Source organism: Psittacula echo, assembly GCF_963264785.1.
Source record: "Psittacula echo genome assembly, chromosome: 1".
NCBI lineage: Eukaryota > Metazoa > Chordata > Aves > Psittaciformes > Psittacidae > Psittacula > Psittacula echo.
This window is the reverse complement of record NC_137735.1, coordinates 124,131,645-124,203,733: the sequence shown is the minus strand read 5'-3', so window position 1 is coordinate 124,203,733 and position 72,089 is coordinate 124,131,645. Positions and strand designations below refer to the sequence as shown.

The 72,089-nt window shown below is 43.3% G+C and overlaps 1 protein-coding gene across 1 annotated transcript; it reads right to left on the bottom strand.

The window, feature by feature from the left end:
• Positions 1–29,429: 29,429 nt before the first annotated feature.
• Positions 29,430–46,586, bottom strand: E2F7 (E2F transcription factor 7; the record flags this gene model as incomplete). Its single annotated transcript, XM_080624623.1, has 12 exons — positions 29,430–29,606; positions 30,562–30,986; positions 32,220–32,490; positions 33,341–33,860; positions 34,480–34,564; positions 35,207–35,386; positions 36,156–36,302; positions 37,347–37,505; positions 38,050–38,334; positions 40,724–40,892; positions 42,871–43,146; positions 46,503–46,586. 12 exons carry the CDS (start codon positions 46,584–46,586, stop codon positions 29,430–29,432), a joined length of 2,778 nt encoding a protein of 925 aa, XP_080480749.1.
• Positions 46,587–72,089: the final 25,503 nt, after the last annotated feature.

Below are 72,089 nucleotides of genomic sequence, written 5' to 3'. Positions count from 1 at the left end.
AGGGTTGTTTAGCATCTTCATCAACAACCTGATTGATAACACAGAATGAACCTTCAGCAAATTTATAGAAGATATTTAATTAGAATGAGCAGCTGGCAAGATGAGTGGCAGAGCTTCAGTCCAAAAGACCTTTGCTAAACATGAGGATCAGGCAAGCCTGAAGAGCTTGAATGGCTTATCAAAGAGAAATGAAAAGTTTTGCATTTGTGGCAGAATAGCTCCATGCATCAGCACAGGCTGAGAAGTAACTGGCTAGTGGTAACCCTGTTAAAAAAGCCCTTGGTGCTTATGGTGAATAGGTACTGCATCACCATTATAGGTGATGGGCATTCTTACTGCAAATAAGGCAAGCCATACACCCAGCTACATTAGGAAGACCTAATGTAGCTCTCCATTTAGAAAGATTCTTGAGATGACAACAGTCCTGCTTTGAGCAGGAGATTGGAGTAGATTACCTCTCAAGTTATACATCAGCCTATATTTCCATGATGCTGTAGCTTCAATCTGAACAGCAGCTTAGTCACTGAATAACTTAATGTGGGTTTTTTTTTCCCAGAAAATATGCATAAATGATTCCCCTGATCTATATATATCAGTGTGAACTTGAGACAGCACTTTAATTTTCCACACAGAGTCATCTCCTTCCCCAGGCAAGAACACTTACCTTGAAATCCTAAGGTAGGCAAAAGGTTCTGAATGGGATGTGTGAAAGTTGGGGGTTTGGTCAACTACATTGCTACCCTGGGTATTTCTGGTGGCTTAAAACTCTTTGCTTTATAGCTTAGTAAAGTGATGCTGGTTGTTATGAATCTTGATAGCTGGGAGGGACAGGGTAACAGTCCTTTCTTGTTTTCATTACTGGCCTGTAGAACTGTAGTTAATAAAAGAAATGATTTCTTAAAATGCACTTTGTATTGCAGCTGTCCTCAGGCAAGAGGACAGTATGCCTGGTTAAACACTTGGCCTTTAGACCAATAGCAGAAAGTCCGATATTCAACTCTGAATCATGTGAGAGGAGAAAGAAGAGCATCCCCTGCTGAAGACAGGGTTCTCCATCCTTCTCTGGTTTCCTCAAACCCTTTTGATGCACTCATCTCCACTCCCACTCGCTTTCTAAAGTGGAAAGGGAATGCTTTCTGGTTTGGGGATTAGTGACTTGAGCAGAGCCACTGGGATGAGATCAAAGGCTCGTGGGAAAATGATGAGCTATACTTTCTCCAAGTAAAAACTCAGCAGCAACCCTCCCAGGGTTCTGTTGTTGCGGTGGCAGGAGCACTTTCGCCCAGATTCATCCCATCACATCACAGACACTTAATGAGGCACCTAAATTAAGAGTCTCGTTGTCTTAAGCTCTCTTATTCCTGTACAGAAGGAACTCCGGAATGCAATTTAGCACTCCTACAACCTGAATTACTCTTTTCAGGGTGTCTGTCTCTGTCTGGGTGCTAAAGAAGCCTTGGGTGACTAATGTAGGCACGTCAAAACTTTCTTTTTGTTTATCAGCCTGAAAGTCAGGGTCTAGATATTTTGTCTATGTTAAGCTTGCAAGTTGTGGTTAATTCTGATGGCTGAATGGTTTGGTGTGATGAGCCAGCCCAGGGCTGACACATTGCTGATGCACACTTCCCATACAGTCTAAAGGATACTACAGAGGACACAACAGAGTCATTAACCTCAGTGACTCTGCTGTGAACTGACTGACTACAGATAAACCAAAATGGTAAGGTCTGAACTTGAAAAGTAGTTCCACAAGTGAGGCAGCACAACAGCTAAATACTGCCAACATGCTGCAGCTGTCTTCTCTCCATTTTTTCCTTCTCTTTCCTTCTTGGAGGCTTCAGACCTGCTGTGAGAACAGGTATGTTTTGTTGCCTTGGTCTGTACGTAGTGAGCGGACAGACTTCCAAGGTTTCCATGAGCTTTGTACAGCCATGTGCAACAACTGTGACTCCATGTCCACTGTTTGAAACTCCAAAATAAACCTAGGTGGAAGAAGACCTGATGTAGAGATCTGATAACACCTAATTGTTCTTGTCTTGGTACCCCATTTTTACTTATTGCTTCCTCCAGTCCCCCAGATTCTACTATTCTATGATCCAGTCTCACTGGAGAGGCAGGCAAGCATCAGTTGATGGGCTGTTCCCTGAGCCTGTACCTCCTGTCAAGTGAGCTCTTCCAGAAGGGGTATGGGATGATTAGGGTAACGTCCTTCAGGACATCATTTTGTATGCAGGTGCTGCTGCACATTAACTGTGTTGAGCCTTTAGCCTTTCCTTAGCCCTGGTGGATTGCCTTCTGCTAAATGTTTCTTTACCAGGAGCTCATCTGGGCTCCTTCTGGACCTCAGCTGCTGTGTCTGAGAAGAACTCATTCAACCGTGTTATTTCTCAGCACTAGGTAAGACATCTCAAAACACTTCTTCTGAACAATGGCACTGCATTTTCTTTTGTCTTCCCCTGTTCCAAGGCACACAGTGATGCCTCCCCTTCCATTCACCATACTCACCAGGATTTTTTCTGCACACGTTAGTTCTGCCATGTTTTAAGAGGAGTATCTATTGCCAGTGTAGAGATGGAAGGAGAAAGTGGCACTACAGAGACAAGTTTTAGCTCTAACATCAGGAAAGGTTCTCTAAAACTGTGGCCTGGATTCCTACCTCCTCAGGCACTTAAAGAAGTACCAAAGACCCCAGACAATAGAGATTATACCAGGTGGCAGTTGTTTTCCTTTAGCTTGCCTCAGGTACCATCAGAAAATGCCCATCTTCCTTTATTGTCCACTTTCCCTAGGCCAGGGCTGGACCGTGCTGTGACTCCTGAGGTGTTAAAGAAGGTTATCTGCATCCTGGAAATCCTCTTTCCTGCTGTGAGCCTGGAAAACACATCCCAAACCTCAAGAGTTGTTCTTATGAAATAAAGATGCTGGTACCCATAAAAGATGCTTTCTTTCCTGTTCAGATGTCAAAATAATGCACATTCAGCTTTTGTTTCATACAGCCACCCACTTGTTTGAAGTTGCGAGCACATGCCGAGTGTCAGTTTCCTTCTTTCCTTGTTTCAAAGTGTACACTGCATGTCTGTATTAAAGTATCTCTAAGCATAGGAAATCCTTCTTCCTTTCATTGTGCATCTATTGGACACGTTATCCATTTGTGTAAACAAAAAAGGGGTATTTTGAAAAAGTGGAAAATCCCAAGTGCTTACTTGAATTAACTCATTTTTCGCCTCTCAGTAGATTGTATTTATCTCATTTTGCAGCGAAACTTTCCACACGTTCCTGAGGGATCCAAAGCCCCTAGGGGCTCAAGGCATCGGATTAATCAGGAATGACTCGGATGGCTATGTAAGCAAGGCCTCCGATGGAGTGGGCTCCATCTCACTGGAAATCATCTGGAGCCAGGCTGTGGAATGATGGGGAAGGCTGTGACTGCCCAGTGGAGCTTCCTGCTGCAGCATTTGACCTTTTGGCTGTACAATACAAGAGACCTGGAGCAGCTGTACAGCCTGCAGCAGCCGGGCCAGGGCTGACCCAGCCGGGGCTAGCATGGGGGACCTTTCTTGGTAGGATTAGAGCATCAACAGTGGCTGTGCAGCCAAGTGTTTCCGTATAACTTTGAAGTGTGTTTTTATGCTTTCATAAATAGATAGTTATCTTGTTTCTCCAAAGAAGAATGGAGCATGGTTTACTTCCCAAGGACACCCATGTGCCTGTGTGCAGGAAGGAAACATCTGTGGAGGTGAGCAGGCATGGTGAGGAGTTTTTGCTCTGTGCTGGTTTGTGGGAACTTATTGCAAGCCATTCAAAGGTTTTATATCAAGTGAGTAGTGTGCTAATGCCCTGGCACTCAGGAGTATTTCAGGGCTGGAGTTCTCCGTTTGTTTAGTTTTTTGCTTGCTGTGCATGGGGTGCCAAATAAAATTAATTGGAGGGGCTGTAGCTGCACCAGCAGTGAGCCTGAGTGATGGGGAGCAGTCTGCCTGGAGATTGGATCTGTGTCTGGTCAGACTGGAGAGTCCCATTTCCAGGGGATTTGTTAGGACCTGCAAGGCATCAGCTTTGCACCCGCACTCTGTATGATGTCCACACATGTTGTGGCACTACCTTGTGACATGAGCGGTGGGGTCCAGGACCTCTGTGCCTGCCCAGCTGTTCCAGTCCACAGGAAGATGTTGGCACAGCCTGGACATCAGCAGGACAGTGGGGAGGAAGTGCCTTGCAGCCACTGTCCCTTACCATTATCTACCAATAGTATTACTGGGTCACATTCTATGGGAAAAGGTACACAGTAAGGTAGTTTATACCTGTCAGAAAGGTGGAACAGATGAATAGCTTAGAGGCTACCAACTACAAAAGAAGCCTGAAAGATGTAGCACAAAGCTACTGTTCAGATGCTAGCAGCTCATGCTGGTTCTGAAAAATGGTTGGAAACTTATGGGTCTGTAATCTGCAGTAAACCAACGTTTTGAAAAAAAGAAATAGGTTCTCCTGCCCCCCTTATCCATTAGACGATGATACTGATCCAAAATGAACGGCCTATTCAAAGTGATAGGAGCCTTGAATCCCATCACAAAGATGATCAGAGGGCCAGAGCAGCTCCCCTGTGAGGACAGGCTGAGAGTTGGGCTTGTTTATCCTGGAGAAGACTCCAGGGAGACCTTAGAGCAGCTTCCAGTACCTAAAAGGGGTCTACAAGAAATCAGGGAAGGGACGTTTTACACAGGCATGTAGTGACAGTACCGGGGGCAATGGCTTTAAACTGAAAGAGGGTAGATTTAGATGAGATATTAAGAAGAAGCTCTTTACTGCGAGGGTGTTGAGGCACTGGCACAGGTTGCCCAGAGAAGCTGTGGCTCCCCCGTCCCTGACAGTGCTCAAGGCCAGGTTGGATGGGGCTTTGAGCGACCTGGTCTAGTAGAAGGCGATTCTACGAAATGTCTCCTTGGAAATCAGTGCTATGGGCCTAATCTGGCAGTCATTGCTTTGGAAGAGCCCAGAAGATTTGCCTGTAAAAGGATTACAGGTGGGTATTCTGTGGCATTTCTAATCCCAATTGCTATAAACTGTAATAGAATCTGTAATGCTTCAGCAGTTTGGACGGGAGGCTTGGCAATTTTATTCTTCTTCTGGCATTTTACCATAATTTTTTTTTCTTAGTAGAAATGCAGGGATAGGAAATAATATTCTGTTCTATGTAATTGGTCAGAAACTGGGCAAAATAAATCAATTAGACTGAGCAGTGACTGATGCTCTTCTGAAGTAATTCCCAAATTGCAAATGTCCCTTGGCTCTCCATCACTCTCTCTTCTGCAAGGTCGGCAGCTCTCTTCATTCCCAGGCATTCCCTTCGTTCTCAACTTGTAATGTCTGAGGTGAAACACTATTAAATATAATTAAACATGTTTGGGAGACAATCTGCCACTCTGCTGGGATCTATAGTAACAGGTGCTTCAAAACTGCGCCAGAAAAGAGAACTCCATTTTTCAAGTGTTGCACACCCACCGCTAAGTTGTGGCTTTGTCAAACTCAATCTTCATGCCCTACTGTTAAAACCTAGGCACCTGGTATAGTATTCACCTCCAGAAATCTTTTCCTTTTTTCCTACTGTCTGAAAATGGCCTCTTACTTTACTGTGATGAATTCAAAACACACCAGAAATGTATTTTGCTGCATAGCTATTCATTCTGCTGCAAGAATATAGAAAAACCATATGGGACTCATTTTCTCTTACTTGGTCCAAACATTTTAACAAGTGGCTTGTTTTCCTTACCAGCCATTGGATCCCTCACTGTTCCTAATAGTATTATTTGGATAAATAAACTCATCCAACTTTGGCCCTTTATTTATCATGCACCTGAGGCAGAACATGCGGAAGTCTATGAAAAGAAAGGATGTCTGGTAAGAAATGAACTAATGCTGCTTTACTATGAAGAGACGTAAAATTATTCTCGCCTGAAACAAAAATTCTTTCTCTTGGCATAAATCTCCAGGGTTTTTCCTGCTAGAGTTCAACAAACACCAAAAAGTGAACAGATTGGAACATAGTTTGGGAGAGTAAAAGAAGGAAAATTTACAATAACTACCTTATGGTTTACAGATGTTCCAGGTAGGCATATAGATGTCTTTTGTTTCAGAGTTATCCCTGTACTATTCGGACAGTGTTCAAACTCATTTCTGCATTTAAGTCTCTACCTACCTTAACTATAGGTGGAAGAAAACAAGCTACAGTCTAGCATACAGCAAAAGCAAGTTAAGAAAATCAAAGAATGAAACAAAAGCAGTTTCCACAATAGACAGGAAAGGAAAAATTTCACAAAGTGAAATGATGAAGTAAAATGGGATGTACATGCTTCTTTTCCTTTGGGGTGAATTAATTAACAATGCAAGGATGCTATGAGATACACACATCAGTGATATACATCAAAGACAAATAACCCAAGCTATTCGGTGATTCCAACCCAACCATCCTGAATAAAGGAAATGAAAAGCTGAGCAGTGCTGCATGCATGCTGACCACAGAACAGGTGCAGGTTAAACTCCCATATGTTATACTAGAATGCCTTCAATCTGCTTGCCAAGCTCTGACCAAGGAGCTGAAGCTGCAGTAGAACGTGCCAATGGGCTGTACCTACCTTTAAGATGAACTATGGGAATGTCTGTCATGCTCTGACACACCACTCTGTGTAATGTTCCTTGCTTTCTCCTCATCATCTGGCCCTTTTGTAGGGGGATTAAAGGATTACAAGCACAATTGAGCTGATGATACAATGGAGTGGGTGTGGGACTGAAGCATCCCTCGTACCTGATCACTGAAGGTGTAAGTGGCATTGATGTGTTGCCCAAGTGTGCAAAGAAGACATGCTCTGCAGACAGATACAGCAGAAGAAGAGGACATTATCTGCTCCTGCTCCTTTTTCTTTTCTTTTTTTTTTTTTTTTTTCATTGCTGGGTTGCCAAAAGCTCTTATTTGCTCAGATCTGCTAGTAGGGCATCTCATGAATGTCCCTTCCTCAGACTGGTCCATGTGATCTGAGTTAACTGATAGCTAGGAATGGAGCTGTTCAGACTAAAAGAAGGAGATGCTCTCCTGAGGAGCAGGGTAGAGTGGCGATGAGTGGTTGCAGCAAGCTAAGAGCACTCACCTCTTTGGCTGGTGTAGTTGAATTTCTCTTTGGTATCAGGCACTCCCATGAATTTGGCTCCATGAATTTATCACCCTGTAAACATGGAGCTGGTTCCAACTGTGAATTCAATGAGCAGGCATATAATTTTAATGTTTTTACCAACTCCTTCAGCTAGAACTGCGTTAGGATGGTTAGTTATGGCACCTGAGAAATTAGCCAGACCTGTGAAAGCAATTTTTCTCAAGCAATCCTCTTATTTTGTATATGAAGTACTCATTAAAAATAAGTCAAGTTGTGGAAGACTGTGTAGGTAATTTCACTGTACTATAATGTCTCTTTATATTAGATGCTAGGGGTATAGACCAAGCAGACGGTAGCATATTTGACAAGAGGTAGAGGGGATGACCCTGCACAATGTCATTCTGTTTCTGGACAGGACATTTGTCACAGCTGCATTACTGCTTTGCTTTGGTTGAGAAAGGTGTGCAGTGTGTTTTTTAATTAAATATTTAAGACACTGTTTCCAGTGTGAATGGGGTCTATAAAACAGTGTGTACTAACCTTTGTTAATGTTGACGGTGCCTGTTACCTTCAATAAATCATGGCATTTCTTTGTGTGCATCCTCATCTATAAAATGTCTTCCTCTGAGACATGTAGTGAAGATTCATTAGTTAATTACTTTAATGACTCTCAAGTTTATGAGATTAAGAGGGCATCTTACTCTGCATCCTACTCATCAGTTGGCAGCTGCAGTAACCATCTCCTACATAAATGCGTCATTCATGTCAGCCCTTACATGTAGATGTTATCTGCTCCTGAATGCCTTCTACCTGGCCACTGGCTGTCCACTCTTTATGAGTGCCTAAACTTTCATAGCAAGTAAGGAATAAATTATGTTCAGTTTTACAGAAATTTTCTACTAGAGATGAAATTTTTCCCACACACTATTATGATTTGTCACTCCAAGCAACTACAGGGTGATTTCTTTCAGTCATTCCTCTATTCATATGATCTAGAGTGCCTCATTCCCCAGTCAAAGAGCAGAATCCTACCTGGACTTGGGGATGCCATTAAAATGAAATAAGGTTGAAATTCATAAGTTTATTTTGTGCCAAATCTCTGGAAAGTATTGGCAGGTATTGTTGTAAATGTCTTTTCTGAGCTCCCAGCTCAATATACCCAACTGATGCACCTCTGCTTCTTATGCTGTAGTTTAATATGCTATGGAAGGTATCTCCAGCACAGTGAAGCAATAGAAGTCTTAATGAGAACTATTGAAAAACTGTGAATGCTCATAAAAGCCTGACTAGAAATAATATATATTGCTGAACCTCAGATTTCCACCAGTGAAAATGAAATCAGACTTCGTCTCATGTTGGTTGGTAAAATCTTTCTTTAGTCTTTTTGCCGAAAGGAACTTCAGTGCCATGAAAATAAGCGGGAGCTGTCAACCCTTACAGCAGTTCAACATAGCTCTGATTTATATGTTGATGAATGGTCCCTGTGGTAATGGTATATTAGTGTACACTTATTGTCCATGCCTGCATTTCCCTGTGTTCTTCTGTTCTTCTGTATTGGGGTTGAATGAGTTCATTTCCACCATGAAGAAGGGAAGGATATGTGGAGATGTGGGGAACAACAGCTGTTTGTCTGGCATGGCACGAAATGGGCCATGAAAAACTGGATGAGGCTATTTTCCTTTACCAGGAAGCACTACCTGGAAGGAAGAACAGGAAAACCATGAGCATCTATTAATTGATGATGAGGTCAACTGTGAAGCAACAGGTTTTTTGACTTTGCTGCCATCTAGCAGAAGATAAACTGCCCGACACCCATTCACCCCCTGGGACAGAGAAGTTGATCAGATGTCTGAGGTAGGTGTGAAATAATGTGGATTATGGCTAAGGTCTGAGCTGGCCGTTCTGGCCTAAGGCCTCTGCATGTTTCTAGTTGATTATTAAAATGTGGCTTTTAAAAGGTGGCTGCCATTCCTTCCTGCTTGTCTTTACTTGCCTTAGTTGGAGAAGTCTCCCTCAAGTGCAGAAGGAGCACTCACTCATGTCACTGGAGGAGTGAGCCAGGCTGCTGCAGCCCCGCCGGCGCTGTTACGCTGAAAACGCGTGGCAAAAATAAGGAGACTTAAAAGAATTCATCTTCTAAAGACAAACCTTCGCAGCAAGACCAGAGCCTTTTTCTTTCCTGGGGAAAGCAAAGCACCTCAAGTGTGTACAGAACACATGTAATAATAATCAGTTTATAATAACTTCTCTTGATCTAGGTTTGGTCAAGGCTCATGCTGAAAAAAAAACACTTAAGCTTTTAGAGCATTTCAAGCAAGTCATTAGCTGATTCTGAGTTTATACTGCTTTATCATCTGAACAGTCTTGAACAAAGCTTACTTACGTAATGATCATGTTAGGCCCCTAAATGAGTTTCCTTTCCTGTAATTATTAATCCTCCAGCTTCCCTCTTTCCTGCAATCTCATTTTCTCCTGCAGTGTATATTCCTTTCGCAGAGACAGATAACTAGATCTTACAGACAGTCATTTATGGTCTGTGTTCATTAGTTCCCAGGCAAAGGAAGCTGAGCAGACTGTACTCTGATTTTCCCTTTGTTCAATGGAAACTGAACATTTATTATGGTTTTGTTGCTGAGGGAAGTTTCAATTGCTAACGTAACACAGGCTAAACATTTGCAGAAAGAGGAATGTTTCACGTGCTGGAACAACTGAGTTCATATGTATTTTCCAGGGAAGGAATAAAAACCTGCTAAACCTGAGTTAAGGTAACAGCAATGTGCTTATGAGGCTAAGAAACATTATGAGAAGGTTGCGATTAGGCTCAAACTAAGGATTACCAGATCAGCCTGGAGATTAAGCTTTAGAAGAAAATGAGGCAAGTTAAGATACAGGAATATACAGACAAATCACCTGGGTCAGTCTGCCCTGTAGCAGTGTTCACTGTATGATTGAAAGTAAGTCATTTTTCCTGACAGATTAGAATGACTTAAAGTGAGAAGTTTTATTACCATTCTTTTTCTATTGGACATCAGAATATGGTGAAGGTCATTTGTCTGTGAGGAGTATGTCAGGAGCAAGGACACCCACACTCAGCTGAGTTTCTGGGCTGCTGCTTTTTCCTGGGGCTTATGAATTTGGCACTAAATTACATTCTAGGTCTCTAAATTACATTAGATGTCATGTGAATTCGAATATGCGTAAAATAGTTTAAGAAACACTATGGGGGAGGAGGGATGTTGACCAGCCTTCCTACATGCTCAGTTGCTGGTAGATGAGGAAGGGCATGAAGCATGCCTCACCTTCCTCGCAGGAGCTGTCAGATGGACACTGCCCTTCAGTAGAGCCTGGGGAAGCTCTCCAGGGGAGAGGGCTGGTTCACATGCTCAGCACCTGCAGAGCCACAACTCTTCTGAGAGTGCTGTGTGTCAGGGCCTGTGGCTAGGATGGGATAGACATCACAGAAGGTGTCCAAGAAACCACCATGGCCAGCAGGGTACATGAGCTGTTCAGAGGAAAAGCCAGGTGCTGTTGGACCCTGCCGTATACACAGCAGGTGTTGGGTTCTCCTTCTTTTAGTCTCCTTTTAACTCTGCAGTAGGGATAGTCTTAAAATACTTTATTGCACAAGCTTTCTTCAACTGTTTGTTTTCACCAGATACAGTAGAACAGAGGGGAACAGTGTCCCTGCTCAGATGTGCACCAGTTACCAGCCCTGAAAAGTTCACCCCCTCTACTACGCTCTCTGTGGTGCAGTGACATGGACTGCATGGGCTCTTGGTGGGGCTCAGCTTAGCAGAATTTCAGGGTTAGCCTCTGCACCTAATTAAGAAGGGAAACATTCATGTATGCTTAAGTGAAATAGGTGACCTTAACCAAGAGAGAAAATGAGAGAATAACTTCAGCTTTAGAACAAAACAGCTTTCAAAGCATATTGTCAGTGACACCCAAATAATGCTTTCAAATCCAGTACAATTACATCCAATAAAGTATTTTTCAAAAATGAGAGTGTCTCATGCTGCAGAAATGTGCATTTTAGTCATCCAAACAACACTGGTGTAGGAGTACAATTATGATTTAAAACCAGATTAAAATAAATTGATTTTTGCATTAACCTACTGGTGCCTTTGCAATCATTTCAGTCCTTCTGAAGTCCACCTCAGTGCATGTTTTCTTTATGGACTGGGAACTCCTAGGAACTCCAGGAAGTGCTCCTTTTTTAATGTTCACCAGACCACTACTGGTGGAATTAGGGTTGTTCTGAAGTAAGAGCTGTACCTGCTATCCAAACCTATCCCCTGAAAGCAAAGGGTCTGCAAATCTAAGTGCCAATCAGATTCAAAGAAAGTAGTGTGCATGCTCCTTACATTACACTGACTTACTGCTTCTTCTCTATTAAATCACTCATGGCCCTGTAAGCACTTTCTGTGATAGCTTACTTACAGTTGCTGTAGTGATTAGAACGGAGCATGGCTGTATCAGCATAGTCTCCTTAATGGTAGGATGTTATTGGTGGTCCTCTGAGTATACTTTACCTTGAATTACATTTTCAGGGCAGGAATTTTCAGGTGTGTGTATCAGGTAATGGGGCTGTCTTCCAGTACAGGGTCCTAGGAGGCTTTTACACAAGCAATAAATGCAGGTAATTAGAGGAAGCAGACAGTTGTGTCTTTCCTTTTGTAAAGAGTATAGGATATTGCCCAGAAAAGGACAGTTTGCCCAAGCAACACAGAGTTAGCTAATACAGGTTTACAAAGATCCAGTATTGGCTGGTGGATTTATGGGCTACTGGTAAGTGACCAAAAGAAGGAAACAGCAAAGCTTCCTAAACCACCACCATCTATTACAAATGTGGGTTTACGCCTTTTAACATACGTTGCTAGTACTCATTCACTCTTCATTGTGTTTTATTAATCCCTTTTAACATAATACGTAGTTTTCACAGAGGACGAAAAGGTGGATTTTTTATTAATGCCCTCTCTGTAGGATTTTTGCTTCCTTACAGCAACAGTTCTTTGTGTGCAAATAACCGAACGGACAACTCTGCTTCCAGCAGTGACTTACATGTTCAGCAGTTGTCAATAAGGCATAGTTACAGAATGATGCTGAAGGAGCTGCAGTTTTGAAGCATGACTTTGCCCACACTGAAACTATTTGTTCTGTTGTATGAAGGCTGATAGCTTTGTGGGAAACATGTCTCGAGGAAAAGGCTCTCTGAAAATTCTCAAAAGCAGAAAGCTTCTTAAAAACATAGAGGGAGAATTTGATATTGTGCAGAAGATGTGAGAAATTGGCATCTTTCTCTCCAAGATGGAAACCATGAGCAGAAATAGAAATGAGTGCCTGTGTCCCCCTGATGTTGAGCTATTCCCACTCTCACAGAGTATGTGGCTACTTAGAAAGGCTCCTATCTGGGTAGGATCACAATAACCGTAACAAAAACTGTGGACAAAATTTGTCAGAACTCAAGCATGTCAGTACTTCTGTAGCAAAGGATGCTCCCACTTGTCTGTCCTCTGAGATCCCCATTATTGAGACATGCCTGTGTCTAGGGCTTTCTGGGAATTATAGGTTTCTTAGGGCCAAAATGAACCTTTTTAATGGTCTGTCTGAAGGTGTTTGGAAGGGGAACCAATTGCAAGTGCACTAAGAGTCATGACAAAATGATATTGAATCGATGATGAGGAACACTGTTAGCTATGCTGTTAAGAGTTCCTGGAGACTATACCACTTCGACCTCCTCATGCTTCCCTTCCCCCGCAAAATATGTCAACCCCTACATAGGCAAATAGTAGTTGTATAGGGTAGTAGACTCCATCTGTCTGTGTTAGCTTGAAAACCCATTTAGCACTTTTCTCAACTCTTCAAATACATACTCTGTATAGATATTAATGTGATTTTCCTGGCCACAGTGGATGGGGATTTGGGCATGGCAGTGAAGCGTTCACAACAATTTGTTGCTAAGCAGAAATGTTGCTTAGTTTCATATCAACTGGAATGCTTTCCATGTGTATGACTTCCATTTCATATGTGCCTTTCAATGCTTGAAATTCGGAAGCTATGAACATGTACATACCCCTGGTCATACTTGGCTCCCGGGCCAAAATGTTGGTAGGACAGAATTTCATTGAAATAAATGAAGAGAGAAAAAATATTGTGTGACAAAACCTTACTGCAGGCATTAAAAGATGTACTGAAATGAGGCACCTTAGACTAACTAGCATGACACCAAGATATTTTTCTTGGGCATTAATTTTCTCAGCATCTCTAGATATACCTGATGTCCTGAACTTATTTACAGAAGTTAGTCCTTTTCTTCTCTTTTGCCCTACCTTTCCTCCAGAAGTACAAAGTTAACTCCTGTTTACTTCATTTCCTTAACCAAACTGCACCAAATTAGTTCCTGGTGCAAATTCATCAACTTCAGCACAGCATCAGCAAGGATTATCTTGGTCTGCGCACCAATCCTTAAGGGAAAATAAACCAATTTAATCAGATATAACTGACATAATTAACAAAGAGCCTGAGTAAGATTATTCCTTACCTTGATGTCATAGAATCATAGAATCACAGAATAGTTAGGGTTGGGAAGGACCTTAAGATCATCTAGTTCCAACCCCCCTGCCATGGGCAGGGACACCTCACACTAAACCATGTCACCCAAGGCCTCATCCAACCTGGCCTTGAACACCGCCAAGGACGGAGCATTCGCAACCTCCCTGGGCAACCCATTCCAGTGCCTCACCACCCTCTCAGTAAAGAATTTCTTCCTTATATCCAATCTAAACCTCCCCTGTTTGAGTTTGAACCCGTTACCCCTTGTCCTGTCACTACAGTCCCTGATGAAGAGTCCATCCCCAGCATCCTTGTAGCCCCCCTTCAGATACTGGAAGGCTGCTATGAGGTCTCCACGCAGCTTTCTCTTCTCCAGGCTGAACAGCCCCAACTTTCTCAGCCTGTCTCCATACTCCACTGTCTTCATAGTCTAAAAATGGCATGAAGTGACTTAGCACTCTCAGGTGCTTGAATGTCCTCAGAGTGGTGTGATAGCCTCACAGAATTGAAAGCATTAGGAAGCAGAGATCAAAGCAAGCTCCTTTTATAGTTTTGCTGTCTGTGAAACAAATACTCTCTTTGTAGTATGTTACAATATGAATTCTGAAGTCTTGCAAGTGGTATTTCATCCAAGTCTTAAGTGGGACCTTTTTCATCTACACTATGTCATGATGGATGTCCCATGTAAGTGACTCACTCATCCCTAAAAATCTCCTGGAATTGTGCCACTATGCAACAGGATATTCATTAAAAAAGTCTATCCCTGAAAAACAAACCAAAATTGCACTGCTGAGTTACAGACTCAGAAATAGGAGGTGATTGTGGTGAGGATGAGTGACAAATACATTACACAGAGAGCTTAAAAATTACCTCCAGTGTTTTATATATAAATATACATGGATATTTTATTCATGGTATAACTTTTACTATCTTGAGAGGAAGCACAAAAAGATTTGACTCCTCAAACAGAAATCACAAATGTGATTTATGGATTCAAATTGATCTATTGGATTGCTGCTGGCAGAACTTAGAACTTCATCTAAACTAGCAGAAGTTTTGTTCTGCAATTCCAGCAGAAACAACGACTCAATAATATGGGAAAAAGGAAAAGAAAAGGATTGTTACCCTTTATTTATGGAAGCTCAGTCATACATGCAACAAGGATTCAATTAAAATGTAGCAGAAAAGCTCCTGAGAGCAGACTGACACAGATTCATTTGATTCCTTAAAAAGTACCTACCTGGCATACAAATGTTTTTCTGAGGAAAACACTGTGTGGAACAGTCCCCTGTTACCAGAAGGATGGGATTGAAAAATTCTCTCATTTTCAGATGAATTCTTTATTGCTTTTTACAAGAATTGCTGCAATAAGGGTAATTCCCCCCAGATCAGCAAGTGCCTACATGGAGTTCGACATGAACCAAGGAACAACAAAAGGTGAAGGAGGATGGGAGCGAGGCACTGGGAGTGAGAATCCCAGCAAGATAAGAAGGAGCTGGAATTTACTGAGTTGCTAAATTGAGGACTGTTGGAAAACTTTGAAGGTCAGGTTCTCACACCTGTGCTTAACCAATTATATGTTAGTTGTTAAGGGCCTCACAGATCCGTATCCAATCACAATGGGCCAAGTTAGTGCAAACAACTTTAAGAAATAGTATATAAAGAGTTAGTTTTCTAGAATAAATGGCTTGGTCTGATCACATTGATCTCCGACTGAGTCCATTCCGCGACAATTCCCTCTCCCCTCTTCTCCATATGTCCTGTTCATTAGAATTGCCAACCTGGGACAAGAAAGCAGGGACCGCCCTATAGACACCTTCCAGGCAGCACATTTATGGATTTGCCTCAGGTTGTAACATCTTTCCCATTTTACAGAACTGAATTAGGATGTTCCTCTGGTTTGCAGTGTGGAGAAGGATGGGACCCCATAGAATATGTCATAATGCACGGATACAATAGGAAAACATAGGGTATGTCATAATGCAGTGACATAACACGAACACATGGCAGGGGACCAGATGTTCATACAAGGGGCTATCTTTTGGAAATGCAGGCAGTTCGACATGAAGGGTTTCACCCTCAATTAATATAAACAGGCAGAAGCAGTACTGTCTCCAGCTGTTGTACAGCACTGCGTGAACAACAGATCTGTGCCAGCTATTACAATTCCACGGAAGACCAGGTGAACGCTTTCAGGGGACCGTCATGGAAAAGCATCACAGTGCAATACTCAGTAACTGACTGCTTGGATTTGCTGACATTGCTCACTCTTTGTAGAATTGTTTCCAAAGCTATGATCATCTTACAGTTGCTTCACATTTTCCTAGTTTGAAATGGAAATGACCTAGCTTCTATTCTGGTTCAGCTGTAGCTGACTTGTTGGCTGGCAGTTATTCCTGCAATGGGCTCTGAATTTCCTTTATTATTCCCCTCCTCCACAGCACTGGTTTTAGTTTAGCATCTTGTCCTCCAAAGTGCTTTCAATGTCTTTTTTATTCTCCCTCCCCCATACATTTTCAAGCTGCTGTAAACAAGCTGTATTGCTGGTGAGCAGACAGGAAACAGCTTGAAAGGATATGAAGGACATGAAAAAAATTAATTCCCATCAGAGAGAGCTTGAGTATCGTCAGCTGTGGTTAGGCAGGTATTTGCACTTCTGGTGTGGCAATTAGACCCTTCAGCGTTGGGCCATTGGAGGGGATATGCAAAATTCTCATAACACTGCTTTCTGATAAGCTACTAAGAACGAAAATCCATCAGTTCTAGCAAAAGCTAAATATATTCTGAATCCGTTTGCTAGGAGAGAGCTTTAGCCAGATGTGGTTGGGCAAAATTCCCTTCCCAAGGGTAGGCTACTGTTCAGTGAGCAGTGGCTGCTGCCATCATCCCAGGAAAGCCTGTGTTCAACTGGTGCTGTGTGGGTATGATATGGAGAGTGACCACAAATCCTGTGGTTGGAAAGATATTTAATCCAGCTCATCATGCTGCTAGCTGTCGATCCACATGTCCTCTGTCTGAAATACTGCTGAAGAGGTAAGTTCTTTTTATTCCCATCTGGTTATGATTAACCTCAGCCAGGCTCCCTTTGGCCAAGGAGGGGCCCAAGACAAGAATGGTGTCTCTCCCTCTTAATTACAGCCTCTACCCTTTGGTTTAACACAGAAACACTAGTAATTACAGTACAGAAAGCCAGTAGGTATATGTGAACATGGAGTCAGTTTACAAGGTGATATGTTAAAGATGTTTCAAATCTGTACACAATCTCTTTCTCATTATGGAGGTGTAATTAATCACTTTGTCTCACTATCACACTCTTGAATTAAATAGAGTCATTTTAACCTTCCTCCCTATCTTGGAATCTAGTCTGGTGCAAATAAAGCCTATTTCCTTTGGAAGATGTGACTGCGATTTTGTATCTGTGGGGACATGGTTCTGCAGAGATCTTCTACTATTGAGTTGATTTTAGGCTTTTCATCAATCACACAAACTTGACTAGCATGTTAAAGTCATTGTCTTGGAAAGCATCCCCCATGGGGTGCCTCGTTGGCTGAGCTGAGGAGCTTAGGTGGCTGAGTCCAAGGTTGGCTCCTTTGCTGATAAGGGCTGTGGTGGACAGCTAAAGGCAAGGTCCTGTCCCTCCTCTCCCCTGGTAGCGGCTGGTCACACCTGGGCTAGGTGGCAGCAGGGTAGAACTTGTGCCTGGGCTCATACCTCTGTCCAACCCACCGGCTCAGCACCCTGGCTTGGCCTCAGACCAGCCTGGTCACTGAGCTGGGTGATTGCTGGGCTGTGTATAACCCTGTCGCTGTCTCTGGGCCCCATCCAGACCTCACATGTCTCTCTGCATCCTGGCTCCTTGCTGCTGAGACCGGTGCCTCTGCCAGCCCTGCTACTACACCTAGCTACCAGCTATCCTTCCCTGGGGAACAGGCTAGCCCTTGCTGCACCCTGACACAAGCTTTCAGGACTCACCTAAGGCTCCTAATAATCAGAGGGTGTTCCCTGTGACTCCTCTCCTTAATCCAGTTCTGAGACAGGTCTGAAAGCAGTTTCACCTCAGTGACAGTCAACTCTGTCTCAACTGACACCCCCCTCAAGCATTTGGTGTCCATTATGCCATTCCTGCCAAATTGTGCTGTGCGGTCAATTGTGGTGAGCATTAGGTTCCACTAAGGGAAGCTGACCGTGAAGGGAACAGAGGAAGGACAGCCTGGGTTTACTGCAGCAAGCTAACCCATCCCATTACAAAACTTCACAGGGAAGCAGGTTCAGGATTGATACTACTCACAAGGCAGAACAACTGTGGTGCAAAGCAGAGACTTCTGTGCAATTCTGCTGCAGTTTATATTCTGCAGCAGGGATGGGCTCTGGCTTTGCTTGGGGTTTATTTGCTGTAGGACTTGGAGAGGCCTCCCCTTGCTAACAGGATGCTTGCTGGTGATTGATTCCAGTAGTGCACTTTGGTTCTGCCTCATAGCCCCACACAGGGAGGTATCTCAGGGAGGGGTTTCTGCTTCTTATCATTGCCTCTTGGTTTTCATTTTGGCCAGGCAGAATCCCTCCTTGAAAATGAAACAGAGGAAATAACTGTGACCTGGGTTTGTGTAAAATTACAAAAAAACCCACTTTTTTTCTATGCAAAATCATAGTTCAGACCAAGATTTCCTCAACAGACTTAAAAGGTTTATGAACCTCTGAGATTCACTTTGCTCTCCTTAATTGAGCTCTCCATGTCTTGAGAAAGCCAAAGAGAAACTATGGGTGTTTTTACCTGACATAACAAATGGTGGGGACTTTGCTAAGGAAAAATCTGGTGGGCTGGTACTTCCTGTCCTCTGGTTTCTCCCAGGTAACAGCTTGCTCGGGTTGTGCAGGACCTTGCAGCTTGCACCAGCTCGAGGAAATATCTGGAGAGACTTCTTAAGAAGGGGAGGAGGGAGGCTGGTGCCTGAGTGAATCCTTTTATCTTCTGCAGAGGCTCCTGGAGCTCATCCTAGCTAGTCTGGCAGGGCAATGCGTAGTTATCCAATTATCATAGAATCATAGAATAGTTAGAGCTGGAAAGGACCTTAAGATCATCTAGTTCCAACCCCCCTGCCATGGGCAGGGACACCCCACACTAAACCATACCACCCAAGGCCTCATCCAACCTGGCCTTGAACATCGCCAAGGATGGAGCATTCACAACCTCCCTGGGCAACCCATTCCAGTGCCTCACCACCCTCACAGTAAAGAATTTCTTCCTTATATCCAATCTAAACTTCCCCTGTTTAAGTTTGAACCCGTTACCCCTTGTCTTATCACTACAGTCCCTGATGAACAGTCCCTCCCCAGCATCCCTGTAGGCCCCCTTCACATACTGGAAGGCTGCTATGAGGTCTCCACGCAGCCTTCTCTTCTCCAGGCTGAACAGCCCCAACTTTCTCAGCCTGTCTCCATACGGGAGGTGCTCCAGTCCCCTGATCATCCTCGTGGCCCTCCTCTGGACTTGTTCCAACAGTTCCATGTCCTTTTTATGTTGAGGACACCAGAACTGCACACAATACTTCAAGTGAGGTCTCACAAGAGCAGAGTAGAGGGGCAGGATCACCTCCTTTGACCTGCTGGTCACGCTCCTTTTGATGCAGCCCAGGATACGGTTGGCTTTCTGGGCTGCGAGCGCACACTGAAGCCGGCTCATGTTCATTTTCTCATCGACCAACACCCCCAAGTCCTTCTCCGCAGGGCTGCTCTGAATCTCTTCTCTGCCCAACCTGTGGCCGTGCCTGGGATTGCTCCGATCCAGGTGTAGGACCTTGCACTTGCCATGGTTAAACTTCATCAGGTTGGCATCAGCCCACCTCACAAGCGTGTCAAGGTCCCTCTGGATGGCATCCCTTCCCTCCAGTGTATCAACCGAACCACACAGCTTGGTGTCATCGGCAAACTTGCTGAGGGTGCACTCAATCCCACTGTCCATGTCACCGACAAAGATGTTGAACAAGACCGGCCCCAACACCAATCCCTGAGGGACACCACTCGTTAATGGTCTCCAGCCGGGCATCGAGGCATTGACCACAACTCTTTGCGTGCAGCCATCCAGCCAGTTCTTTATCCATCGAGTGGTCCACCCATCAAATTGATGTCTCTCCAATTTAGAGACAAGGATGTCATGCGGGACAGTGTTGAACGCTTTGCACAAGTCCAGGTAGATGATGTCAACTGCTCTGCCCCTGTCCATCAGTTCTGTAGCCCCATCATAGAAGGCCACCAAATTGGTCAGGCAGGATTTCCCCTTAGTGAAGCCATGCTGGCTGTCACCAACCACCTCCTTGTTTTTTGTGTGCCTTCCAGGAGAATCTGCTCCAAGATCTTGCCAGGCACAGAGGTGAGACTGACTGGTCTGTATTTCCCCGGGTTATCCATTTTCCCCTTCTTGAAAATGGGGGTTATATTTCCCTTTTTCCAGTCGTCGGGAACTTCACCTGACTGCCATGATTTTTCAAATATGATGGCCAGTGGCTTAGCGACTTCATTCGCCAGCTCCTTCAGGACCCAAGGATGGATGCCGTCAGGTCCCATGGACTTGTGTACGTTTAGGTTTTTAAGATGGTCTCGAACCAGATCCTCTCCTACAGTGAGCCTAGGGTCTTCATTCTCACAGTCCCTGCATTCGCCTTCCAAGACTTGGGTGGTGTGGTCAGGGCCTTTGACAGTGAAGACCGAGGCAAAGAAGTCATTAAGAACCTCAGCCTTCTCCAAATCCAGGGTAGCCAGTTCTCCTGATAGCTTCCGAAGGGGGCCTACATTGTCCCTAGTCTGTCTTTTATTTGCTACGTACCTATAGAATCCCTTCCTGCTATCCTTAACATCCCTGGCCAAGTTCAATTCTAACTGAGCCTTAGCTTTCCTAACCTGGTCCCTAGCTTCCCAGACAACATCCCTGTATTCTTCCCAGGCTGCCTGTCCCTGCTTCCACCTTTTATAGGCCTCTTTTTTCCTTTGAATTTTCCTCAGCAGCTCCTTATCCATCCAAGGAGGTCTCCTGGCCCTCCTGCTGCACTTCCTTCTAGTTGGAACGCAACACTCCTGAGCTTGTAGCAGGTGATCCTTGAATATCAACCAACAGTCTTGGGCCTCCCTGCCCTCTAGGGCTATATCCCATGGAACCTTACTAAGCAAGTTCCTGAAGAGGCCAAAGTCTGCTCTCTTGAAGTCCAGGGCAGTGAGCTTGCTGCACGCTCTTCTCACTGTCCCAAGGATCTCGAATTCTACCATCTTGTGATTGCTGCAACCAAGGCTGCCCTGGAGCACCACATTTCCAACCAGCCCTTCCCTGTTGGTGAGCATGAGGTCAAGCATGGCACTTCTTGTCAGCTCCTCTATTACTTGCAGAAGGAAGTTGTCTTCCACACAATCGAGGAACCTCCTGGATTGCTTGTTCCGGGCCGTACCATCGCTCCAGCAGATGTCAGGGTGGTTGAAGTCTCCCATGAGAACAAGGGCCTGTGAGGCTGTCCCTATCTGTCTGTAGAGTGCTTCATTCACAGATTCCTCTTGATCAGGCGGTCTGTAACAGATCCCCACAGTAATGTCTCCCATCGCTGTTCTCCCTTTAACCCTGACCCACAAACTCTCTGTTGACTGCTCACCTGTCCCCAGGCAGAGTTCCATACTCTCCAGCCTATCCCTAACATAAACAGCAACTCCCCCTCCCCGCCTGCCAGGCCTGTCTTTTCTAAAGAGCCTGTAACCTTCCATTCCAACACTCCAGTCATAGGAGCCATCCCACCATGTTTCTGTGATGCCTACTATATCATGCCCCCGTAGATGTGCACACATCTCTGATTCCTCTTGTTTGTTCCCCATGCAACGGATGTTCATATAGAGGCATCTGAGCTGAGCTCCAAATGAAGCCGGCTCATTGGCTGGAGTGCCTGGAATATCTCTGCATCGCTCCGAGCATTTATTGAGGTGCTGGCAACTGACTGGGTGTGATGGGATGGAATGATGCCCCCCTCCCCCAACACACCTAGTTTAAAGAAACCTTGACCAGCCTGGCAAGCCTCCGACCAAAACCACTCTTCCTCTTCTTTGCCAGATCAGCTCCACCAGCCCCCAGTAGACCTGGCCTACTTAACTTGGGTCCAGTGTTCAAGACACCCAAACCCCTGACTATGGCACCACCCTTCTAACCATTTATTAACCTGGCCAATCCTCCTAGCCTTTTTAAGGTCCTCCCCTGTACCCTGGGGAATTGACAAAAACACAATCTGAGCTCCAGAGCCCCTAACCACCTCTCCCAGGGCTCTGCAGTCCTTCTTTATGTTCTCCAGGCTACTTCTATCAAACATCACTAGCACCCACATGGATCATCAGAAGTGGGTAACAGTCTGTGGGACTTACTAGAGCAGGCAGCCTCTCTGCAACACCCCTGATCCGTGCCCCAAGTAGGCAACACACCTTCCTTGAGATTGGGTCAGGCCAACAGATGAGTGCTTCTGTCTCTTTCAAAGTACAGTCCCCTACCACAATGACCTGCCGCTTTTCCCTGGCAGCACCAGTAGAGATCTTTACCAGTGCACCAGCCGGTTGTTTCTAGTGCGAGCATGTTTCCTTCTTAGCCCCCTGCAGGGCAGCAAAGCGGTTCTGGGTGGGGACAACAAATTTAGGAGGAAGCCCCTTGCTTTTAATTGTCCTCTTCCTCCTTTTTTGTTGGTTATCTTTGTTACTGTTTCCCAGCTTCCTGGGTTGACAGCCTCCTCCACTCCCCCATGAACTACAGGGGACGCTTGAGGCCCCTGCACAGTTTGGGCCTGGAGCAAGCAGTCCTGCTTCCTCTCAGCTTCCCTGACATCTTGCAGCCTATTGACAGCATCCCGCAGCTCAGCCCCTGCTGCAGGAGGACCTCCACCAGGGAGCACCGAGCGCAGCCCTGCCCATTGGGCACCGTTCCCTCACGAGACCAGCGCAGGCACTCTCTACACTCCGAGCTCCGCACCGCAGCCTCCCCTCTCATCGGCTCTGTCTGGGTGCCTACGCTGGTCACCGCCGGGGCAGCCAGAGCAGAGCTCCCAGACCGGGCCCTGTTCATAAGGCGAGTGCTCACCATCCCGCCCGCCTGCCCGCGCGAACTGCATCAACCAGCGCGCTCCCAGGGGCAGGTTTTTAACCAGTGAGAGCTGGTGCCGCTCCTCGTGGCTCCGCCCCCTGTGAGTCAGCTGCTCGCGTCAGCTGAGCTGTGGCTCCTGGGCAAGTCCTGTCGAGGACGTGAGGTTCCCTGCATGGCTCTTGCAGCTCTGAGCTGAGGCTCCTGGACGCTGAGCTTCCGCCCGCTCTGGTGTTGAAGGTGTCCTCTCTCGACCTACTCACCTCAGCAATTGCAAAAGCAGTTACAGCAAAATATATTCCCTGACCACATCTGGAATGTTCTTTCCTGTGTAATAGTACATGCTGGAAAGACTGAAAAAGCTTTTGCTTTCTCAGCCTCCTAAAATAATCTTTTATCTAATGCATGAAATGCTTTTGTAAATCTTACAGACATAACAGGCTCCAATCTATGTGATTTCAGCCTCACATTTACAAACAGGAAGCTTACATTAAAAATCAATGGTCAGACAGCAAGAGAAGGTCACTGCAAGACCATCAGGCATGTGCGGGAGCATGAGGGCAAGTCTGATGCCATCCCAAGCTAGCAGGCTCTGATGTCCTCAAGAGGCAGCCTCAGATAATGTGAGGTCTCAAGCAAGGTTGAGCACAAAAGCCCTAAATTAGTTTCAAATCAGTGAATTTACTTGTTCAGCTGTTTCTTAATGCCTTCTCTATGGGGCTGCCGTCTGCCCTCTCTCCATCTCCCTGTTTTCCCTGCATGCCACCACCACAAGCTAGATTCTCAGCTTTTGAGAGGCCTGGTGATATTCCCGGTTGACTTGTCATTGCGCTGGTATTAGAGAAGTCAAAGACTGCTTTGCTCAGTGTTGTGCAGTAGGTAATGAGTACAATTAAGCCCAGAACCAGGAGACAGACCCTCCTCCTCTTCAAGCTCGTGTAAATCAAGAGTGAGTCCACTGGAGCCACTGGCATTGTGTTAATGTAAAGGAAGACAGAAACTCAAATGTTTGAGTGTTTGCCACTTAGGGCTAGAGTGTCTGCAGAGGCTTCTTTCACCAACATCTTCCAAATGTCATAGTTTCAGTGATGATGGGAACCCAAATGTAGGTGAGGGGCTAGTGACTCATTTTGTCATGTCTCCAGTCAAGCCTTAGAGCAGAGCTCCAGCCACCTCTTCCCTAGCATCTTCTACCTTAGGTTCACTAAATTCCAAGTGCATTTCAGGCATGGAACTAATTGTTACCAGCTAATCAAGATTTCAGAGGGGTGTAGGGTGATTAAATTGCATGTTGGTTGGCTGTCAGTGAGATGCAGAGACTGTGAAGAAGCAAAGCACTTTTCTCAGCACTGAAGAATTGGGTAGCAAAGTAAGGGAGATGTTTCCTTATGCACATTTTTTTTTGCTGTGGAGTGAAATTTTTGTATCTACCTCTTATTTTCTAGGCTTTAAATGGTTTCTTTTTTCTTCCCAAAAGATAAAACCTGTTCCAAATGGGCCTATTTCAGGTGTTGTTAGAGGCACATGCCAGGGTGCGTGTACTGCACACGTGCATGCATATATTCCAGATTTGCTTGGTTTCCCTTCAGCGCCTCCACTCCCACACCACATCTAGGGGGTAAGGCTGCAAACTGCTGGTTCACAGCTGTCAGTTTTCAAACAAAAAAGCAACTGTTGGGAAAAAATAAAACAGTTTCATGCTCCCCTCCCACCCAAATTTGGTATGACATCAGTGAAACCACACTGGTGTCACACACAGGGGGGAGAGATAGCCAGCTAGAGATGGGGGAGAGGCGTGAAGTCTGGCATCTCACGTTCAGGGTGAAAATGAGAACTTTCTTTATCTGGAAAATGGAATAAAATGGGGGAGTTCTGACTGAATCAGGCCTTTTTGTCCCCATGAAGGTCCCATGATACCAGACCCGGAGGTCATGGCATTTTGCAATAGAGCCTTTTCCCATTCATCAGCAAAGTCGCTGTGGCCTTCACGGGGATCAGAGGAAGGCTTCAGGCTTTTGGACCTTAAGCCGGTGCTGACTGACACCGTTAGGACTAATTTCATCACTCAAGGGGCCTTGGGGAAAGCATTTGAAAATATCTTCAATTCTCATCGCATTTCTGGTGCAATAAATGAATTTGGAAAGAATCTGGATGTTAATGCTTGGATCTTCTCTGAGTACCACAGTCGACACGGCTTACATTTGCATGTCTGTGATAATGCAAAAAAGAAAAGAAACCTTTCTTTTCACCCCTTTACATCCTGAGCTGTTCAACTTTAAGTTATTACACAGGCCATGGAGCCATGCTCAGGAACTCTCTGGGCTGGAAGGAGAAAGCATTGCTGTGACCCAAGCTCCTCAGGAAACCCTCCTTGTTGACCAAGATGGCTCATCAAGACCTGCTTCCCCTTACATGGCAGAAGCAGGCTTTTTTTATGCCCGTCAGTCTTCGCTTTCTCTGCTGCCTCTGACCAGCTGTGCTGGCAATGTTCAACACCTTCCTGTGTCAGGGGTGATTTTTGTCTCCCAGCTGGCTCTGGGCTGCCCAGGCTGTGGAGCAGTAAGATGTTGATCCACAATGGCACTGCTTTTAATGTTCCCTTTTTAAAGGCAGAACTAAACGCAGAGGGAGCTGGATGTTCCTTTCTAATGATTTACTTCAAAAGGCGGAGTTTGAAGTGCACCAGTGAGGACGAGAACTGCTGGAAGCTACAGCCCTGCTCCTCCTTAAGGAAATGATGGCTGTGGTCCTGCCAGGGGAGCTGGGGCAGGGTTGGTGTTTGTTAGTGCTTCTTATACCATAGTTATTAAATTAACCATCCTTCCTCTGCCAGTTGAAAGGGAAAGTTAGTATGGGTGGAGTGACAGATCAGCAACCCCCTAAACAATACCGAGTGGGCTACCGTTTTAGAAGGGAGTTTTGAGGAACCTGGCCAGTTGCAACTCACAGGCGTTTTGCAGCCAGGGGCCAGGGGACATTAATTCTTTAATTACTGGGCTGGGGGGGAGGGGGCAATACTGGGCTTGCTAAACAGGAGCAAACGTGGGTTTGGGCCAAGCTCTCTTATGTGTGGGTGCGTGATTAGGGGAAAGGGAAGCAGAGCTATGGCTGCATCCTCCACTTTTTTTATGACTGGGTGGTGGTCAATAGCATGTACAAGCAACTGTCAGGTTCCATCTGTGGGAAACCGGCCTCTGCATCAGGGCCTGCTTTGCTTTCGGGTGTCAGGCAGGCATTGCTGCCATCATGTGGAGAGCCAGGCTGTGGGACGGCTATGGGATGTCCAGGATGGGTCCCACGGTGGTGGTGGGACCTCACAGTGGTGGTGGAATGGGCCCCCATGGTGGTGGTGCTGGGGACCACCTCACATGGTTTTGGGCCAGGGCCACTGGGCATTCCCGTGGACAGCTCCAGGGCTTTAAGAACCAGCTTGCATTGCACTGGTCCTACAGCCTGCAATAACTGGAGTGGGAATTGTGCCCGCGTTGCACAAAAAAGCTGAACACGAGAGCTGCTACCTGTTCCACCTCCCTACTACTTGCATCCAACAGACTGTTCAGCTGGATACGCAGTGGGTGGATGCTTCTTTTCAAGGGCCATACTGAAAATCCTGAAATCCATACTGAAATCACAGTCTCAGCCTTGGTTTTAATTCCATTTTTATTCTGAAGTTGTTTAATATTTTGCTAAAAGATAGTGTAAAAAAAATATCCAATCCAGCAGTGTGACGGGAGTAAAGCTATATGTGGACAGCTAAAAAGATGGCTAGAGAGCAGGAAAAGCAAGACATCTAATCACTGAAGAACAGTTATAAACAGCAATAAAATTAATACCTATATTAAACTAGCAGTGCAAAGATACAAACTGGAAGCAGCTTTACATTAAAAATACAGCTTTTTAAATACAGAAATAGCACCAATTTACAAGACAATCAGAAATGTAAACGTGGCAGGTAGATTCAAGTATAAGTTATAGGCTCACCCTCCTCAGCAAACTGTCTTGGGACAAAAAGGTTTCACAAACCCTGCAGAACATCCTGGGTATGCACTTTGCCTCAGTGCAAATACAAATTCTGCTTTTCCAAATCTACTTTCCTGAAGAGTTGTTCCTAGTTTATTTTTCTTCTTAGCTTTCAGTGAAAATGGGAAAGATAAACTCATTCCCTCTGACAACCAAGTCACCCCCTCACCAGTGTAGTTCAGCAGCTTAATTATTGCAAGCAGCATTGATCCCTTTGCTGCCCAACAGCTTTGGTGGTCCTGTTCCTATCTTAGTGACAATTTTGCATTGACAAAAACAAAACAGCTTATCATCCTCCTTCTCCCAGGCCCAAAACAGCTTTCGCAACCATGAGCCACAGAACAGCTTTGATCGTGAGGGAGTTGAACCTCATTTCCAGACCTGCTGTATTTATGGAAACTCAAAAGTGGAAGCAGAAATTGGAAACTGAAGATCCATTTTCAGTCCCTGCATTTTCAAGTATAGTTAGGTTAGTTATGGCACAGAGTAACATCACTGACAAAGACGATTTTTGCCATGATGCTTCATCTGGAGCGAAGAGCCAATATTAGCTCTAATCCTCTCCTCTGCTCCCAGCTGCCGTTTCACCAAAAGGCTGCACTGTACTAAAAAGACAAGGTTTGGAGAATCTACATCCACCATGTCATCCTGAACCCTAGCAGCCTGTTTCCAGCCCCAACAGCAACACAGGTGGAGGGGCAGCACCGTGCCAATTACACACTGCTTTTCAAAGTGAAATTAACTGAAGTGGGTGTATAAGAAAAAATAACTCAGAAGCAAAAGCTGTAAACTTTCATAACTGTAGTGTAATTAAAAAAGCCCCAACAAACCAACCAGTAACAAACCCCTTAAATTTAGCAGTCTGAAGATTTCTCTTTACCACCCCTGAAATTTCCTATGATAACTCTACTATAGATTTTCTTTCAATGAGGGCTAACTCGCCCTCCTTAAAAGGCTGTTATTGGTCTATTCTAAGATAAGGCCACATCACTCAAACTCCCAGCTTCACTAAAATTCTTTCTTAAATCCCATTTTCATAATACATTTCATTATAAAAATAAAAAGCCTCATCAAACCCCCAACCCCCAAACAAAGTCCTAGTCTTCCTTGACCAACAAAGTAGCACATCCAACAGTGTACCTACCCTTGGAAAACCAGTACCGAGAAGAGAAGAGCTGATAATGCTGGCCTTCTGTTTGCTAATTCCAGAGAAACATGATGTCAACAGCAAGACTTTCTGTCTTTTAAAAACAGGAAACTGCACAAACTGCGGATTGCTACATGAGTGAAAACATACCCAAGCATAAGAGCATTAACTCTTAAAATTATGTCCTATATCATTAATAGCACCATCTCTGAATAGCACCACCTCTGAATGTTAGCTGATAGATGTTTCTTCCTCTTAGGAATACAGAAGGCTTTTTTTATCATTTCCCAAATTCATTACTCCTGCTCTTTTCAGTTTCTTTTTATGGTTTAAATAAATATATGCCAAAAAATAAGATCTCCCTTGTCTTCCAAGTATGCTCAAATGCACTAGTAACTAGTTACAAAATTCTTGTAATGAGGTGTTAGGCACTTAAGTACATACCCCTTAAGTAGACTTAAGTAAACAACTAAGTAGGCACTTAAGTAGACTCAGGTTAGACTGAATCTAATCATGTGGTTAATGACTTACCAGTGTTCCCTGGTCATAAATCTAGACTATATATTTAAACAGGAGATGAAATCTTAGCACAGCCCTCTCAGTGGCTTGCCACTCTGTCAAATGTAATTAAGGAATCAGGTTTTGTATTTTTTAGATTTAACTTGTACATTTTGCTCAGAGTAAAAGAAAAAAGAACCAAAAACCAAAACCTAAGGACTACTACAGTTCATTAACACAAATATAAACACGTTAACATTCACAGTTATTTTGGTCTTAATATTTTTTCACATGTATACATTCAATCATACTGTGTTATTATTAGGTTTTTCTAACCACAAGTGCTGGGCAAATTGTACAACAACCAACTGACATTCAAGTAATCCTACCCTGAGAAAATCTGTTATTCTGAAGCTGAAAAAAAAGACTTTTTTGCACTAAATCCCACTCCAATGTACAAAATAAATAGCAAGAGGCTGCACTGCGGAGGCAGGATTTGACAGATTGGAACTGAGGAAGCAGTTTCTCTCACAACTGCAGAAGTTTATCACTTTTACCACAGATTTACTCAGGGTAAGTAGAGAACATGCAAAAACAAATGCTTACCCCAGATAAGTGCTAGACATCTCACTTCAAACCATGAATAAAGAACCCTGGGGACTCCAAGAAAATCTGTTTGCATCTCCTCACAGCAATAAAGTTTCCCAAATTAAAACCACAAATGCAGTTTGATGCCCACAAGGGCACGTGAAACACAGCATCTGAATTCAAGTCAGTACTGAAGGAATAACGCAGTAAAAGGGTTTCGGTACCAAGGATGATTTGTGAAGAAGGTGGCTAACAGAACCAGCGCGTGAATAGATAATGGGGAAGCATACCAAAAGGGATGACATTTTAACACACTCCTCTTGTTAAGAGCTTGATCTCTTGTAATAGATACAGAGTCCTAGGACAATCCGCCCACAGTTTGGAATGAGTGGAGTTAGTCAGGGCTGGAACTAGAGATTTCCAGTCTCCTCTGCACAGAGCTGGCATTTCTGGTCTGGTTGCCTTCATTTTTCTTCCATGCAACAGGGTCTCCAAGACTTCCAGGAGTTTTGAAAAATGCCTCATGATGCACAGGACGAATGTTCTTGGGAGTGAGGGGAGCTGATGAAGGCTATTAAACAAAACCAAAGAGATTCAGTAGGGTTTTCTCAAAGCCTACATGCAAGCATGCAAACAGAAGGCAGCTTGTAGATGTCAACCTCTGTACCCTGCTACTATAGGGAATGACTTCAGACATCCTTTCAGAAGCTGCACAGGCTTTGCCCCTGCTTTCTGTTCTGGAACTGTCTGCCAGCACATCGTTGCTGGAAGCTGATAGCTTCTATCCATTTCCAACTTAAACGTATTCATGACTAGTTCATATTCATTCATTCTTATGCCAATCTTGCCCTTCAGCTTAAATGGCTTTCTCTTCCTTGATGTTTTACTCACTTTAGTTGTTTGTTAGCACCAAAATAGGTCTAAAATCAGTCTTCTAAACCCTGACCACTTGTCTTTTAAGTACCACTCTACTGTAACCTCTAATGTTAGTATGTGTGACAAGACTGCTTTATGTCACTCACTGTACTTCAGATCAATGGGTCCTTCTTTACTTTTGAATTTCTCAACTTTTTTACTCAAAAAAGTCTGTTTCTGTGGTAGATTTAAAAAAATATCTTTATAAAAAAGATCAACAAAACCTACAAAAAGAATTTTTCCCCTCAGTTCTGATACTGCTGTTACTTTTCCATTATTTAGTGAAGAGAGATCAGAACAGGAGTGAAGAGGTAACCCAGGACGCTACCACCAGAGGCGTTGCAGCCAGCTGACAAACAGTCCTCCTGTCCTAATGTGTTTCTGTAGCCATTGCACAACACAAGATAGTGTCAAATGGAGAAAAAATACTTACCTGGATTTCTGGGAAAAAAAAAAACCCTGTAACCAATTTTTTTTTTCTCTATTCCTGTAAGATTTTTAAAGGTTAAGACTTTTATGACACACTGGCATCAGCCTGCAGCACGAGGTGCCTTCAGGCTCAGTGACGTGGCATGGTGCTTCATTGTCAACCAACCACCATTCCCACTTACCTGCTGCAGCTTCAGAAGGGTCACCGGATGCCCCATACACACATGGGAGTCCAGTTTAACAGCACCACAAGATCTTGGGAGTGCAGAACTCAGGTGCTGAGCAGGGTGAGCTGGTTGCTGAGGATCCACTGAAGGCGCAGGTGAGACCTTGGGGGTGACCACTGCTGTGGTGCCTATGAAAACAGGTGCTATTGATGCCAGGCTGGACATGCTGAAACTCATGGAGGTGGCAGCTGAAAAGGAGACATCGGGAACTGTGGGAAGAGGACTGGTGATTGTGGGAGAACAAACAAGAGGGAAGGAAGCCAAGGCTGCTGATGGCAGCATGACACAGGGGACGCTCAGAGAAGGTAACTGGTTCGCAGCGAGACTGATGGCACCAGGGGCTTGGTTTGCAGGGAGCAGGAAATTAAAACTGCTCAATCCTAAACCAAAGAGAGAAAAAGCAAAGCATTAATACAGTTGATAAATTAGACTTAAGCTATAACTAGACTTAGCTTAAACTAGAACAGGGAAGAGGTCCAACAACAAAGAGAAAGGCTGCCCTGGAAGTAAACTGTGACAAAAACAGTAAAAAAGAAGCAAGGAAAGTGTCACAAACCTGTGACTCTTCTGTCAAGCTCCCCTTCCTTACCTCCACCTCCCCCCCTACTGCCTGTTCACTGTATATACATCCATTTACTTTGTTCATATTAAACGCCAAACACACCTTGCTGTTTTCTGCTTCTAACTCCAATAGTAAGAAACAGCTTGGCTAAAAACCTCTTTTTTTTTTTTTTTCACTAATGGGAATCTTATCCTCTGCTATATGAAAATATATATGCTGCTTTAAATGAGAAAAAAACCCCAAACACAAAACAAGCTCAAACATACACCCCAAAGATGCTTATTTTCCTGACAAGAGCTGAAATACTGTTTTGAAACAAAAGCTGCTCTGGTTCCCCATTTGTCTGACCTCCCAAAACACCAGGATAAATATTTGCAAATTGAGCGTCTCCATCTTACAAGTGAAATCCCATAGACCCAACTGTGCCAGAAATTAATCAAATACTAAAGCAGTAGTCATGGATATCTAAGTTTCCTGTTCCCACAAACCAGTCTTCCACTTCACAGAAACACAGGACAAAAAATGGTGAACATGAAATCCTCCTGCAGTATTTTCAGCTGCTTCCTCTCCATCCCTCCCATGTCCTACAGGTAGGCATGGCTACACTCCCAGTGCCTCAGTTTTTGTGGGGTTATCCCAAGGATGCATGTCACAAGACAGTACAATGTTCACAGCTGACTAAATTCACTCACTCAGGGGGATGCTGTTGCACTATTCTGGCCACCTTATTGCCAAACATAGATTTCCAGCTCCTCTGAGTTTTGAATGCTGAGTAAGTGTCTTTTTTCTGCTGCGCATAATTCAATCATGCAAACCCCACATTATTCATTGCTATTAATGTTTGGGTCCTTCAGAAAAATGACTGTATTTTCAGAGAAACAACAGTTCATCTGAAGTCAAGAGAATTCAGAGCTATTAAACTACTACAGAGAACTGATGACAGGCTTTTCCTGCCAAATACAGACTTATTCACCTATCTGTAGGCCTCCCTATTTGCTCAGTGAAGAGATGCAGAAATCTGGGTGCCTCTGGATCTCATGGCTGTCCTTACCAGCAGTAGATTGAACATAGAGATACTGTGGTAGGAAAGGTTGATTGCTGCTTTCTGTAGAGATGTGAGCTTTTCCTGGAGAAGGTTCATCAGGGTCTTTATTCTGAGACCCTTTTTCTTGCTCCTGAGAATCTAAAGGCTTAGTAGGCTCCTTGTTTGAAGCCTTTGGAGCAGCAGGACTTGTGAGGTCAAGACGAAAAGCTTCTAGATGTGCAGCAGAGGTACAGCCACTTCCTGGGGTAGATTCAGCCTTGGGGGTCTCGAAAGGCTTCTAAGCAAAAACAAAAGAGGAAATGAAGAGTCCAAACTGAAATAACACAGTGCAATTCCTCAGCTACAGAATAAAACATGCATCTGTGCAAAGGAGCAGCACAAAACTGATTAACAAGTCACCATGTTAAAAAGCTTTGTTTGAGGGTTTGAAGAACCATATTAGTGATGCCCAAACCCTGTGCTGTAGCTCACTTTCAGTACTTGAAGACACTGGATAAGAGATACGTGAGCTTTGGGATTAATTTTTTATTGATAAGGAAAAACACCTGTTTCAATTGGCTTATATTCAACACTGATATGATCTTGAGCCTGACTCCGATGGTAAGCAGTTAGGAGAACCCTGAGATAGCTGCACTTCACCTTTTACCATCATCCTTCTCCAACATGCCTGCTGTGGGCAACATGGCTTGAGAAAGGGCGACTCAAGCTGGAGAGTAGTGGGGAAGTACAAATCACATTTGCTCAGTGGCGTAAGCAATGCTGCTGCTGCTAACTGGGAAAGCTCAAGGCGAAGATGAGGAATAATAGTCACATTAATTTCCTCCCCACTGGCAGGTTGCCTTGTTGAAGACAATGATCAGGACACTGATTCCAAAGAACAGATGAGCATCACATCCCTCTCCAAAGGAATCACACTCCAGTTTCCTCTGGTGGTGTGAAAAATCTCCCAGTTAATGCCTATACTTTGTAAACAGACCTCTTACAACTTTATCAACATGTGGGAGGCAGAATTTTTACCTGTAACAAGAGTGGCACAGTGAATTTTCACTTCTGAACACACTGTCTTGGGCAAAAGTACTTTCCTTGCTAACACAAAGCCTAAGAGATAATGAAATTCACTTCTTTACCTTGGATACCACAAGTGAGAGAGGCAGATCCCTCTGTTCCATGGTCTGCTTTTTAGCAGCTGGCTCTTCATCATCTATAGGTGCAGAGGGTGATGCACACTTGTGGGAGCTGCGTTTCTGGGAGACAGCTGAAGGTATGGCAGCCTCAGCTTCTGCATTCCTGTTTCCCACATCTCCTGCACTAGGCAAGCTCTCCCTCAAGTTATTTTCCTGAAGCCCACCACACAACATAAAAAGGGATGAAGATGGAAAGCACAGGAATGGTTGGTTAGGCAGCAAGGCAGGTTTTCCATTTTCTGTTTTGGAGGCTGCTAGCGTGGAAGGATGTGGAGCTTGGCTGCTGATGCCATTTGGCAGTGAGAGGCTTGGCACATCTGTCTGAACCACAGGGAAAACTGCCTGAGGCAAAGGGTTAACACAAAATTCAGAGTCCCCAGGAACTGAAAGAAGGGAGAGAGGTGAGGTTATGCTTGGGTTACTTGCTGATTTTAATATTGTTTCTGTGGCACAAGCTTCATTCCTAAAAAAAAAAGTAATGAAAAGAGGAAAAACATTTAGTCCAAAATTACCCCCCTATTTTATCCTTGAAAGCAAATAGGTACATTGTTGGACATAAATGTGGAAAAATTCTGTCCCCCCAACCAGTACTTTACACAGTTTACAAGATACAAGAAGTGCCACTTTTTATTATTTCTAATTACACAGAAGCAGACTTATCAGGTTTTGGGCAGAACAATGATGCTTTTTGTTGCACTTAACTAGAATCAATCATTCAGAAATTAATTCAAATTAGATGTAGATAAGACCCACTGATATGACAGAAAGGCTTTTGCAGAGAATTATGATTTGCTCAGCCTACCTAGACAACAGGGCAAAGGAGGCAGGGATGACCTATATAAACAGACATGAGATGAAGAACTACTGAAGCTGAAGGACAACAATGGTACAAGTATAAATTGGTAAGTATAAATTGGCCATGAAAAAAAAATAAAAGAAAGCCATGGTAAGAACTATTAGTATTAACACGGTAATGAGACCATCCAGTAATTTTCTATCTCAGGCTCATTAATAGAATCTAGCCTTGAACTAAACATGACAAGCACAAATCTGAAACTGGACAGGAGTTAAGACCAACTTACCTAGTATCTTCCTCTATTTTCTGCCTGCAGACAGCTGCTGGATTTATCATTTTGGAGCAATATTCTTCTGAATTCGTAATATAGGCTGAAAGAACAAAGGAACATTCAATTAATAACAGATCTGTTTACCAAGCGTATTTTGATACTGGCCATATAAAATAATTGGTATAATTTTTCTATCCTGGCACATTTTTGTAACGTCCACTAATGACCTACAGCCAGAATCTGCAAGGCACTCAGAACTCAGTCCCACTGGAGAGGTGCTCAATATCATAATTTCCTACAAGAGGGAACTGTAAAAAGCCCTCTAATTGCTTTGTCTTTTTAACAGCTATCCATTAGATTGTTACAATAAATTCCACTATATTAGAAACCATAAAATAAAGCAAGCTTTTGTGTAGCTAAGGAATCTTTCTTTATCTCTACCAAATTTTAACAGAAGAAACTGTAGTATAGTTGCAGTTAGTGGAGAACAGAAACATTTACCAGAAAACAAACTGCAGATTTAAGGCAGTATGGCCCAGATTAATCTCATCTAACTTTAGGCACTTGACTGAAGGGTCCAAAACAGAAGTCTAATCACGTGAACAGTAGAAATATAAGCACTTCCAAAGCATCGTTCTCATATTTAATTAGCTGACTCACCCAATCAAATGCCTTACATTGGTGGGCCCACATTTGGGCAGATCCACTGGGATACAAAAGAACATGCTTCACTAGTAATTACCTTGCCTCTCTTGATGTGGGCTGCTGGGCTCAGAACTGACCTTCCTTCTGGTCTCTTCACTGTTAAATGAAGTGTGATATGTAAACCTTTGTCTTCCAGTAGCACAGATCTGATATGGGGCACAGGCTCCTTGTGTCCCTGGCAGAGGATCAGATGTTGGGCTATGCCCTCTCAGTTCACCTGTAGGAACATGATTTTGTACAACAGTCCTTCATGGAATACAGCTCCTCATTTAGGCTTCTGCCATGTTACCAACCTTGGTGATAAGAGGTAACCTCTAGCCCATCTCAAACCCCACAACATGGAAGCAGACCTAAGCTCAGTATGCACTGGTAGATAAGATAAGGGCTTCTTTTCTTTTCACTCCATGGCAGCTTCTGCAGCAGCTACACTCTAGTGTGCATAATCAGGAGGAAATAAATGGTGTTAACAGTATCCTTTACTTTTACTTGGTCCTGGCACTGGCCTAACCCGAATATTATTACCAAAGGGCTTCCTTTTGCTCTGGCTTCTAGCCATGCAGTTTACAGACATGCTCTGACCCACCACCTCCTTCGCAGACTGTACTCTGTACTAAGGTATGCACGCAAGAAACAGCCCTGCTCTACCTTGGTAAATCCCCTTACGAACAAAATAATTCACTGTCTAATTATAACAGAATTACTGAGATTTTGCAACCCAGAAAAGCTGTGGACTCAGATTTGGAGATGTAGGCATTATCTGCCATTGTTCTACAATTTATAGTTACGTAAGTTGGTGTAAAAATACCAGCAAGACAGTGTTCTTCAACATCCCTCCACAGCCCTTAGGCCTAACAAGGGCAAATGCTGAAGTGGCCAGCAGTTAACCATCACAGGGTGGACAATGAATGCTTAGCCATTCTTTACAAATGGAAAATAACCTTTTACCCTGGGAAGGGTTTGTCAAAAAGAAAAGAGATGTGAGCTACCCAAGTTAGTGGTCTTGCCAGGGAATTCCACAGGCCCGATCCACTTGAAGGCTGGTTTGCGTCCTCTTTCCTCTGTGACATGAACTTTCTTGATCAAGCCTAGGCTGGTGAGAACATTGGCAATATCATACAGTCTTCGTACCTTTGCTAACAGAAAAGGGCAGAAATAGTCAGGATAGCTACTTTTACAGCACATACAGTACATATTTACACGGTAATTTTGTTGAGAATAAAACCACAGCTTTCATAGATGAGGTGGGTAAAATCAAACTGGGATAGGCTTAAGCAACCTCCTGTGAAGCCTGCCATACCAGCTCCCACCTGCTTGTCACTGCTTCTTCAGATTTTAGCTGCTTATGCATCTTAGCTGCTCAGGTTTAAGCAATGGGTTAGGGAATGATTACATCATCAGCTTGCCCAGAAAAGGCAGCTACCTCCACATGTGATGAAGAAAAGCACTTGGGGGCAAGAGGCACGTGACTGCAAAGCTCATCACAAAAGGACACATATTCATCATGTGGAAAATGTAACCCTCTTAGAAAAATAAAATATCTCCAATAACATGTTAGAACCGAATATAATACCCACAGGTTGTCCAGCTAAACTCCTCACATCCCTCCCAGTATTTGGAGTAGAATTTTAAGACTGAAGTGCAAGTACTTTGTTTTAAAAGTACTTCAAAGACTTAAAAGTCTTTATTTTAGAATAATTATTTGCTAATGCTGAGTTTTTCTATGTTGTCCAAGAGATCAAAGTACTAATCCTCACTAACTGAAAAGCAAACAGTGCCATCCAGCTGTGAGAGATTTCTGGGATAAAAAGAAGTAACACATTTCTGCAGAGAAGAAATTTAACTCTGTTAAATTAAACAACATGTTTAATTTCAACAAGTCCTGAAACATCATTTAGAACAGCACAAAAAGTAGAGTTAAAGTATGAAAAAAAAAAATCCAAACAAAACCAACATTTTTATTTTGAAGATAAAATTTGAAGGTAATTGTCAAATGGACTCTTCCCCACCCCAAGCTCTGATTTCACAAAGTAGCATTCATAAATAAGAAAAACCCTAAACCACATTTCAGCAAAATATTCCTGATCTGCTCTTGCCACTACCTACTGGTGTCAGTTCAAACATGCCCCTATTTCCTTTACTCACAGACTGATTGATTTGCTTATCAACAGCCAGCTTACTTTTAAACTTGCTGTGGTCCACTGTATCCTGGGTTTCTTCTATCAGTATCTTTGCTGCGATGTCCAAAGTGACTATCTTGGTCTTGGAGACAAGGAACAGCATGACAAACTTTTGGCTCATAATCCGCAACGACTTGTCCTTTCTGCTGTTTGCAGATGCTGTGTTACAAATAATACCCAAGCCTCTTAGCATATGTCATCCATCATAGCCAGAAAACTAGCAAGTAGGTTTCTCACACAGAAAAGGGGTAAAGCATTTCCTTGTCAGGAAGCAGAAATCTTTTGAAAGGCAGCAAATAATTGAGTAGTGCAGACAGAATTCTCTCTTTGAAAGGCAATAAAAAAATAAAACTTGCAGAAATAGCTTTTAGAATGTCAGGTTCCAAAGCTGACTCCATGTTACACTGTTCTGCACCATTATAATTTTGTGACTCCAATGGACTTTGTAAGCATGTATTATGCGGGCAGCATGCAAACAGTGGACAAATGGAAGATGGCACCTTCTGTCAAGATAAAGCATTTACTGCCATGTACAGGCGGGGACAGAAAAATTCTGTTACCTCCATGGTGAATTCAGCACCTTTTTGCAAAGAATATTTTTTTATTATTTAATTGAAAAGCAAAGCAAGAGAAGAAGTCACATAGCAAACCGGAGGAAGAGACCTGTGTCTGTGTATCACATGACACGTATTAGTTATCTTACCAGAGGTGCAATCTGGTTCTGAAAAGTCCATTAAGGGTCTGTCTTGAGAATCTGGAATAGTTTCCTTTTTCTGTTCTCCAAATTTGTACTCCAGGTCCTGCTCCTTGTGCTGGAAGAAGGTCATTAGCTCCCCATACTGCAGCTCTCCTGCTTCCTGAAGTGTTTTCAGAGTTTGACTGAGGTTGTGCCGGCCATGCCAGCAGTACTGGTTCTTGGCCACACGGCTAACCAACTGCAATGACTCCAGGACATTCACTATATCATAAATTCGTCTCCGCTCGACTCCTGTTTTGAGGTTAGGGGGAGAATAAAAAAGACACAGATGCTCATCTAGTTTTAATGCGCTCTTCAGAAAAAGTGCAAGAGAGAACAGGCTGTTCTCTAATACTGAGTGTTCACAATATATTTTTAACTGTTCACTTGGACACATTACATTAGATCCATCCATATCCGCACAATTAAGAACTGACTTGTGTGTGGCCAGCCCCATAGTATTACGCTCTTTGTCTATCTTCTTTTCTGCTGGCCCACTCAGACCTATCCAGATTGTCCTAAGGTTTCCTGAGCACTCTGGCCCTTCCTGTCGAGAGAGCTCCAGAGCTCAGACACATACCTGTACACAAGCCTGTGTGCAACAGAGGGCAAGAAAGGGTCTGAGCCTGGTGCTGACACGGGGTAGATATAAAAGCCCACTCCTAAAGGAACCACTTGCATTTTGCATGGCACAATTACTTGCCAAGAACATACCAAGCAAAGGAGCCTCAAAGGCTTCACAGGTGAAAAGCAGTGGAGAGTAAGACTCACTGTTTCCAAATGCTGCAGAAACAAGTCCTCAGTGCTGGCTGGGTCTGCAACAATGGGAAATCTATGAAACATGTCCAACTTGGGTTCAGCCTGACTGACGTGAGCAAGGTTGGGAACTGAATATGAACAGCCTGGTGGCTCTGCTCACTGTCCTGAGTACTCATGTCTAGCACTGTTTGAAGCATGCCTGTTATATATAACAGTATACTATACACTAGTGGCAACATCTGTACTACAAATCCCATAATGGTTAACATTAGCTGAGCAGACCAAGTGCTAGCTCAGGGGAAAGGTTTTGAAAGACTTCCCTGTGGAAGGTGAGGCCTTGATGCATCTGTTTACACATCTGGAAAATATGGATAATACTTACCAGCCTCAAACAGGTATTAGGATAAACAATTTATGAGTATTTCTAAGTGTGTGGAGATCTTGGAGTAAAACATACTCCAGAAGATTAAGAGTGATACACATATCCTGTGTCTGTAAGGCACCAGAAGCATAGTTCTCTTTGCAGTCTTTTCCATAGGTCTTCAGTGAACAAAGCAATATAAATTTGTAGCAAAGACTCTATTACAGCCATCATTTGTTACACACAGAGAGCAGCAACATCAGCAGTGAATAAATTTGTGGTTTCTGAAGCAAGTGGATATGGGCAAGCAAGGAAGTGAAAACCAAAGGGAGGAAAATAAGCACAGTCCTTTCAGGGAGGTAAAATACAAAACAGTGGGTTTTAAAAACAAAGTTTCTAGTATTAGGGAAAGCAAAGTAACGCCGCTTCAAACACAAAATAAAGCACTACTCATGTTCAGCTGTACAAGGTTGGAGCACAGGCACATCATGCAAACACAGAAAGAAGTAACTACAAACCTAAAATAACAATTTATTTAAAAATTAATTTCTTTAACTATTTTACTTCATCTGAATTCTCTCTTATTCTCACTTCCTATTACCAAGGCAAATAAATGAGTATTTCAAGGACTTCCTTGGCAGAGTCACAGAGGACATCACTCCTCTGCTCCCTTTCTTTCCAATACAGGCACATTTCATTTTTGCTTCCTCTTTTCTGGTAAATACCTGAGTTCTAAATGTAAATAAAATATTTATTTAGTTTAAGTCCAATCTTATAAAGCCATGCTTAGCTAAGAGACAACCCCTCCAAGGACCTGGATCTTTTTCTTATTTGTGTGACTTGGCTTAGCCCTCTCTCCCAAATTTCATTGCTTCTCTCAGGTATTTCATTAATCTTTTAGCTAAGACCAAACCTAACAGGGGACCCAGCAAATAGGTTACTTGATACCTTCTTGTCACCTCAATACAACACATTTTCTCATTCTGCTCTTGCGGGTCTCCTGGTAACCTACCCTCACAAGAGAACATTTAAAGCTAAGATAACCTTGATGAACCATGAGACCCTGGAAGATTTAATGTCAGGCATGTTACTGAAGTCAGACAGTAAAGTCAACTGATTTCCTACACTAACTAGTTTGCAACTGCTTCCCCAAACATCCCATTCTGACAAAAGATCTTGTTTCTAAGTCCTCCTTCAGAAGGTGTGTAGCTCATAAGTCCTTCCATGTTCAGCAAATTGAGAATTTAAGCAAGCAGCACGGTTGGTGAACAGCTGGAGGATAGAGCCATCTAGTATAAAGTACTGTCAGAAAGGAGATTTTAAGATGGTAGCATTATCAAGCAGTAAAGACACTTAGCAATATTAGTAATTTCAAACTCTTTATTAGTATGATTAGAAGAGCATCCAGACCCAGGGAAAGGCAGCCCTTGCATGTACTCTGTAAGAAGGATGACCTTTTAAAGGCCCTCCTGTTGGGCTACCCCACGTGCTCAGTTATCGCATTTTTGTAGTTATACATACCAAGAATTGAAGCCACTTCATCCAAAGAAATAGTAGTTTTTTCTGTTGACAACGGATAACTTGGATAGCGAGCTAGAAATTTTTGGCACAAGAGTCCTAAGCTTTTCTGTTTTCTGCTGGGCCTCTGCTTTTCAAATTCATCAACCGTGCTGTCGTCTACCATATCATACTGTTAAAAAATAAATGTTAACCCTTTAGTGCAGAGCTTTAGAAGCAAGGCATAGCCAAGCGAGGCGTATTTCAGATGTTAGCAGTATTTAAGCTTGGACTTTCTAGTAAGGAAAAACCATGGACACCTTGTAAGCAGAGAGCACTTGAGTGACACATTTTGCTTGCAAGCTTTTTCTAATTCATCACACAAGATATCTACAGAAAAACTTGTCTGCGAGATCATAAAATAATGATTATGCTTCAGGAAAGAATAAAACAACCAGTGAGACCAAACACACAAGACTAGCAGATGGCAAGATTCTACATAGAAGGAATATTTCTTTTTGAGAGGAGAAGGAATATTCCCTCAAACACCTCTGGATCTAATAAATCAGAAGATGTACAAGCCATCAAAGAGTTCCTGCAAAACTTCTTTCAAGAGATTTTACTGCCCTTCACAGTGCCTCTGTAACTTTAAGAAATTGGAGGCTGGGATGTTGGTCATGATGGTAAGACACTATAAAAGGAACTACCAAGTGCCTTAAGGTTTGAACCTCAAACTCAGTTAACCTGTTAGCTTAAGTGAACTCTGTAGGATAGTCTGAATATGGTATTTCTGTCCCTGCAGGGAAAAAGACCCCAGCAAAACTGTGATGGCAAGAAGAGGTATGTTTATTTATTACAAAATGAGAATGATGGAGGCTTTTTCTGCACTGGTAGCTCTTGGGGTTTTGACTCTGTGTCCAAAAAAGGAGTGAAAGAAATAATCACGGCCTCTGGTAAAAAAAAGCTGAGAGTGGTGGCAGCTGTTGAAACCCATGTTTTCTTGTTTATGAGATCTTAACTGTCCTTTGACAGTTGTGACCTTGTGGCAGGCTGTTGCTCTGATTTTATTCTTAGAGTTTTATATGGTATGGGAATAGTGGCATCTTACAGTAACACTCTTGCATCTTTTGCAAGTTAAGTGGAGAAAATTAAGTGTAAGTTTTACTAAATAGGAAATATTTGAACTCTTCATAGTAGCCACCTCAAAAATACCATATGACCTTAGTGGGCTTGCAGTGGTAATGAACTAACTTTTAACACTGACTGGTTTTTTACTTACTGGAAGCTATGTTAGGAATTACCTTTAGAACTGTTTGTTCCTTTATGACTAAATTGGAGAATTCTTCAGACTACTGTCACTGTAGGTCCTGGAAAATCTACACTTGCAGAGCGATCTGTACCTATCAAATGATGCTTCTCAGTAGGAGGACCCCAGAACTATCTTCCTCTGACTTAAATCACAGAAGAAGGATATTCTAGAAGAAGCAATCCAGGACAAGGACAGCAGTGGCTGGAATGAAAGTAAGTCTGAAGGAAGAAAACTAATGATGCTTATTACAACCTGACGTCATCCTCTCCACAGATAGCTTTCCTAAAGTGAGGACAGGGATCAGCCCCTACATTGCCTGAGTCTTGGCAAGTAAAAATTTGATTAACACTTGACTTGCTTGCTGACTACTAGTTTGGGGCTGGGGTGGAAAGTGGGAGAAAGGTTTCAGCTCATCACTCTGTGGGTCTGTTGTGGACATGGTAGAAGATTTCAAAAATATATTGAAAACTATGCCCTCCCATTGTCAAAATGCTCTTGAAAATCCTGCCTGTCTGGTTAAAAATGATCTGGCAATTTTCTTTCTAATGCAGTTCAAAAAATAATGTCAGAAGTACTTAAGTTGGGGAAAGTGACCTATTTAAGCTCTACTTCTTTCACTGTCCCTTAAGTAATATTCAGGCTTTTGAAGGGTCTCAGGTCAGTTACTAGTAAAACAATTACTTTTAGTCTTTGCAAGTCCCGCTGTTCAGCCAGTGCTGTGCAGGCAACCGTCCTTGGCAATATTCTACAATTCTGCAGTCTTTCATAGGAAACAAAGGACCAGTTGGAGTAAAAGTGAGGCACAACTTAAGGAAGGTCTGAGTCCTAAGTGAACATAAGGTAATCATGTTGTGAGTCTCACCTGCAATGAATCAGGTGTGTCACTCTGTTCACTGTTTTCTATGGGTCTGAAGAGCTCTTTCTTCTTTTCTCGGTCCCTCATGTCAGGGCTAGCAGCACTAATAAGCATCTTCAGGTTAGCAGTGGGGGTCCAGGGATCCGGCTGAGGTCTGTCAATGAGCTTAACAGGTGTAATTGGATTTCTTTCTGGGGTGCAGCCTTTTTGCTTTGATAAATCAACTGGTTCATTCTTAATGGGAGTCTTTGGGGCCATCCTGGATCGATCAAATATGTTTTCCTGTTAATGAAAAAAGCACTTCTTTAGACACAGCAGGAAAGAAACAGTCCAACAATCAATTTAATTGTTCTTATGAAGGTAATTGTAGTGACTTATGCCTTGGCACTCACAGCTATATTTAGCATGGCTCTTCTGCCTCTGTTGGAAGGAGTAAAATAGTCAACATGCTACTGTACTTGAGGCAGTGTGTAAGAGATACTGCCCTGAATTACAGAACCTGAGGTCAACCAGTCAAACTTGTGGCCTATTAGGCTTTTAAACTCTGACTGTTATTACAAGACAGCATTGCCCACAAACATAAATCACCAAATCGGATCGAAACTGAGATAATGCATTGGTCATGTTACACTTAGCAAGAAAACATGTTCTGCTTAAGAAGTCCCCAGTGAAAAGCCATGGTAGGGATGCAGCTTACACTGTCATAAAATGTCAAACTGAAGTGGCTGTAACTTCATGTGCAAGTGACATAAGTTTTGCATCTGCACTATCTGCTGTTCAAAACAACGAAGAAAAATCTCCATAACTATTCACTGACTGTAGCTAAGAACTGCTAGAAGAAAAAGTCATTTTAATCATTAGCTGATTTTTATCATTCTTTGAATGAACACCAACTCCCTCCAGTCCCTAGCTGCAATAAAACTTTCTTCATATTTCATCTTTGGGTCCAGTTTTACCCCTTCCTCTTACTGCAAGAATTATCACTACTGATCAAATAATCTCAAAGGACTGGCTGAATAAAGCGTAAAGGGTATCTTAGAGCCAAGACATCCATTTCTGAGCAGCAAGTAACAGTACTTCTGTCTAGCCTGTTAGTGCAAATAGCTTGTGAAGACTAGAGGAATGAAGTAGACAGGATGCTATACTGGCTTTCCTTGCAGGGTATCAAAAATTGAGGTCCAGGTATTCTAAATGTGGGACAGAGCAGGGCTTCCACAAATGCCCATGCAGAAAGTTGTACTGTATCTTTTTGCCCAGGGAGATCAATGTTCTGTTTGTAGATAGTACACCTATAACTTAATTCTCCTTAATACCCTATAAAATAAATTTAAAATAAAATAAATATTATATTTATAAATTTTAATAAAAATTAAAAATAAAATAAATTTAAAATGAAATAAATAAAATACCCTATAAAATAAAAAAAATAGAAAAAGGTCACTGTGGTTTTTTTGAACTCTAGCTACTATTACTCAGTAGCTTCTAGATTTAGGCCCTTAAAATGATTGCAGGCACCTTGAGCGAAGTGAGAAAAAGCGAAGCTGACAGATTATCATCAGAAAGCCAGCAGAGCTTGTAACTTGCTGGAATTGGGAGTGAAGCCTTTAGAACCACAGCTAACTGCTTTTAAATTATAAATCGGGCTTGAAGTTGTTAGCTCTTCAGTCTAGCTGTGCGTTTTATGGTGGTGTCTCAAACTGAGCAAGTCTCAGACTCAGATTACCACTTCTTTTTTTCAAAATGAGTTTTAAAAATCTAACATGATGACTTTGAGGCTGGATATTATTACGTATTTTATTTTGTGCAGCAAGAAGTTCAATTCTAAAATTCAATACAGTCTGAAATAAAATGTTAAGTTACTATTGGTTTGCTATAAGAACTCTCCAAGTTTTGCCTTTTACTTGGAACAATTCAGCTATCATCAGCGGAAAGATATTTAAATAGGCGATTCCAAATATCATCTTATCAGGTACAGTCTAGCTAGCAAGCACACATGTTCCAGTAAAAACTGAAGCTGGCTTTTACTAGGAACAGTTCTATGGCATCCAAACTGAAAATGAATTTGGCCCATCAAAAGCATTATGCTCCGAGCACTGATGAAGAGCACTTCTCCATACATTCACCTATGAATTACACAAAAGGATGTTATAAATATACCTCCTTTTACAATTAACAGCCAGTTGTAACATAACTACACTGTGATAAATAGGGGTCAACTTAGAGGCCACGGTATTTCTTGGAATATATGTTCACATAATGTTGGCACTCAATATATTCTTGCAACTTTACATTTGGCAGTGAATCAACACTTAATCTGTAACAGAGAAAGTCTACCTTCCCCTCAGGTTCCTGCTCACTATACCTGGTGCTAATGGCACTTCAGTGAGGGTAGCTGAAGCAACTTGCTGTTCCACTATCTCAAATGCTCATGTTTGTGCAAATACCACCATGAAAAAAGTAGTGGCACTATACAAGAAGCACACGTCTACTATCAACCTTGCAGATCTTTATTTCCTGAATGTCATAATTGCCTACTAAAGTAAGAAATGCTTTTACCCTTTCTCAGTAACTGCAATGCTTTATGTGAACTCCCAGCTGTATTCCACAGAATCCAAAGGCCAGTTGGCAGAAGTGTGAGATTCACCTTGATCCAAGCAGAGATGGCTTTCAAATACAAGAGGACAGGACAGGCTGGCTTAATAAGCCTAGTTTGTAAATAGTAATTCAGATTTCTGAGATAATAGGAGCTGAATATGACAAGAATTATGTGATCTCTGGATGACTCCTGATTGAGCATGGGCAGCAGGTCATGAATCAGGTCTAGTTCAAGAGATGTTACTGAGCAAAATACGCACGAGGCTAAGATACCCTGTTTCCTGGCTGCTGAGGTAAGAGGGGAACTTGTTCCTTGCTGAGTAGCACTGCTCAGTCTCTTGACCTGGGAACATCACTGTACGGCTACAGACCAGAAGGCAAGCATAGTAGAATGTGCACCAGCATGCTCAAATAATAGGACCATATGATGCTCATATCATGTCAGGCTTGGTTTTGGTCAGCTTTTGAAGGGTGAGCCTGTAGAAGAGCCTCCTCTACCTTACCCAGCAGTAGCCACTGGGATGGTTGAGATCACGTAGTAGTGAGTGAAAGCTAAAAACTGTTTCCCTGGGAATGATGCCAGAGTGTAATCATTTCACTTACTGACAACGGTGGGGTGGCTCATGATTGTTTTACTGACTTCTCTTTTTATCTTAACGGTAGCGTCGGACACCCCTGTGCTCCAAGTGCCGACAGGTAAGATGCTGCTGCGCAGGTAGAACACGGCAGGGCGGACCAGGTGTGCTGGTCCAGTGGGCAGCACCCCAAATACGGTCAGCAGGAGCGTGAGGAACACGATCCAGGCCCGACCCACCTCCCAGCCCCGCGGGTCGAGGCCCTGCACACACGGGGCTGTGGCGCCGCGGCCCTAACCCACCCCGCCCGGGGGGGTGCCCTAGTCCTCGGAAGTACCGGCCGCCCCCCCAGAGCTCCGCGCTGCGCACGGGCCGGCACCGTGACAGGCGGAGTAACGTGTGAGAGGACCCTGCAGCGCTGGGGATAGACCGCGGCCGCCGCTGCCCCAACACCCCGAGCCCGCTCACCTTCTGGGCGGCAGCCTCAGCGCGGCCCCGCCGCCCCGGCCGGCCGCTCGCCAGGTTCCGCAGAGCCAGGACGCTCGCGTCCATCTACAAAGCGAGAAGGCGCTTTTAGCCCGGCCCTTAAGAGGAGCCGCTCCCGCCCCGGGGCAGTGCTCCCGAGCCCGGCGGGAGGCGAGCAGAGCGCGGCAGCTCAGGACTCACCCTCCCGCGGCCGGGAGGGGCTCCGCGCCCTCACCTCGGCTGTGGGGGAGGTGGGGGGCAGCGGGCGGGGGGCGCGCTCGGCCGTACCGCTCCCGCCAGGACGCCCTCAGACATCGCTTTTACAATCCGGCCAATCAGGCGCGGCCCGCCGGGGAGCCCCGGCCGCGCGGCCGGCCAATCAGCGCGCGGGCTGGCGGCGCGCGGCTGCGGGGCGCGGGACGGGGCTCCCGCCCGCGCGGGGCCGCTTCGCTCCTTTTTCTTCGCGCCGGCCCTCCCACTGCACCCCTCCCACCCCCCGACTCTCGCGCCGCCGGCCGCCGGCGCGAGGCGGGCCGTTGGCGGGCGGGAAAGGGTGGCCTGAGGCGGGAGACTGGGGGGTGACTCCCCCCGGTCCGCTGTGGGGCGGGTCTGTGGCTGAGGGGGTAGCTCCTGGTGGGGATGGGGGGGAACACGCGATACTCTTTCCCGGTGCCCTCTGGTTCAGTTCTTAAATCCCTGAGGGCGGAGGAAGGGCTGAGGCAGCGTTAAGCGGCTGCAGCCTCTATCACCCGGTCGCCGGCTCACGCTGAGCGCCGTCTGGGTGGTCTCGCTGTTGGAGAACGGTACAGAGGGGTGGGCGCTGGCCGCCGCTGCTGCTCCTTGCGAGGTGCTGGGTACGGCAGCTCCCCTCGCGGGGCCCGTGCGGGCAGCCCGCGGCGCTGCACTGGGCGCACCGAGCAGCGGGTGGTTCCTCACGGTCACCCTTGAAACGAGCCTACTGCCTGGAGGGTAAAGGGAGCAGGCGCTTTGGGGAGCAGTCTGAGCGCAGGAAACTTTTCAGGAGCCCCTAGTGAGTCTGCTCTGTGCTTTTACCTCCCTTGGTAACTCACAGCGTACCGAGATAAGGGAAGAACTGGGAGACAGCGTTGTCCGAAGCCAATACATCAAATCCAGGCAGTCTGGAGCTGTGCAGTGATGAGCTCTTAGCTGGTCCTATTTTGAGACACGTGTCTTGTATTATGGGGACACGTTACAAGAAATTGTCAGTTCTGCTATGTAGAACTGCTTCAGCCTTGTAAGCTTGAGACCCTTTCTGGAGAAATTTCCTCCGTGCAATGTAATTGATTTTGCTTTTTAAATTGAATTTGTACTTAAGATATTTCTTTTTTGTTATGCTAATGACGGATACGCTGCTGCATTGTTCCTGTCTTGTTTTGTCGTAGGAGGATTTCCTTCTCAAATTGCTCATGAGCTAATAATGAGGAGTCACAGCAGAAAAACCCTGATCCACAGTTCTGATAATTTATAAAAATAATAATTTGTTAATTTTTGAGGAACAGATAAAGCCTTTTTTATTCAATAGGGCCGTATAGGTAATAGATAGCTATTAACTCTCTTGCGTTCACTTTAATTTATTCATTTTTAACCTACCGTAATTTTTATTTTTCAGCAAGTTCCAGTACACCGCATTTTGTTCAAGAGAATCAAATATGAACTCCCAGAGAACCTCTTCTTAAGAACAAAAAAGTGCTTTACAAAAAAGCCCTGTACACTTTTAAACCTTGGTCTTTCTATTGTCTAGAGGAAAATTAATTCCATAATTGCAAAGTATATCTCTCAGTATGTCTTTGCATCCATGGCACTTGTAAAGAAAGAGACGTTTCTAATGAGTAACCTGTTACTACTGCTGTCACGCACAAGAACCCTGAAAACAGACTCATGAGAGACGCCGAGTCATGGAAAATCCAAACAAGAAGTTCACATCGCACACAGACGTGCCCAGGCATGAACTCTAGGCCAAGGTAAAGAAGTTGAGAAGGGAGTTTAGCGCTGAGAGGCTGCTTGTGTGCTGCACACCTGTGATAGGAAATTGCCATCTGGCTCCTTTAGTCATCTGCTTAAACTAAAATGACACAGAAAAACACATTCTCAGACCTTTGTCTTAGGTCTGTCACAGGCAACTGTGTGTCCGTTGCCGATTAATAACATCTATGATAAGGTATTGCATGATGTGAAAGCTTAATAGGTCTTAACTGCATTTGCAGGTCTATTACAGACTTGTTGGTTGAGAGTTTAATGGTGGTCAGGACCCTAACACTTGAGTCTTGCTGAAATACTATGGTATGTGCAAGTAGAACTTCGTTTGATCATTACAACAATTGTTTCTAGCCTTCGAAGTTTAGTCATTTATAAGTGATAGAGCAGAAATTTGTAGGTTGGCATGAGACTCGGGAGGCCTCAGCCCAGATACTTGTCAATATCAACTGTAGGCTATGTAGTCGGTAAGGCACATCTAGCTGAGTTGTTACTGACTTGTAACACCATCATTTTGCTGCTGGAATGGACCTGGGGCCTTACTCTACACTCAGGGCTTGTGACTGTTCTTACTTTAGGTTAAGGGTGCCTCTGAATATAAATTCCGTTACTACAAGTCATCAAGGGAGAAATAATATGAATCAAGTTTGATGCCTTTGCTTAATTTTGCTGATGTTTTCCACGCCCAGTGTTCTTGGCAGCTGAACAGCTCACTGCTGGAAGGAAGCTGGCTGAAATGATATAACAGCTTTCTTCTGGAGATGCCACGGTCAGTTGAAGATGAGTGAGACGGATCTCCAACGGGCTGGAAGCCCAGCCTGTTTGATGGATGAAATTCAGCCCCAAAGGTGTAACGGAGCCCAGCATGTGCACAGAAAGCAGAGGGAGAGAGGTGGCACTCCTGTGCTAAAGTGGGGTGCTAGAGCCCACTTTGGCATGGGGTGCAATACGGGATATGAGTTGCATATATAGACTAAGGTGGAAGAAATGAGGTGTAATGCCATATGGGTGGGTGTGGGAGCTGCAGGGGGTGTGAAGGGACGCTGGGTACTGGTTTAATCTAAGGAAGTGACGTGTAATTAGACTGGAGGAACCCCTTCCATGGGAAGTGTTGGCTGTGATTTGGATACAGTAATTATACTTCTGCAAGATGGAACACAGAATATTCGGAATTAACATATTAATCTTGAGCTGTTAAACAATGCAAAGAACATATATAGCATGCAAATATACTATATTTGTTAATCAATGCTCATCTTTTCCGTAAGATTATACACAGAATTGTCATGCGTTTTCTAAGCTCATTTTTTGTACAGTGAAATAAACAAACAACTGTCCTCTGATAGTGGAACAGAAACCTTAAGTGCTAGACATTTTGTGAGTTAATCAGAACAAAGCTATGACGCTGCATTTCCTCTCCTAGCTGTAACAGCTGAAAGAAGCTCGCTGATTATCAGATAAGATTAATTATTGCAACCATACATACATATATCGTAATATGCTCCAAGATGATTTTACATCTATCTATCTCTATACATACAGGTGATCTACTACAACTGGCAGGAATGAGTTAACAAATTGACTACTAAATTTAAGTACAAATGCCCGTTCTTGAATGTTTTTGTTATGTAATTTCATTACAGGACCAAAAAACCCTGTCTGATTATTTACGATTTTGTTTGAATGATACACGGACTAATATATACATATAACATGAATATTATTAAGAATTAAGCATTAACATTAATTTCCTTCCATTTGTTTCCAGACTTCAAAATACAGTATTTCATGTAATGTAGAAGTGAAGGTGCCAATTCTTTGTAACAGAAAGAAAATACCTTTGACAGAGAAAATGGATGAAAACAAATCATATCAATATATCCAACAGTACTTTCCATCACAGAATAGGAAATAGTTTTTAAGACGTAAGTACCTTTAAACCTTTATGACTTCTTTAATGCAAAAAGTATGGCTGGTCAAAGACCTCATAGTTCCTCTCTTCTGTCTTCGCAGCTGCCTTTTCCTGTGACCTCATTTATGACGGAATTTTTTTCTCTGGCTTTGCTGATATTTGAAAATTAAGTGTGAAAGCTATGAGGAAGAGACAGATCCACACACAGATTGAATTATGAGGTTTTATTTCCTTTAACAGGCAGACTGAGTCACCCCATTGCTGAGCCATCAGGGAATCTGCGTGCACCAGCACTCTCACCAGTGGAGCTAGTGGTGTGCCTGGTGCTTGTTGCAGATCATTTCCCATGCTACTCCTGGCTTGGGTGTCATCCCCTTCCTGGGGCAAGCTAGAAGTTCCACTCATTAGTGACCTTAGGCTGCCTTAGATCAGGGAGGTTCTGCAGCGGCAGTAGCCACAACCGTTTGACATTCAAGAACAGCCAGAAGAAGCTGCATTAGGAGTGGTTCTATGGACATTTGGCATCAGCAACTGTGGCTAAAATACAAAGGCAGGGCTGAGAGTGGGACTTGGACAGAGCAAGGCCCTTTTATCACCATGGTGTTGGTCATGTGCTCTTGCATTCTCTGTGATACAGACCCTCAGCTGTGACAGGAGGAACAGTGTGTGTGTGTGGGGGGCACAAGTAGAGCACAGCTGGGTGGCTCAGGTAAATGACACGTAAGATACACATGTTGGAAACCATTCCAGTGAGAACGGCATTGAATGACTCTCACAGTTTCTGAGTGGTCTGGTTGCTTAACTGCTCCATCAGTATCATTGCTTCGTCCCTTAGCTCTGTCTTATCTGTAAAAAAACTAGGTAATTTCCTTGGATCTGAGTCAAGGAAGGTGCTGATGATGTTTAACCTGAGGCTACAAGTTGGTAGAAGAGCTTCAGATCTTTGGTATTTCCCATTGCCTAATTCAGGTGGAGCCCTGCTCAGGGTTGAGATTTGCAGGAGGCAACCAACTGTTTGCCTAGTGGGTAGTGTAAGTAGGCACTTCAGATGGTTCAAGAAATCCCTTCTGGGAGCTGAGCAACTGGTACAGCCGTGCCTCCCTTCTTTTATGGGTCTGATCACAGTATCACAGTATCACAGTATGTTAGAGATTGGAAGGGACCTCAAAAGATCATCTGGTCCAATCCCCCTGCCAGAGCAGGAACACCTAGATAAGGTTACACAGGAATGTGTCCAGGCGGGTTTTGAATGTCTCCAGAGAAGGAGACTCCACAACCGCCCTGGGCAGCCTGTTCCAGTGTTCTGTCACCCTCACTGAGAAGAAGTTTCTTCTCAAGTTTAAGTGGAACCTCTTGTGTTCCAGTTTGTACCCATTACCCCTTGTCCTATCATTGTTTGCCACTGAGAAGAGCCTGGCTCCATCCTCATGACACTCCCCCTTTATATATTTATATACACTAATAAGGTCACCCCTCAGTCTCCTCTTCACCAAACTATAGAGACCCAGCTCCCTCAGCCTTTCCTCATAAGGGAGATGCTCCACTCCTTTCACCATCTTAGTTGCCCTGCGCTGGACTCTCTCCAGCAGTTCCCTGTCCTTCTTGAACTGAGGGGCCCAGAACTGGACACAATATTCCAGATGCGGTCTCACCAGGGCAGAGTAGAGGGGAAGGAGGACCTCTCTCGACCTACTGACCACCCCCCTTCTAATACACCCCAGGATGCCATTGGCCTTCTTGGCCACAAGGGCACAGTGTTGGCTCATGGTCATCCTGCCGTCCACTAGGACCCCCAGGTCCCTCTCCCCTACACTGCTCTCTAACAGGTCATTCCCCAACCTATACTGGAACCTGGGGTTGTTCCTGCCCAGATGCAGGACTCTACACTTTCCCTTGTTATATTTCATTAAGTTTCTCCCTGCCCAACTCTCCAGCCTGTCCAGGTCTCGCTGGATGGCAGCACAGCCTTCTGGCGTGTCAGCCACTCCTCCCAGCTTAGTATCATCAGCCAACTTGCTGATAGTACACTCAATTCCCTCACCTAAATCATTGATGAATATATTAAATAATACTGGTCCCAGTACTGACCCTTGAGGCACTCCACTAGATACAGGCCTCCAACTAGACTCCACCCCATAGACTACAACTCTCTGGCTTCTGTCCTTCAGCCAGTTTGAAGTCCACCTCACTACCTGATCATCCAGACCACACTTCCTCAATTTAGCTATGAGGATGCTGTGGGAGACTGTGTCAAATGCTTTGCTGAAGTCAAGGTAGACCACATCCACCGCTCTGCCATCATCCATCCACAATGTTATTTCCTCATAAAAGGCTATGAGGTTGGTCAAGCATGACTTCCCCTTGGTAAAGCCATGTTGACTGCCCCTCATAACCCTCTTATCCTTGACATGCCTTAAGATGGCACCAAGGATAAGGTGTTCCATCACTTTCCCAGGGATGGAGGTGAGGCTGACCGGTCTGTAGTTACCCGGGTCCTCCTTCTTGCCTTTTTTGAAGACTGGAGTGACATTTGCTTTCCTCCAGTCCTCAGGCACCTCTCCCGTTTCCCAAGACTTGGTAAAGATGATGGAGAGTGGTCTAGCAATGACTTCCGCCAGTTCCCTCAGCACCCGCGGGTGCATCCCATCTGGACCCATGGATTTATGGATGTCCAGATTGCTCAGCTGGTCTCTAACCCATTCCTCATCGACTAAGGCAAACTGCTCCATTGACCTGACTTCATCTGAGGACTCAGGAGTACACGGCTCTTCAGGACTGCCTCTGGCAGAGTAGACAGAGACAAAGAAGGCATTCAATAACTCTGCCATCTCTGTATCTTCTGTCACCAGGGCACCCATCCCATTCACCAGTGGGCCAACCTTGCCTCTGGTGTTAGTTTTATCAGCTATGTATTTGAATCTCAAGGAACCTGCCGAAGGTCACATAAGGAAGCAGGTAGCTGGCTAAATCACATGTCTATTTAGTCAGCTTTGCACCTGAAAATCACTTCCAGCTGCTGCTTTTACAAAAAGCTGAATCCTTCACAAAGGTAGCATTACCCCTCCAGTGATTATTATATACTGCAATTAAATTCCTCTTTGCATACTGAAATTAGTGGTCAGCTCTGTGTAAGGTTAGAATTTCATTACTCTTCTCTGAATGGGATGTAGTTTGCTTAATGTCCCATGCCTTAAACCTTCTCTACTAGAGCTTCAGGTAAATAACTTATCAGTAAAAAGAAGTGAACAAAGAATCAACATGTTTAGTGCCAAATGGTTTTAAAATTATTAAAACAATTACTGAAATACTACATAGTGACACCAGAAGGCCACTGTGATAGCTAGTTGAAGCCCTGTCTTCCTGCACACCTTGTAATATCTTTACCCTCAATCTAAAAGATAAGTGGATATCTTTCAGCTGGTTTCTATAGCATAGAGACACAGTATGCAGAATCTCTCTTTGTCTTGTCAGGTTACCTTCAGTGAAAAGATTTTAAGTACCTCTGCTTAACTTGTTTAGACTCACCCTAAAATGAATCAGGACCTCACAGCGTAAGATGCTGTTCAGAGGTGAGACCACACATTGCCTTGCATCTGTAGTCTCTGTTGATCCCAGTAAAATTCTTTGTTTCTTCTGTGGAATATCAAGAAAATACTGATAGACAACTGTTTCTGCCTAAAATTCACAGAAAAAAGATTTGTTGTTCTATAAAACTGTCAGTATAGAATCATAGAATCATAGAATAGTTAGGGTTGGAAAGGACCTTAAGATCATCTAGTTCCAACCCCCCTGTAGTTTAACTCAAATTAGGATGCAGGCTGTGCTTTATTCAAAACTGCTCTCTAGTGATCTTTCACTACTCCTTCATTGTATAGAATGGTTCAGCAGGACTAGTTTCCTCCATGGACCTGCCACCTGAAAGTCTGGCTTTTTGAATTGGCCGTGAAATAGAATGCCAAGCATCTTCTTACAGATTAATGGTTTTCCTCCTGATTTCAATCCAAAACCAGGACATCCACCCTCCCTCCATCATTTAAAAATATCTTTGGAGACCAAACATGGAAAATACAAATTTGAGAAGCAGGCTTTTACCTGGAAATTATGATCATAAATGTTATAACACAAATCTCAATATGACACTAGTGATATGCTACCCAGAGAATTCTGTAAGAACGTTTACGGTCAGTGATGCAATCTATTCAAAAAATACCCTCCTCCAGTGGAAGAACATCTACAGGTGGACAGACATGAAATCAGAAAGGAAGTCACATCCATCTTAATTTTGTGGCATGGTAGTTGTGGCAAAGACTGTCATACAAACTCTAGACTCATTTCATTACTCTGCCCTGTACGCTTTGATCTTATATGATTGTCCCTAGATTATAAAGCCAGAGGGACCATTAGGTCATCTGGTCTGACCTCCTGTGTGTTGCAGACCATTAAATTGCATTTATTGCCCTTGTATTGATCCTAAGGACTTCTGCTGGGCTAAAGCTTCTTTTGCAGAGAAGGACGTGGTATTGATCTGAAGACAACAGAAGATGGTGAATCCATCATTTCCACTACTATTTGTTTAAATATTATCCCATTGACCTTATTATTTTTTTCCCTTATTTCTAGTTGGATTTTATCTGGCTTCAGTTTCAAGCCATTGTTTTCTGTTGTTTTTCTACCCTATAAAGCAAAGCCTGTCAAGTATTCCTTTTTCCCATGGCAGTATTGGAACCATAAGCAAGTCACCTCTTGCTCATTTTAACAGACTCAGAATGAGAGCTTTCATTTCTCACTAAAACCAATTTTTTGTTTTATGGAGCAGATCATCTTGAGTGCAACCATGTGGCATGTACAGAGTAACCAGGCTATCAAGCCCAGTCAGCATGGATTTATGAAAGGCAAGTCCTGCTTGACTAACTTGATCTCATTCTATGACAAGGTGATCTACTTAGTAGATTAGGGAAAGACACTGCAGGCTCTGCAGAGGGATCTAGACAGACTGCATTGGTGAGCTGAGCCCATTTGTATGAGGTTCTACAGAGCTCAGTGCTAGGTCCTGCACTTGGGCCACAGCAACCCCATGCAGTGCTACAGGCTTGAGGAGGAGCGGCTGGAAAGCTGCTTGGTGGAAAAAGACATGGGGGTGCTGATTGATGGCTGCTGAACATGAACCAGCTTGTGCCCAGGCAGCCAAGAAGGCCAATGGCATCCTGGCCTGTGTCAGCAATAGCTTGACCAGCCGGACCAGGGCAGTGATCAATCATCTCCCGTACAAGGCAGTGGTGAAGCCGCACCTCAAATCCTGTGTTCAGTTCTGGGCTCCTCACTACAAGAAAGACATTGAGGTGCTGGAGCGGGTCCAGAGAAGGGCAGCGAAGCTGGTGAAGGGTCTGGAGCACAAGTGTAATGAGGAGCAGCTGAGGGAACTGGGGGTGTTTAGTCTGGAGAAGAGAAGGCTCAGAGGGGACCTTATCACTCTCTACAACTACCTGAAAGGAGATTGCAGTGAGGTGAGTGTCAGCCTCTTCTCCCAAGTAGAAAGCGATAGGATGAGAGGAAATGACCTCAGTGTTGCTCCAGGGGAGGTTTAGATTGGATATTGGGAAAAATTTCTTTGCTGAATGTGTTGTCAAGCACTGGAACAGGCTGCCCAGGGAAGTGGTTGAGTCAACATCCTTGGAGGTGTTTTAAAAGACGTGTAGGATGTGGCACCTAGGGACGTGATTATGTGGCGGACATGAAGCAGCATTATGTTAAGGTGGTCTTGATTATCTTAAAGGTCTTTTCCAACCTAAGAGATTCTATGGTTCTGTGCTGCTATGATTCTGATGGTCTCAATGACTTCTGTCTTTTTAAGAGTTTCTCCAATTTTCTTGCATGTGTTTTTAAAATATGGATACCCAAGCTTCATAATTTGTTACTGTACCACTCTCACTAATGCTTTATGCAGGTACAAAATAAATGTCTGCCACTGATCTGCGCTCCCTTATAAAATTCTTATATTTATTTTATTATAAAGATTCTTCTTCAGCAGAAGTAAATTTGAAGCTTCATATGGAGATTTATAATTGTATTCTATTTTGGGGTTCTTAATTTTTCACAAAGCATATTGTCAGAGAAAGTGTATGTGTCAATCAAAGTATATATTTTAATTTTTTTAATTGACCATCCTTCTGTGAAGCTTTTGATTTTGATAAATTCAGCACTTCAGTCAGGATGGAAAAATGTGCAGGAATTTCCAAATTGCTCTACTCCTTGCTTCTGGTACAGAGATTGCACTAGTCCTCCCAATACCTGTACTGTAATGACAGCACAGTAATAAATAGTGGTCTGCTATGGTCTCTAGATTTTTGGAGTCGTTGTGTAGCCCCATAGCTATTCAAAGGGACCTGCATTCTCTTTTCCTAAATTAATAACTTGAGTGTACATTTTTCATTTGCAAAGGGCTCATCTCATCAAATGGTCCCTATCTCCTACACGACAAGGCTGCTCATCTCAAATCATGCCAGTTTTTAATTTTCGTCTTTCACGTTTGAAATCTTTGTTTCAAGTTTGCACTCACTGAGAAGATACTAGGCATAGCTGTCTGCAGTTTGTCTTCAAAGCTTACTGCTTTGGCAAGTTACCATGCATCAGCAAAACTGTCACTGAACTCACTGCTCATCAACCTAGTATAGAAAGGAGAGCAGTTCTCATTGGTCTCTCACGTTATATATGTGTTATCATTAAACAGAAGTGGCCTTTCTTCCAGCTTGACCCTCCAAGTGGAATCTGAAGCCCAGTGCTAGTCACATTCAGCATTTGCAGAGGTAGGTGCAACACCAAAACCTAAATCCCACATGCTTAGTGGGAAGTCCTTTTCACCCATACAACAGGAGATAATAAGGACAAGGCTTAGCCCCTTAGCCTAGGTTTCTGAAGCTGTCTATGCTGTGTGACAGAGCCTGGTGCAGCAGTCTTCAGAGCAATGGGACTTTGGGCTGAAATACCCAAATACTTCTGAAATACTCAGAAGCGTACATTGCACAGACATGCTGGTGACTACATGGCACATTATGTGGAGGTTGGTTTTGGTTTCAGAAGTGTGTTGCCTGGATGTTGAACCCAAGCTGGTTCCATCTGACTCTACACCCAGGCTAATAAACCCTTTTGGAGAGCAAAAGAGCTTGTCATTATGGTCATGTTTTCAGCCTCCTTCCTTCCATCATGGGTGCAGTAGCAGTTGGAGTTACTTATATTGCTTATGTCACCCTTTCTTCCTTGCCCTAACTCTTCCTTATTGACCCAAGGCCAAAAGACAGTTTGCTTGGAGCTGCCCTAAATCTGTCATCTTATATGCAGTGGTATCTCTGTTGCTTTTCAATATTTTATTTCTTAGAGTTCTGAGCAGAGACAACTCCACGGTTCATCAGGGGACTAATTGCAATCTGGCAAAGCGGTAGTGTTTACTAGCTGGACAGCTTCCACCCAAAAGAGTTGCTTCCAGGCTGTAGCATGGAGGAATAGAGGTTCACTCATGCAGGGCTGTCCCTGGGGTAATAAACTAGCACTAAGTTGGTTCTGCACAGAGCCATATGATGTGTCTCCACCTGCGGTGAGGTTAGTCTGTAATCCAGATAAGTTGCCAATAAGTAACAGAGCAGAGTCTTGTGCAACTGCATTTTAAAAATAATGACACTAAAAGAAAGCAATGCTTCAGCATTGATAGATGATAGGGCTTTATCTGACCTGCAGAGGAATGAAGACATTTCGCATTTCCCAGGAGCAGACCCTGAATCTCTTGGTATTTGTAAGGATTTAGTATTATACTTAAAATGCACTTCAAGGGAAGTAGAAGCCAGCTGATACTTACAGTTGGCACAGGAAGGCTGTGATTTAATGAAATTTCCTCCCTGATATGAAAGGAGGCTCTTGGAAGTGGAATAAACTGAAATACCTATGTGTAATGATCCTATCAGGGCTAGGGAACAGGGTAACACTGTTATCCTTTAAGTTTTACAGGATATATTGTATTACAAAGCATGTCTTAAAGATTTCTCTAAATATGTTTCCATTTCTCTAATGTTTGCAAGTTAACAGTAACATTTTCCTCTTCCTCTGATTTATGAATGTGGATGATTTGGCATGGGTCAGCCAATGCCATACAAATAATACTAGAACCCAAGCCTAACTGGGTTTAAAATGCCAGTACAAAATAGAGCTGCTAGTCTCTTAAATAAAAACTGAGTGCCATTTATTTGATGCTCAAGACATGCCCTCCAAGCCTTGCAAATCACCTGGGGAACTGTTAGGAATTTGGTGCATTTTAAGACCCAACTTACTGCAACAGCTCGTCAGTCACAGTAGAAGGAATTGGATGTGAATCTAGTTTACAAGCCCAGAACTGCTGCCTACCCTCTAGACAGTTGCTTTTTGTGTTTCCCTTTTTGCATTTCTTGCTTCAGTACACTGTAGGGAAAGTCAGGGGGAAATACTCTCTCTCGTCAACCACTCCATTTCCAAGTGAACCCTTTCTATTGTTTTTAACTTAACAACCGGGTGTTTAAGCCTAATATAATTCATACGGAGCAAACAGGGAATAACGCTTTCTGCTAGAGCCTTTAGAGCATATTTTGGGCAGTGCTTTAGAAAGATTCTCAAACTCATATATATTCTTTTAGAAAAATGCAAACAATACTTCTCTTGGAAGCAGAACTAATATTACCATGTCTGAAATACAACTCAAACATATGCCCCTTGGGGTAGATAATAGTAAGAAACTGGAGGAAGGACGGAGAAGGAAGTCACTTAGGTTGGTCTAAGTGACTCTGGTCAGGGCTATTGACTGCAATTAACTTATGTAAACACACTTGATATCCCCATTGTTAAAGACTCCCATGTACAGACATTCTGTCTGTTACAGCAAGGATACTAGATGCAGGGAGGTTACCTTGAGCAAAACTGTATAACATCAGTGTTCCCCAGTAATTATAGTTGGTGCTGGTGCGTATAGGGGAACACAGGAATGGCCATGTTAGATTAAGTCAGAAGTCTGCCTTGAGAAGCCTTGTGTCCCAGAACAAGCAATAGCAAACACTTAATGAAAGTGCAGAAAATCAGAATGGGCAGAAAATCAGAATGGGCAGAAAATGATCTTTTCCTTGATCATGCTTCCCAGGTCCAGCACTTTAGGGAACTTCCTGAGAAAGTGCTTGCATCTAGACTGTCATGTTGACCAGCCTCCTCTGAACTTAACTTGCACTTTTGGCCACTTTTGGTTCTGGAGTGCAAGTTCCAAAATGTAATTACACAGCATGGAAAATACTATGCTTTGGAATATGTTGCCTGACAGAGTACAAAGATTTTCTTTATGTTAAACTATATGTTAAAACAGTAAAAATTAACAAATGAAAGGTCTAGTGGTATTTCACTACAGGATTGATCTCCAAATGTGTTGATGCTACTAGCTGATTTGCAGCTGTAAATCCACATATTTATGTGGCAGTGCTGTTCTTATTCCCCAAAGCTTTCTAGAGTGTATGAACAAGCTGCTGGGTTTGAGCTGCGGTGTGTGCAATCAGAGGCTTCTGGTTCCTTTGGGAATTCAGTTATAGCATGAAATTAATCTCTTTCAGCTACTCTGGTTGAGCAGGTGAAAAGGGAAAATAATTATCAAAGCTCTGTGGCCTTTAGCAATTGTGTGAAACCTCTGAATACGCCTGCACTGCAGCTTGCTAACACAGTTTGCAATTGTCTGAAATAACACAGCACTTAAAATAGATAACAGCACTGTTTTCATCTTGAATGTCTGGAAAGGTGCAGAAACCAGGTAGTCAATCACATGCCTTTAAAAAGCCACTCATTGTCGGTGCAAGCATTGAATTAATTGCTTATTCAACATATCCAGTGTCCTCCTGACATGTCCTGGGTAGCTAAGAGTGCAAGTAATTAGGCTCAGTGCAGTGGCTGTCTTTTTAGGTGGAATAACAAGAACTGATTTGACTGGTACTGTCTACATTACCAAGAAAGAACACAGTATCTAACTTAGAGAATTGGCACCAAACCTTAAACGGAAGCTACTGCTGCTTGTTGGGGTGTTTTTTTTTGGCTGAATACCAAGGATGGCTAAATATAAACTCAGGGCTTACTTTCATTGCTTGGTGAAAATTGTTAATGTGTCTGCTAAACTCTTCTCACTCACTAAGGAACCGGAATAATTTCCAGAAGAGTCAGTGACTGCTTTTGCTCTTTTTGGTTTTTTCCTCCTTTTTAAGTGTTCAGTACAAATGAGAAACTTAAAAATGCTCAGGAGGTTTGTTTAGGAACCACCTGTTCTCACTCAGTGAACATATAAGAAAATAGTAATGAAAAAATGTTAGCAGGTATCTTCTGGCCTTGTTTACAACGGGCATTGTTCCAGATGAAGCTTGATGGTCTTTTCATTGCTGCATCAACAAAAAGTAATAGTTACTGGAGCTAGTAAAGCACCTGGATGTCTAAGGCTTGGGAAACTCACCTGAATGGACTTTGGAGTCCACAGTTAGAGGCTTACACTCCTGACTGGGATGTTGCTTTATACTGGAATCTCAATCAGACAAAACTGCCTTTGAGACCTGGCCTCCTTGTTAATATGATTAACAGCCACTAGGACAGCTTCTTGGTATCTAAAATCCAGGGGATGTTTCCTGTCTTGCATTTCTAATTGGTAAAAAGCACTGACTGCAGGCTCAGAGGTGAGGCAGGATTTCAGATCATCCTGTGGTCAGCTGTATTAGGCTTGTCCCAGGCTCAGAACATTGTGTGCTGAATACCTAATTCTGCCCTTTCTGCAGCACGACCTTGGCTTTAGAAATTCCACACTCAGCTCGGCAATGCCCAAATTCAACCTGAAATTGAGATCCAGCAGGAGTTCAGGCATAGATACTGAGCATTTCCAGGTATGTTTCATGTGCGCACTCCCATGTGCTTTGGAAGAGTCACATAGAAAGGTGTATCGCAAGTTTAGGTTCCTAGGGCACTGAAGTGGAATGATTTAGAAGAGGAAGGTCCATCCCACTTCCACCTCCAGTGGGACATCTTGATTGCACTTAGTCCAGGAACAGCAGGTGTTCTCAAGCATTCAACTCATGGAAAAACATGGGGATTTGTGGAAATCTCAGAACAAATGGATCTGCTGCCACTGGCTAGTGACTGGTGACACTGATTCAAGGTCAGAATCTTGTTATCATCACTAGGGATTAGTGGAGAGACTTGGAAAACTCCTCGGAGTTTTTTTTCAAGACTTGGAAACTCCTTTAGCGAGGATGGGGAAACCTCTTTTTCTTGTAAAGAGGCATGTATTATCAGTCTTGCAAAGATGTAGATGGATTGGTTAAAGTTTCTACATTGCCCTAGAAGTTGGAAAGCATGCTAAGGACAAATTATTCAGCAAGTACATGTGCATGTAGAGTGAACTTAGCCACATCAATCACAGATGTGCCTAATTGAAGCTCTCAGGGTTTTGCTTTTCTAACATTGTCTGTATAGATGTACTGTGATATCGAATAAGATTTGATTCATGAGGATGCTGATATTTAAAATGACCAGCTGTCAGGCAGTATTGATTCTGGAAACCAACTGTTGCTGGAATGAACTTGACAGAACAGAAGGTCTAAGTGTATATCTGTCACTACTCATTTGTCTTTCTTAGCCGTTTTGATAGGTGTGACACTGGCACCCGAAATGAAAAGACACGTTAATAGTTCAGAGGTGAAAACAACAGTTGATGTACAAGATGTGGTAAAAAAATTGCAATGGGCAGCTTTCTGTTTGCCAAGTAATTTCAATGAAAGTACAGTGCTATACCGTCTGTTCACTGAACAAGGTAACTCTCACTGAAGTGAGAAATACCCTATTAAATCGGAGGGAAGGACAGAAGGATGTGCTTCAGCTACCGTATTAAAGACCTCGTAGGACTCCTGAGACAGCTTGCAACTATTTGATTCCTGCAGAAAGATTCACGACTTGAACTATATATGTCACCTAGGAAGAGGACAAATTCAGCATGCTGTGGACAAGAGCTGTGACGATTTAAGTGTGCACTTATTTCTGTCTGGTATATCTTACTCATGCACTCTGGTTTATACTCTCACCATATTTGGGTTCAGATATGATGTTGGGTTTTTTTGTTTCTTACTGCAGCATAGGGTCTTGTTCTCCCACTGATTTTCCTAGACACTTCCCATTTCAAGAATTCCTTGCCCTGTTGGGGATTCCAATGTACTCTACTTGTAGCATGTTGACAACACATCTTTTCATAGAATCATAGAATCATAGAATGGTTAGGGTTGGAAAGGATCTTAAGATCATCTAGTTCCAACCCCTCTGCCATGGGCAGGGACACCTCACATGTGGAAATATTAACCTTTGGGTAAGTGGAAGGAAGAAATTTTATACTATGAAAGTTGTTGAGACACTGGAACAGGTTGCCCAAGGAAGTTGTGGCTGCCCCATCCCCGGCAGCGTTCAAGGCAAGGTTGGACAGGGCTTTGAGCAACCTGGTCTTATGGAAGGTGTCCTTGCCCATGGTACAGGATTGGAACTAGATTATCTTCAGGTCCTTTCCAATCCTAACCGTTCTATGTTTCTATGATTCTATGAAGTGGATGAGATACCGTGTCATTTCAGAACAGACACTCTTGGCTTTTGTTTTGTGAGACTCTGAATGACACAGTGTATTTGATACGTTGCACAGGTCAAGTGACTGAGAACTTCTCATGCCATTCATGCCTATTTGGCCTATGTGTGATTGAGAACAGTAATATTGACACACCTTTCTCTTTTCTTATGGAAGTACAATATGTGTTTCTGCAGAGTATTTAAAGAAGTGTTCTCAGAAAAGAGTGTGTTGTGTTATTGTGTTTTGCAGGCAACTACCTTTTATGAGCAACTAGACTTCTCTGTTCAATATGTTGCTCAATTTAACTAGTCTTGGGTCCAGATTCAGACATCCAATTTTGATCAACTGAATGTCAGTAGCATAATTAAGTCAAAGGATATGAGTAACTTGATTCAGCCTGGACTTTAGTCCCTAAATATACTTGTTATTTCTTGTCAACTTGACAAAGAAGTGATAGAAAAAGAAAAAGGGGATGGAAAGGGAGTTAGATTATTTATTAAATGTTTGGTGTGACTGTGCTCGAGGTGCAGTAATTGTTCATTCCAATCTCCCTGCCCTTTGCCTTTCTGGAGGTCACTGCCAGCTGAGCTGTTTGCCTGTCTCCTCTTTAAATCTTTGGAATTATTTGGGCTAACAAAACACATACACTATCAAATCCAGGTTATAGTAATTTCATACTTTTTGTAGCAGATGTGCTGGTTTAGGAGTTCCTGCTCCTGGGTGCAAAAGGTTTACCTCTGACCCGGAACAGTTGCCTGGCTCAGCTCCCAAAGCAGCTCCACAAGCACTTGGCACTATGCAGAGGGACCAAGTATCTGAAGATGGGAAGAAGAGAGAAGCAGGAGCTTCCTGGGACAGAAAAACCACAGGCAGCCTAAGGACAGGGCTGGCATCCCATGAGTGTTTCCACCTGCCTTCCCTCTCCTTCCCATCTCCATTCTGCAGTTCATGAACGCCCTTTTAATGTGCTGATGCAACTTTTTATATGATTGCTATGTATGCCAGACCATAATATAAACCAGGCTCTAAAAAAATGTCTATTTGCGGTATATTTTTTGTTTGGATCCATTTTTAATCTGGATCATTCTACTGGTATGGTTTAGAGCATGACATGCTAAACAGTTGCTTCAGTGTAACATTGGAGAAGAGAAGAAAATATTTGGAGTCCAGAAAGGAGGGATAGGGAGAGAAAAAGTCTTCTAAATTGACTTTGCAGCAAAACAAAATCCAACTATATTGTTCAAACTATCTCCTAGAGAAAAAGTATTTAAGTTTTGTTTCAGCAAGACCTGGCTTAGAGATCCTTTTCCCTCACTTCAGCTGGCACAGCTCAGTGAACTGCAGACTCACAGAGGTGAGGAACCAGTAGGTTCTGGAAGATGTAACTGTCCTAACCGCTTCAGAGACACAGCCACAATATACAGGTCCAACTTTTCCCAGTAGCAGACTATATCTGTAATGTGTCTTCTCTAGTCTGATGCAGCTGATATTGGTATATGCAAAACTTTTACAAACCTGAAGGAGGAGATTTGGCCTTTTCATGCAGCTTTTTGTACTGCTCAGACAAGCACAGAGTTGCCCAAAAGGATTTTCAGATATTGCTGTGTTAGAGAGGAGTCCTGAGACAGTAAAAGATGGTAAGGCTGTGCCATAACACAGCACCTTTTCCTTTCTGATAGGCCAAAGAAAAGGCTGATTGTGTAGGGAAAGTGGCAGGGTGTTGCTATTACAAACCTTTTAAAGACAATTTCTACCAAGAAAAAAATGCTTCACCACAGCTTATCTGTTGTAAAATGCAGACTTGGCAGAATTTATTTTTCATCTTGGCTCTAGTGTGTTGAAGTTATGGATTTGATTCAGCAACATCTTGATGAAATTTTAAGGGCTGGGAGTTTTGTTACTATTTTTGTTTTGTTTTCAAACAAAGGACATCAAACTAGATGAGCAGAATGGTGCTTTCTGGGATTGGAGTATATGAAAGATTCATTCACTCTTATTCATATTCTCCTTTATAGTTATGAGGCATAAAATAGCTACCATAGCAAACTTTCTAAAAGGGGAAGGGCTCTCAGAACTAGTCTTATTTCCTTGTTAACTCTTTGTTGTTCCAGAGCTTTCAGCTGCAAATTTAACACAGCATTAAACCCATCCAATTTTAATATAAATACTTTGTAGACAAAGTAGTGAATGTTATACCACTTACTGGACCAAAAATATGTGTAATCTTTGAAGCTGAAAGCATCTGTAATTGTTGGCAGTTTTAGTGCTTTAAAGTATTCTGCTTAACTTCTCATCAGTCTTAAGCTCCTCAGACTCTCAAGGCAGCCACTGGAAACCAAAACAATCTAGGCGTCATTCCAGTCAGATGTGTCGAAACAGCCCTTACTGATGGAGAGTGCATGGAAACTCATATCCAGCAAATGGATTCCAGGTCTTGACTTTGACCCTTCATACTTCTCAATCACTGATGTTATCAATACAACAAGAGAATAGAGGTTTGAAGCAAAATTGTTTGTTTTGGCCCTTTCAGAAAGAGAGTGCCCTGTAGCTGTCGTGTGACCCTGTGACCATTTAGACTACGAGTTGATGTGGTTAGATCACACAGTATTTGAAGGGTGCTTCTGTAAACAAGAATTGAAAAAAACAAATATCATCATCATAATTATTGGGAAGCTCTAACTGGGGACACGTGAGATATGGGCTCTGCATTTGCTTTGCTGTGTGACATGGAGCTGATCACTGCACTGTGCTATGTGTCAGTTTCTCTTTCTGCGGAGCAGGGAGGGTGCTGCTGATCTTGGTAAAGCATTTCAGAAATCTGCTCATGAATTGCAATATCTTAGTATTTATTTATGCAATGCCTTATTTGTGCAACCTGATGCAGGTCAAATTTGGACATCTTAGAGCAAAATCTTCAGTTTGTCAAGGCAAAACATACCTGGGAAGGCTGCTGCAGGGAAGCTACCAGACTAGAGAAACAGCCTGAGCAGAAAGCCATTTACTTCTACCCCACAAAATCTCCTGTTAGCTGTTCAGGTCCCAGTAAGATGATACCTTTCTGCCTGAAAATTACTTGATTTTCATCTCTCTATTTTTTGGCACTTATGTGGCAGTCACTTTGGAAGGGGCATCTGCCACTTCCTCCAGCAGTCTACAAGCCAGAGCTTGTTTTCACAGTCATCTGGTAGATGCTCCCAGCATGAGCAACATGTCACCTTCTGTCAAAGAGGAGGCAAGCAAGAAAGGAAAGAGAGACAAAAAAGGAGTAATCAATTACCAAGGCAAAAGGTTAGAGGCAGAGAAAAAGCAGGAAAGGAAAACAAGAGGTTCCATAAAAAAGAAGCAAGTGAAGAAGAGTAAGATTAATGGAGGAAGGACTGAGTCCTGTTATGCGCTTAAAAGGCAAAACGAGGTCTTGTGAGGTTTTTTTCATATTCAAGAGTGGCAGTTGGAGATGGGTAATCAGGTCCATCCCCAAGAACAATCCCCAGAAAAGTGTTGACCTGCTGCTATCTTAATCACTGCAAACATCCCTCAACTGGTGAAACAACAGTGCCACTGCAGGGCAGCCCACAGGAAGTCCCACCATCAGGCTTCACCTCCTCTGATGCATGGTTGCATAAATAGGGCAGAAATCTGCTTGTTTTAAACTATCCAGCCCAGTCTGGATCAGGAGTAGGGATCAGTCTGCCAGGACAGTTAAGAATTCTTCAAAGAGGGAGAAGAGGAGATTTCTCTGAACAAATACAGGGCATTCTTCAAGATCATTAAATAGATTTGTGTTTTAGCTCAGCCCCCAAAAACATAATTTAGCTGGTTTCTGAACTTTACCATGTGCAAACCTTGCATTACTTGCTGGTAGTCTAAATTCTGTCTGTAAGTAGGGTAAAGTCTATCAGATTACTGCTTTAGGAAAGAAGAGGCAGCTAAACTTAATTTGTCTACTGAACTTTTTAAAAGCATCTCATCTCCAATTTGTTATAGCCATTCCAATAAATACAACACACAGACCTCAGAGGACCTTCTTCTTTGTAAACTGAATATTCATATTTTTGTTCCAGTAGGCCATTTAAAGGCATGTTGCAAAACGTGCCCTAAACCAAACAGATTTCCAGTTTCTTGTAATTACTAAAAAACCCCACAGAAAGCTGTGTTACAACAGATAGTGGCTTTAATATGCTCTAGCACATGCAGATCTTCACAATATTATAGGGTTATAAAAGCTACTAATTGCATGTAAGGTGTTATAGTAGAAGAAGGTGCATGCCTGGAAGTAAGGATCTTAATTGTCCAACCAGGAAGCAAACATATATATTTGGATTTGTTTACCTGGAATCGTAACACTGTAAGCCCCCTAAGCATGTTCTTGTGAACGCACACTGCCTATCAGACACATATGGGACATGTGAAGGGAAGCAGTGAACATGAGGGAAAGGCAGCGTATCAGAAAGGGACAGTAAATCAGGGGAAAAAATCATAAAAAAAAAAAAAAAATTGATAATAATAATTTAACTGAACAAATTCTAAAGTCCAGGAAAAAAAATTGCCTGTTGTGGGCCTCACCTTCTGGAGGAACAGTGTTAGCATATGTCTCCACCAGAACACCTTTTTCCTCTTCTTTACAATCAGTCACACTACTGTGTTCCCCTTTCTAGACACCAGTTCATGTTTCACCATGAGGAAATGGATGCTGCATAGCAGGAACTATGTAATCTGAAGAGATCTGGACACAGAGCCACAGGCAGCATGGGAAAGGGAACATCCACTGCTTGTGGGAAAAGGACACTCATTGCCTGAGTTCCTGAGTGTTGCTGCTCTACGGACCCAGGGACAGAGAGGCTGTAGCAATAGCTGGAAAGAGCCTGAGGAGGGTGTAGGTGAGCTCAAATGCCAAAATACCTTGGTACAGCTCTGGCTGGCTGATTAGTTAGCGCCTGGCAAAAGAGATTATGCTCAGATATCGGACTTGCATGGATAGGGGGATCTCGAAGAGCTGGCAGCCTGCTGGTCCTGGCAGCCTGCTGGTCCTGGCAGCCTGCTGTCTCTGCTTTCACCCAGCAGGGTCCCTTCTGCCACTGAGAGGAAATTTCAAGGGTACTGTATAGCCTTCTCATATGTTATGCTAAGAAGCAGCCCCTGCAGGCACCACACTAGAAGTGACAGCTCTGAAAAACAAAGGGCAGAATATTAATGTCTCCTTCCTAATATTAAGCAGGGACTCTACCATAAGACTGCAATAAGGGCAAGGATTCCCAAGGACTGTTCCAGCTGGGTGCCTCAAACAGTCTGTGGAGGCTTAGCCACTGAGGAGATGTGAGTGGTTCAAGGTCCTGCCTGACATGCTGGAGCAGTCATCTGCAGCTCAGGATAGACTGTTCTCTGCTGAAGCCATTCAAATGTTTACGTTTGACACTGTCCTTGGGAGAAAGGTGTTAGCAAAAGAAGTGGCAGGGAGCAAAAGCACAAACAACTGTTCCATCAGGCTCCCACAGGCAAGAGGGGCCCTCCAGAAAGTGATGCAGTTTTGACATTTACTTCAGATTTTATGTGATGTCCCATAATATTTGGTCTTTGTCTTGAGCAGCTTCTTGTGAGAGCCTGTGCTTAAGGAAATTTATCTTCATCATCTCTACAGATAGCTTCTATCTTTCAGAAGAAAGCACAAAACCTCTAAATCCTAAAGCTACTAATGCAAAAATGCAGAGAGAAAACAGACCTTGTGATATACCTGATGGGCTTTTTTTATGTCAGTGTTGTGGCTCTCAACATATTCTTCATCCTGAGCTTTGCACAGAAGTTTCAAAATTGCCTTTTACCCTGTCACCTCTGAGGAAAAGAGGATCCTTGCAAATCCTGCCTGTGGTTGTGATCCACAAGCTGAGCGTGTTTGAATTAAAGCAGTGTTACTTATGATGAATTACCATACGCTCATGTATCATGTTACTCGGGGAATGTGTTTTACATAGTTTTTACAAACAACTGTGTGAAACATAAAGGGACCTTGGACAGCAGCTATGGCATGGACCTTCTCTCCAACCAGTCATGGATGAAATGGGCTGCTTCTGCTCTAAGCTCCGCGACAGTGGGCTTGCGTGTGCTTAGATGCTCTCGTTTAGCTCTCTTTCTGGTAAACCCCTGAAGGAAGCCAGTGGTTCAAGTGCAGACTGAATCCCAGCCTGCTAGTTAGATGCCTTGCACTTTCAGGGTGGGCAATAATTTCAAACTGCTCACCAAATCCCTTGCAGAACGAAAGCCACAGGACTGTGACTGGCCTTTGCTGGCTTGTAGGAGGTGGTGATCTTATGTTCTACCACGCATGGTCCTCTCTGGCTGTGAGGCCCTTCTGCCCACAAAATACACATTTCCTGTGCTACATATCGTTGTTTTTCCTGGGCTCCTCCAGAAGCTAGGCTTTTCTTTGTTAAAGGGCAAAAAATCCCCAACAGTTATACATTTGAAAAAATCAAAAAGATAGATAGTTCATTTTATGATATGCCGTTTGATTGTTACGTAGCTGCTTCTTATTCTGATTTTCCCCATTTCATATTTTTCCTGCACTGTACAATTTGGAGATCATTTTTTGGTTTTGGTCTCTAACAGAATTAGGCACCTGCCAAAGTGAAACAAGCCTATTGAATAGATGCTAGCATCAAGGGATTTACTGGGCAAAGGAATCCTTCAGCTATACATGAAAACATCAAACAGCTGATCTGGTAAAGTATGCACTGACTTCAGGGGAAACATTATAGAACTCTTTAGAGCCTTGACATGAATTATGCTGATATATATCCACATTACTATTTTATTGAGGAAGATAAGGATAAAATAGGAAAATCAATCATATTCAAGCAATCCAAAACTACCAAATACATCTTCAACTGCATTAGGCAAGTATTTTTTATCAATTTATGTAGACAAATACTTTGGCTTGATCATAAACAAAATAAAAAGTGTTTTTTTATCACTGGTCAATTTAAGCTTAGCTGCAGACATAATGGAACAAAAAGACACAGTAGCCTAAGGCTGCACATTTTGTCTGAGGAGCCAATAATGTCTTTTCTTTGTGCCTGAGTGAATGTTTGTTTTGGGAGGAAAATGTACTTTTACCTGGAAACAAAATATTTCTTGGTGTCTTGGCTTTGATTTTAATGCTGAACATATTTTTTTTTAGGAAGAATGCAGTTAAAATAAGTGTTCTGGAAACAAAAATAGAGTCTAAACTTCAAATTTGGTAATGTAAAATGTGAAAATTTGACACTGTAGTAAGCTTCTACGTTTCTGAGGTGTTTTCTACCAAGAAAACTTTAACAAACCCCCTGAATCTGTCTATTTAAAAAACATCATGTAACCCTACTCCAGTTATGGAATTTTAATCTATTTCTAGAGGGAACTGTGCTATATAATTCCACAGTTCACTAGGATTCTGCTTCTTTTTCAAGAACATTCACTGAACCAAAGAAATCTAGGCTTGACTCAAACTAATTAAGCTTGTGAGGATTTACAAACATCAGTCAAAATCTTGCCAGCAAAATATTCAATGGGAAATAGTGTAGAAGCTCAACCTCTGTCTGCAAATTGAACAGCTTTGCTTGGAGCTACAGCTAGAAGTCTGAGGCTTAGGGGATATCTTTGATTTAAAGAGGGATTTTCAGAGCACAAAATGAAAACAAAATGCATAGGGACCAAAATACTTGATGAACTTTTCCTGGTAGGCTGTGTTGAATGTCTGAAAGTATGAAGTGTTGAACAGATGATCAGTCTGCAGATGGAAAGCTGAATTGCCTTAACCTGGCCTGTGTATACATACACTCCTACCTTGGTGCCACAGTAAAGCAAAGCATCTTAAGATAAGGTAAACATATAGGATTTATTCCTCAGTTGCCATGAGTCAGAAGCATGCAGATGGTTGTTTAAAATCCTTAGGATGATGAGTCAGCTTCTCAGGCCACAGTAACTTAGTCGTTTGCAGTTAACTTGATGGTCTGTAATAGTCTGACTGTGCCTTTGCTAAACAATGGAAACCCCAACAGTCTTATTTTTTCATTCTCTGAGTAATAATATTGCACCTGGCACCACACACACACCCCACATGGGTGTAACACAGCCCAATAACATCCTTCAGAGCCTACACGTCATCCCATCCTTCCGTTCATGTTCTTTCTTGAATCTGGAGTGATGTGGGAGGGTTTCAGTCTGGCAAATTTGTGTATTTTTACATCGACAGTGAGTCAGCCTGAAAAGTCATGAGCACATTTAAAGATTAGAACCCATCCAGTGTTAGGCATGCTTGCATTTTTGGAACTGGCTGCCCTCTCCAAGACTGCATGACATTCACCAGCATACGCCTTGTTCTGATGAACGTCATGCAGGCTCGGAGAGGGGAGCCAGTTCCATGAACGCAAGCATGGCCAACCCATCTGTTACAGGGTTTAGACTCTTCGGGATAAATCTGCTTCCTTCATGTAACTTGTGCTTCTGCTGGATACAGTCTTCATAAAAGGATCCCTTACTTATATAAAACCCAGACTGGCCCTGTTAGGAAGAACATATTTACTGAGCTGCAGTTGGCTTTGTGAGCTGCATTTTTGTAAAACCGGATTATTGCTGATACCAGCATTGAACTTTTCCTGCCTGCCCCACCTCTCACAGTGTGCTGCACAGCTGAGTGATAAGCGATGCTCAGAGAATGATAGACAGCAGGCTCCAGAGAGTGAACCCGCTTCTGCTCAAGGTGAATCCCACAGAATGTGATATAAGACTTCTGGAAGTCTTGCAGCTAGAAATGGGTTGGGACAGCCTAGGATGTTAGATGCCTGTATTCCGAGAAGTGAATTTAACCCAGGATGCTTCCATTATCTTTAGAAGAATGTGATGGGACACTTTTAGTGATAGGCTAGTAGGATATGAGTTATGTCAGAATCTGTAGTGCTTACCTGAGCCATGGTGTTCAGTGGTGTGTGGCACCAGACACTCGTCCACTTTCCTGGTAAGGAAAGTTCCCCAGCTTTGGGAGCAAGCAGGGCATACTCAGCTCATGTTTGTCCAGAGAGAA